Genomic DNA, 72,089 nt, shown 5'->3' with positions numbered 1-72,089 from the left:
GGTCATAGAACCAGACTCTGATTCACAGTGTTTTTTCCTCGAAAATAGCAAGCAGAATCCTTGCAATTAAACCTTTAAGTGAAGAAGATAAATTGCAATGGTGTCTCAACAAGACAAACAACTATGATGTCATATCAGACTATAACGTTGCTTACCAATTCTACCATGTTTGCAATTGACCATTGCCCAGACATAATGCAGAACCCCATCTCTAGACTCAACCCTGGAAACTTGCAATCCCTCTAAAAATCCAATTGTTCCTTTAGAAGGCATGCCATTAAGCTCTCACATGATGCTGAACCTCAGTGCCAGGTTTGCTTTTTCAAGCCCAGAATGTACTCGTTGCTGCAATGACCGTGAATCAATTAATCATTATTTTCTTACTTGCGCAGAGACGAGAAGCGTTTGGGAGAAAAGCTCCTTGGCCAAATTTCTCCCTTCTCAACCATACGGTTACTTCCATCAATGGTGGCTGAGATTGATGGTAAACATTGGGAAACAGAGCGACAAAGAGGACAAGCTCAGGTTTGCGGCTATTATCTGCTGGCATAATTGAATTGCTAGAAATCTTTAGGTGTTTGAAAGAAAGAAGGTGACACCAAAGGAAAGCTTGGAGGCATCTCCGAAGATCTTCTACTCCTTTAGATAAAATAGCATAACCTCACAATCCTAACTTCTCGGCACTTTCCTTTTCCTTAAGCAAGTTTATGTCTAATTATTCATCACTTAGTTAATTTTGTTGGGATATGCCCACTTTTTTTGTTATTTTCATCCTGAATTTTGAACTGTTTATATTCTTCTCATTGTTGGAATAAAATAATTGTCTTTGGTAAAAAAAAGAAAAACATATTATTATATCAAATAAGATTCACATTATAATGACTAATAGCTCGACCAACCTCCCGTACGTGGACTTCACTAGTGAACAAACCGGAAGGTTCCTGACTCCCTTCAGTATGGAATTCACACACTTAGAGATATTCATCGTCATATGTCTGAATCTCCTACCCTCATTCCGATGCTGAGTCCACATTGCATACTCAATCCTGTTATCCCAATTACACATGGCAGGGTCTTTGGTTTGTAGAATATCAAACCAATAATCAAATTCAACCTCAGTCTTGGCATACGTCGCATTTACCAAAAGCTTTTGTGCATCCTTGTCCTTAAAAATCAGGGCAAAATTTGCAGCCACATGTCGAATACAGAATATACAGTATGTAGCAGGTGATAGCCAACCTCCGTCGGGAGCCTCAAGTGCCGCTTTGATACCGTTGTGCCGATCTGATATCACTAGAATACCCCGCTGTGGAGTCACGTACTGGCGGGGTTAAGAAAAACAACTAGGACTCAACATTCTCACCCTCTACGAATGCAAATGTACTAGGCAGGATGTTTGAGTTTCTGTCTCGTGCAATCGCAACTAGCAACGTACCCCTGTATTTTTCGTACAGGTAGGTCCCGTCGATACTGACCAACGGCTTGCAATACCCAAATGCCTCAATACACGGTGAAAATGTCCAAAAAAGCCAGTGAAAATAGGCTTGTGAGTCATCCACATGCCCACCCACTCGCACATGACTTGTCCTCAATACTGCAACACTACCAGGCATCGTCATATGCACACCTAAGGCCCATTGCGGCAACTCATTGTATGACTCATCCTAATCTCCGTAAATCTGTGCCACGGTCTTCTATTTAGCCAACCAAACCCTCCTATAAGTCGGCCTAAACTTGAAATGTGCCTCAGTCGCATTCAGTAGTACCTTGATACAGGCGGCTGTACCAGCTCTAACCATTAGCAGTATTAAGGCCAAGATCACATGATAATCAAGATTCCTGTGATCGCTCAAGATCGGCGTGGCCAGACAACTATGAGGTCCATTGTACCTTTTTACCTCCCAAACACCTCTACGCTGGCAGAGACTGATCCTAATCAACCATTTGCATGCGTTGCCAAATTTGGTACACTTTCCAAGGTACTTGCGATAATCTGACTACACCCCTATGTACTGTTTTCCGCGCCAGATGCTATATGTCTTCATGCTTAACACGACCTCCACTTTTATCCTGAAACTGCTGATCAACCTGAAGCTCTAATAAACCTCCGGTACCATGAGTATCTCTGGCAGAAAATCCAATAGGTTCCCCAGGAACCCCCTCCTGTCTCATGGCATCCAAGTCTAAAGATGAAAAGTGTGGGGGGTACTGCTGTGTTTCTGAGCTGGACGCTCCGCCCGTCCCAGCTGGATTACTCGCTGCTATGTCATCATTGCTATCATCGGCAATGATGTTCGACTCCACATCATTGATACACCACTATATTATGATATATTTTAGACTGAATTGAGTGGGTTTTGTCAAATATTCTCACACTTCTTTATGTAAATTGCATGTTTTTAAGTTTCCTTCTAATTTTATCCTATGATTGAAAACATGCTTCCTAGGCCTTAAAATTGTTAATTTTTAATTCTTCTTTATTACCATTCGATGCCGTAATGTGTTTGTTAAGTGTTTTCAGGTTTATAGGGCATGAATGGCTTAAAGAATGAAGATAAAGCATGTTAAAGTGGAAGAAACACAAGAAACCAAAGACTTGACGCGCACGCATGGCTGACACGTGCACGTGATCAGGAGCATCTTTCAGTGACGCGTACGCGTGACCAGCGCAGAAGTTCAGACGACGCGTACGCGTGATAGAGCGTCACGTGCTGCACTTAACAGAATTCGCTGGGCGCGATTTCTAGGCTGATTTGGACCTAGTTTCAAGCCTGAAATTGCAGACTAGAGGCAGGGATGGAGCTGAGACTGAACACACACTTCACTTTTCACTTTAGTTTTGGATTAGTTTTGAGTTCTAGAGAGAGAAACACCTACTTCTCTCTAGGGTTTTTTATATTCATAGTTTTGCTTTGAATTGGATCTTGAGAGAGCTGCTACTACCTTCAATTGGAGCCATTGTCCTTATAGTTTTCTTCTCTAATACCTCTATTTGATTGCTTTGAATTCATGTTTTGATCTTGTTACTCTTAAATTTTATTAATGCATTGAATTATTTTTGTGTTTATTTTTATTGTTTGTTTGATCCTTGTTAATTATTGTTAGTGACAATTTCGATTTAATTAATTTCTCATAATTATCATGTCTTTTATTTACACCTACCATGTGTTTATGAAAATGGTATTCATGTTAATGGAGTAAAGCTCCCAACTTAGTTTGGGGTTGAGTAATTGGAACCCCTTGAGTTGTTATACCCAAGTATTAATCTGTAATTAGAAATTGATGGCTAGTTCAATTCTCACTAACTCTAGTCCTTCCCCATGAAGTGACTAGGACTTGTGAGCTAGAGTTAGTGACACCCACTTGACTTTCCTTTAATTGCTAGAGGATAACTAAGTGGGAGTAATGAACCTTTATCATTACACATGGAAAGACAACAAGGATAGAAATTCCAATTCTCTCCCTTAACCAAGGCCTTTTATTTTGATTAATTATCAACTCTTGCTAATTACCCATTGCTTTAATTTCTAGCTGTTTAATTTTCCGTTCTCAATTTCAAAAACATTTAGGAAAATCCTAACCAATAATTTGCATCCTGTGTCAACTCTTAGGGAAATAACCCGGAATTCTACTCCCGGTTATTTATTATTAATTGTGACACACTTGAAATTGATAGTGAAAATTTCGTTGGTTAAGGCTGTACTTGCAACGCTGTTTAGAAAATACTTTTAAAAAATTCTTAACCGGCATTTATCCACCCATCAATCATCAGCGTCATCATCATCCGACAATGCATCGTCTATATCATCCGGTGCCCCACGCTGTAATGAAACTGGCGCCCTATCAATAATACCAACTTCTCCTTCACTAATGCGATTGAGATCAACTGCGAAGGATGGAGAGGCAACCACCATTTCCTGAGGTGCAATCACAGGCACGGATGAAGATGCACCAACAGGTCTCCAACTAGAATAGGCTGCCGTTGCTAGAGTTTGGGTATTCCTGTTCAAACCACCTGAGCTAAAGACCACATCTACAAGCTTTGCCAACAGCTCAGGTGTCCAGACCTTGGGAAACTGCCGACGACAATGGAACAGAACCTCTAAATCCTCATCACTCCCTATGACAAATGAATCGTATTTCACATCATCTCTCAAAACTGAAATCGGAATGTGATAGAATAACTTCTCAACCCGTTTCACGCATTGAAAACACAGTTTCTGTATTATAGAATTCAGGAACTCAGCGAAGCTTGTTGTAGGTTTCAGAAAAATATTGAGGAAATCTTTATCTGTAAACTTAATAACAGAACGTATTTTTTTCTTAATCGACCATCTATAGTGCATCAACACTAAAAAACTCTCCTCACTAGTGTAAGACCCATAATCTTTGAAAAGTCTTTTTATGATCAAGTCTCAAATCACATAGTTATTTATAGCCTTAATTTCAGAAATTATTTTATTAAGGGTAATTAAGGCAAGTTTTGATTTATTGAATTTAAGATGAATTATAATTATTATCCAATTTTATCATTATTGGATTATTTTCTATATTTAAATTATAAAGCTGGCAGTTGTGAAATAATAAGAGATTTATATTATTTGGATTGAATAATTAATATTTTAAATATTACTACTACTATTTTGGGAAAATAGAGAAAATAATTATATTATTCCTAATTTTTAGATGTGGGCATTTCATTGAAAATAATTTATAAAATTGATGAGCAAATAGTATTTTCCTATATATGATTAGTGTTGGATTTAATTCGGATTTCAATTACCATACCATCCCTATTTTTATGTGAAATTACTATATTACCCTTAACCCTAATTTTGAAAAAAATGAAACCCCTATTCCCCCTAGCCCTTAGCAGCCACACCCCAACCCTCCTTCCTTGCCTCAGCAGCAACGCATACCAGATTTCCTTTTTTTGAAAGAAAGAAAAGCAGAAAAACAAGAAGGGGGAGGGAGGCTGGGAAGGGAAATCCGAGAGGGGAGGAGAGCGGCGCAGCCGCCGATGCCTGTCACCGTGCCGATCGTCCTCACCACCATCGCTGGAGGAGCCGTGACCAACGCGTCGCTGTCGCTAAAGCTCCGCGCCGTTGTCCAACCGCCATCGCGCCGTCGTCTGACCGAGGAGAGGGAAGAGCGCCGCGCCTCTCTGTCTCGCCGCCGCTGAACTCGCGCACAGGAAGAGAGGAGATGCGCGAAAGGGAGCCACTGCGAAGAAGCCATCGCCGCCTGCCACCATCGCCGAGCGTGGGGCCGCCGTCGAACCCATCCCTTGCCGCCGCCGTTGAAGCTGCGAACAGAGAAGAGGGAGAAGGATGAGTCGCGAGGAAGCAACGCTGCCCTTCCATCGCCGCTGCTGCCACGGTTATGGGAGAGGGTATCCCATCACCGTGGGTGGTTCCACCACACTTGCCGCCGTGCCGTCAGAGTCTGCCACCATGTCTGCCGGTCTCCTAGTTGCTGCTGTGGTTGTGGGTCTGCTATGTATGGTCGCCGGAAAACCTTTCTGCCACCGGAGCTGCCCTGAAACACCATCGAAGTCTGACAGCGCCGCTGCCGGAGTTCTGAGGCCACCGGAACCACCGCCGGATCTTCTGGCTACTTCTGTCGTCGCTGGAAAGGTTGCCGGTAAGGGTTTCATTTGAGGTTTCTGCCTTTTTGGTTTTCGAGATGGTTTTGATGCTGTGCGGTTTTTCTAGTTGATCCACTGAAGATTCTGGCCGCCGCCAGAGCTGTTGCTGCTGCCGGTTTGAAATCGCAGCTGCATCGTATTGTCATTCCGGTAAGAAATTATGTTTTGAAAAGCCTCGCGTTAGTATTTTGTTGAGTATGGTTAATGAATATGAGTTCTAATAGCGTGGGGTCGAGTCCTGATTATTGTATGTTGCGACTAGTGTTGCTGGGGTTATTGTGAATGTGGCTTGAAGCTGAGGTTGCGGTTGTTGATTTCGGGTTGAGGCGGAAAGGACTATGTGAGACGTTTGGGTTATGGAATTTGCATTTTGAGGTAGGGGCGCTTTTCAAAAACTATGTTTTATGTATTGGAATTATTACATATGGATACTGATGTGAGATATTGTGTATTTGGTGATTGTAATTGCCTTATGTATTATTCGATTGACTCGAATGATTATGGATGTTGGTTTGGCTGAATTATTGTGCGGCTCTGTGAAATGTAATGTTTTAAAGTTGATTCTTTAAAGATTTGAAATCTGAGTGTAAACCGTTGATGATTGGTTTGAATTGAGTCAATTATTTCAATTGTGAAAAGTCGAATGCACTTTTGAGTTCAGCCTGGTTTATTTTAATTGACTTGGTTTTTGGACAAATAATTTGTTATTGAGCTGTCTTTTTAAACTTTGGAAATGAGTTAAATCGGTTGATATTGATTTGATTTTGAAATTGTTTCCTTGAGTTATGCCAATGAGGCGACTGTTGGATTTAGCTTGATTTTGAATTGATTTTTGGATTCTGGACTGTTGAAAGGGATTGAGGAACGGTTTAGTTGGGACCCGAACCGGGTGGCAAAGTCCAAGTTTTAGGGGAGATGCTGCCGAAATTTCTATAAAATCCGAGTCTTTTTGAAATGTTATTTGGGATATTTTGAGTTTAATGCCTTTCCTAATTACTTGGAGGATTGTGAATTTAGGGCTTCTTTATTATCTTTACTTAGAACAATTACGAAAGCGATGAAGCTACTCTTTGAAAGAATTATTGAAAAGAGAATCATGATTCCTCCTTATTTTCCAAGAAGAATAGTTTGTTTTGGGTACGATTCATTCGAAACAGAATTTTGCTTTGAAGCTGTTTTAAAAGGTGAAACGGGTTTATGTTTTCTCTATTAAACATAAAGATTGTCCCTTGGAAGAGTTGTTCGTGGTTTTGAAAAGGATTTGGATTTCGATTGATGAACCTTATTATTCTGACATTTTAAATAAGCTTCAGAGTATCTTTTGAACTCTAGTTAAACACAATAAAAATGATTCTCTTGGTAGTTTGAAACGTTTCAGATTTAGTCGTAGAATTGAAGCCGGTTTTATTAAGTAAAGGAAATGGCTTTGAAAGGAGAGATTGATTTCATGACTCGGTTTGGCTTAGATACTATTTTATTACTCAAATCAAAAAGCCAAGGTTTTAATGATTTTAAATGAATTTGGCGAAATGAGTTATGTTATTCTCCCCTAAAGACTTGGAACTCTGTCAAAAAACTTTTGTTATAAAATCTCATTGTTGGATGGGTGATTTTGAATGCTTTGAAATAAATCCTTAACTTGCCATGGTTTCGGAAGTTTTGGAAAGAGAATGCCGAGAGTGGCTTTGTTTTAAAAGGGAACTCACCTTGAGTAAATTTGGCTTATGAGCCTGAGATGATTTGAGAAACGAGATTTCTAAAGCCAAGGCTGAAGAGAGTTGAAACTCGATTTCAAAGTGAAACGATTTGAGAAAAAGTAATTTATGGCTTAAATGCCGATTTTATGAATTGATGATGTTGAATGTGGAAGTGCTGTTTTATTGTGAGCCGGAATGGCTGTGTATGATTATAAATATTGGTTGATTCTGGAGTGAACCGTGAGCCGGAATGGCTGTGTATGATATGAATATTGGCTGGTTCTGGACTGAACCGTGAGCCGGATGGCTGAGATGGATGTTGATCCATGGATGAGATTGAATGCATGTATATGCTGAATGATTGATAAATGTGAATGTTGCACTTCCACTATTGGAGATAAGAGTTTCCCTGGGAGAAAGCAGTGGCTAGCCACCACGTGCTCCAGGTTGAGACTTGAAGCTCTTTTGACCCTATGTCGTCAAGGTGGCCGGGCACTGTGAAAGCCCCGGATGAGCTCACCCCCATAAATATTCACCAGTGAGGGTGATGGATATGGATCATGATTATGATCAAGTTTATATTGAGTATAACTCGAGTTGGGGAGACACGACAGAGGGACAGTCCAATGGTTAGCTACCAGGACTTGTCGGGTTGGCTCTATAACCGACAGATGATATCATCAGCCACTAAGGACATGCATGCATCATATGTTAGCCTGGCATTGCATAATTCCTAATATTAAGTTTGGCCGGCTTAATACTAGTGAATTATGTATATGAAAGCACTAATGGGTTATCATAGATGATATACGAGTTTTGAGTAAAGCGAATCGCGAGTTTTGGGAGCGTTAGAAACTATTTCTCGAGACTATTCAGTTGTATATCTTGGATTTTGTTCAAGTCGACCTTTTCTTTCATAACCTAACTTGAAGTTCTTGTTTGCTAATCCTCTTGGAAGTAGTTTGATTTTTCAACTCTATTCCTCTATTCATATGCGTTCTTGTTTGATCTTAAGTGCATATGCTTGTTTGAAATCCTTGTTGCATCTATCTTCCTCTGTTTGAGTTCTTCTTGATTCACGTATTCTTTGATGTAGCTTTGAACTTGTCTTGATGCGCTGTGCCTTTTAACTCCGGATTTTGAGTATATTTTTTGAGAAATTTTGATTCAGTTTTTCTTTTCTTTGACAGTGATTATAGCCAGTTTTGAGATTTTATGAAAATTGCTGTTGAATAGATATATACTATATATATGAACTTTGAAGATTTCTTATATAGTTTAACAACTATTTATTTCTAATACCTCGCCTGTGCTTCTACTAGTTTATGGAACCGCACTTACTTGAGATTACAATTTGACTTTCTAGTAATTTTACTATAGTTCCAATGCACATCTTCTTTTGAGTATGTATTTGGGTATTTTTCAAAATTCTGAAAAGGAAGGATTTTTCACTTTTATCCTGGTTGAGTTTCGTTTGATAAGCTTTACTCAAGTTATTTTGAATTGAGTTTGATTTAGCATACTACATGGTTTATGCCATTGCTGTTCTCTTGAAAATGTTGGACTCATGGCTTTCTTCTTACGAACGGACTAAAGTCTCCCTTAAGCTTTCGATCTCCATGAATGTTGGTGCACGAAATTGCAATCACACTTTTGCAACCCCGCACAACTAACCAGCAAGTGCACTGGGTCGTCTAAGTAATACCTTACGTGAGTAAGGGTCGATCCCACAGAAATTGTCGGCTTGAAGCAAGCTATGGTTATCTTGTAAATCTTAGTCAGGATATCAATAATTATCAGGGTTGATTGTGAAAAGTAAAAGAACATGAAATAAGTACTTGTTTTGCAGTAATGAGGAACAGGTTGAGGTTTTGGAGATGCTCCATCTTCTGAATCTCTGCTTTCTTACTGTCTCCTTCTTCAAGCACGCAAGACTCCTTCCATGGCAAGCTGTATGCAAGGGTTTCACCGTTGTCAGTGGCTACCTCCCATCCTCTCAGTGGAAATGTTCAACGCACCCTGTCACGGCACGGCTATCCATCTGTCGGTTCTCAATCAGGCCAGAATAGAATCCAATGATTCTTTTGCGTCTGTCACTAACGCCCCGCCCTCAGAAGTTTGAAGCTCGTCACAGTCATTCAATCATTGAATCCTACTCAGAATACCACAGACAAGGTTTAGACCTTCCGGATTCTCTTGAATACCGCCATCAGTTCTAGCTTATACCACGAAGATTCTGATTAAGGAATCCAAGAGATATCTACTCAATCTAAAGTAGAACGGAGGTGGTTGTCAGGCACGCGTTCATAGTTGAGAATATGATGAGTGTCACGGGTCATCACATTCATCCGGGTTAAGAACAAGTGATATCTTAGAACGGAAGCAAGCATGATTGAATAAGAAACAGTAGTAATTGCATTAATCCATCAAGACACAGCAGAGCTCCTCACCCCCAACCATGGGGTTTAGAGACTCATGCCGTGGAAGGTACACAAAGAGACGTGTAAAGTGTCATGAGGTACAGATACAATGTCAAAAGATCCTATTAATAGTGAACTAGTAACCTAAGGTTTATAGAAATGAGTAAATGATAGAAAAATCCACTTCCGGGCCCACTTGGTATGTGCTTGGGCTGAGCATTGAAGCATTTTCGTGTAGAGACTCTTTCTGGAGTTAAACGCCAGCTTTTATGCCAGTTTGGGCGTTTAACTCCAATTTCTTTGCCAGTTCCAGCGTTAAACGCTGGGAATTCTGAAGCTGATTTGCAACGCCGGTTTGGGCCATCAAATCTTGAGCAAAGTATGGACTATTATACATTGATGGAAAGCCCAAGATGTCTACTTTCCAACGTCGTTCAGAGCGCACCAATTGGGCTTCTGTAGCTCCAGAAAATCCACTTCGAGTACAGGGAGGTCAGAATCCAACAGCATCTGCAGTCCTTTTCAGCCTCTAAATCAGATTTTTGCTCAGGACCCTCAATTTCAGCCAGAAAATACCTGAAATCACAGAAAAACACACAAACTCATAGTAAAGTCCAGAAAAGTGAATTTTAACTAAAAACTAATAAAAATATACTAAAAACTAACTAAATCATACTAAAAACATACTAAAAACAATGCCAAAAAGCGTATAAATGATCCGCTCATCACAACACCAAACTTAAATTGTTGCTTGTCCCCAAGCAACTGAAAATCAAAGTAGGATAAAAAGAAGAGAATATACTATAGACTCCAAAATATCAAGGAAACTCAGTTCCAATTAGATGAGCGGGACTAGTAGCTTTTTGCTTCCGAACAGTTTTGGCATCTCACTTTATCCTTTGAAGTTCAGAATGATTGGCATCTTTAGGAACTCAGAACTCAGATAGTGTTATTGATTCTCCTAGTTAAGTATAATGATTCTTGAACATAGCTAGTGTATGAGTCTTGGCTGTGGCCCAAAGCACTCTGTCTTCCAATATTACCACCGGATACATTCATGCCACAGACACTTACTTGGGTGAACCTTTTCAGATTATGACCCAGCTTTGCTAGAGTCCCCAATTAGAGGTGTCCATGGTTCTTAAGCACACTCTTTTTGCCTTGGATCACAACTCTATTTCTTTCTTTCTTTTTCTTTCTTTTTTTGTTTTTTTTTTTTGAATCACTGCTTTTTCTTGCTTCAAGAATCAATTTGATAATTTTTCAGATCTTCAATAACAGTTCTCTTTTTTCTCATTCTTTTAAGAGCCAACAATTTTAACATTCTCAAAACAACAAATTCAAAAGACCTATGCACTGTTCAAGCATTCATTCGGAAAACAAAAAGTATTGTCACCACATCAAACTAATTCAACTAGTTTCAAAGATAAATTCAAAATCCTGTATTTCTTGTTCTTTTGTGATTAAAGCATTTTTCATTTAAGAGAGGTGATGGATTCATAGGACATTCATAACTTTAAGACATGAATTTTAAATTTTATTAATTATGAATTAAGAACAAGACTCATAAATAGATATAAGATGAGAATAGAAAAAAAATAGAAAACAAAAATTTAAATAGGCTCCTAATGATAGAGGTTTTCACAGAGTTAGGACTCAACAACCTTGATTTTGAGAAGTGGATGCTCCCTCAAATTGAGGGGAGAATTTTTGGCGTTTCAGTTCTTGAAGTTCACGCCCCTGCTTCTCTTGTTCCTTCAGCAATTTGCAGAGCATGCAGTTCTGATTCTGCTGTTCTTCCTTAAGTTGCTCCATAGTTTCTTGCAACTTGGTGATAGATGCTTCTAGGCTGGCCCAGTAGCCAATTTCAGGAAATTCAGGGAGGAACTCCTGCGCCCTCCTTTTGATAGAGTTGTCTTGCATTTGTCCTTCCATTGACTTCTTGGTGATTGGATGTTCAATGGGTATGAATTCATCTACTCTCATCTTTACCCCAGCCTCTTTACAGAGCAAGGAGATCAAGCTTGGGTAGGCCAGTTTGGCTTCAGTGGAATTCTTATTTGCAATTGTGTAGATCTCACAAGCAATCAGATGATGAACCTCCACTTCTTTTCCGAGCATGATGCAATGAATCATCACTGCTCTCTTGATAGTGACCTCAGAACGGTTGCTAGTGGGCAATATGGAACGCCCAATAAAGTCTAGCCAACCTCTTGCAATTGGTTTGGGGTCTCCCCTCTTGAGTTGGTTTGGGACACCCTTTGAATTGGTTATCCACTTAGTTCCAGGGAGGCATATGTCTTCTAGAACTTGATCCAACCCTTTATCTGCTCTCACCATTCTCCTATTAAAGGATTCAGGATCATCTTGCAGTTGAGGCAATTTGAAGATTTCTCTTATTTTGTCCAGATGGAAGTAGATAACTTTCCCTCTGACCATGGTTCTATAAGTATGGAAAGCAGTTCCAGTCATTCTCTGCTTATCTGTCAGCCACAGATTTGAGTAGAATTCCTGAACCATATTTCTTCCAACCTTTATCTCAGGATTGGTTAGAACTTCCCATCCTCTGTTTCGAATTTGCTCTTGGATCCCCGGATATTCATCTTCTTTCAGATCAAATTTAACTTCCGGGATCACTGACCTCAGACCCATTATTTTGTGATAATGGTCTTCATGTTCTTTGGTTAAGAACTTCTCTTGATTCCAAAGATTCTTTGGATTATTCTCTTTCTTTCCTCTTACATTGGTTTGTTTTCCCTTAGGAGCCATGATCTTGATGAATCTTGGCTTAGTGATCACGGAAAAGCACACCAAACTTAGAGGTTTGCTTGTCCTCAAGCAAAAGAAAGGAAAGAAGAGAGAGAAGAGAAGAGCAAATTCGAATGGTGTGGGGGAATAAGGAGGCCGAACGTGTTTTTATAAGGGGGGAGGAGATTTCGAAAAAATTAGAAGGAGATTTGAGAAGATATGGAGAGAATTTGAGAGAAGGGTGAGTTTTTGAACAAGATTTGGGATTGATTTGAGAGAGATTTGAAGAATGATTTTGATTTTTTTTTTGAAGATTTGAAGGTGAATGATGAAAGGTTGAAGTGTGTTTATGTAGAAAAGTATGGGTTAAAAAAGGAAAGTTTGAAAAAAATTTGATCGGAAAGCAAAATCTTGGTCCCCCACCTTTTTGGCGTTAAACGCCCAGAATGGCATCCATTCTGGCTAGCCAATGTGGGCGTTTAACGCCCAGCCAGGTGCCCTGGCTGGCGTTAAACGCCAGAATCCCCTTTGTCACTGGGCGTTTTTGCTAAACGCCCAGGATGCTGCACACCTGGTGTTAAACGCCCAGAATGGTGCCCATTCTGGCGTTTAACGCCCAAAATGGCACCTTTACTAGCGTTAAACGCCCAGAATGGTGCCCATTCTGGCGTTTAACGCCCAAAGTACCCCTTACTGGCGTTTTTTCACCAGTAAGCTCTTTTTCTCAGCTTTTTGCGCCGAATCCTTCTGTAACTCTGTGAATTCCTTCATTTTTGATATTTGCCTTTGTAGAAACAAAACATATAACCTGCTAATGACTGGGTTGCCTCCCAGCAAGTGCTTCTTTACTGTCTTTAGCTGGACCTTCACTGAGAATCACTCAAGTCTCAGTTTTGAGCATTCTTGCTCAAAATTGTTTTCAAGATAATGCTTGATCCTCTGTCCATTAACAATGAACTTTTTGTCAGACTCAGCATCCTGGAGCTCAACATATCCATATGGTGATACTCCTGTAATCACATACGGACCTCTCCAACGAGATTTAAGCTTTCCTGGGAACAATCTGAGCCTAGAGTTGAATAGCAGAACTTTTTGTCCTGGCTCAAAGACTCTGGATGACAACTTCTTGTCATGCCACTTCTTTGCCTTTTCCTTATAAATCTTTGCATTTTCAAAGGCATTGAGTCTGAACTCCTCTACCTCATTTAGTTGGAGCAATCTTTTTTCACCAGCTAATTGAGCATCCATGTTTAGGAACCTGGTTGCCCAGTAGGCTTTATGTTCCAGTTCCACGGGCAGATGACAGGCCTTCCCATACACCAGTTGGTATGGAGAGGTTCCTATAGGAGTCTTGAATGCTGTTCTGTATGCCCACAGAGCATCATCCAAACTTCTTGCCAATCCTTTCTTCGGGCTATCACAGTCCGTTCTAGGATTCTTTTTAGCTCTCTGTTAGAGACTTCAGCTTGCCCATTTGTCTGTGGATGATACGGAGTTGCCACTTTGTGGCTAATTCCATATCTGACCATAGCAGAGTATAGCTGTTTATTGCAGAAATTAGTGCCCCCGTCACTGATCAGTTGGTGCACAAAATTGTGATCACTACAACTTCGTACAACTAACCAGCAAGTGCACTGGGTCGTCCAAGTAATACCTTACGTGAGTAAGGGTCGATCCCACGGAGATTGGTGGTATGAAGCAAGCTATGGTCACCTTGTAAATCTCAGTCAGGCAGACTCAAATGGGTATAGTGATAAACGAATAAAGCATGAAGATAAAGATAGAGATACTTATGTATATCATTGGTGTGAGAGCTTCAGATAAGCGTATGAAGATGCCTTCCCTTCCGTCTCTCTGCTTTCCTACTGTCTTCATCCAATCCTTCTTACTCCTTTCCATGGCAAGCTCGTGTAGGGTTTCACCGTTGTCAGCGGCTACCTCCCATCCTCTCAGTGAAAATACGTCCCGATGCTCTGTCACAGCATGGCTAATCATCTGTCGGTTCTCGGTCCGGCCGGAATAGAATCCAGTGATTCTTTTGCGTCTGTCACTAACGCCCCGCCTTTCGGAGTTTGAAGCACGTCACAGTCATTCAATCATTGAATCCTACTCAGAATACCACAGACAAGGTTTAGACCTTCCGGATTCTCTTGAATGCCGCCATCAGTTCTCGCCTATACCACGAAGATTCCGGTTAAAAAATCCAAGAGATAAACACTAGAGCCTCGAATGCTTGTAGAACAAGAGTGGTTGTCAGTCACTTTGTTCATGAGTGAGAATGATGATGAGTGTCACGGATCATCACATTCATCAAGTTGAAGAACAAGTGATATCTTGGACAAAGAACAAGCGGAATTGAATAGAAGAACAATAGTAATTGCATTAATACTCGAGGTACAGCAGAGCTCCACACCTTAATCTATGGTGTGTAGAAACTCCACCGTTGAAAATACATAAGAACAAAAGTGATCATTGGTTTTGGCCCCAGAGAGGGAACCAGAAGAACCAAGATCTGATCTAAGAACTAGATGTCCGAAGATGAAAAATACAATAGTAAAAGGTCCTACTTATAGAAAACTAGTAGCCTAAGGTGTACAAAGATGAGTAAATGACATATAAATCCACTTCCGGGCCCACTTGGTGTGTGCTTGGGCTGAGCAATGAAGCATTTTCGTGTAGAGACTCTTCTTGGAGTTAAACGCCAGCTTTTATGCCAGTTTGGGCGTTTAACTCCCATTTTGCGTTTAACGCTGGAATTTCTGTAGGTGACTTTGAACGCCGGTTTGGGCCATCAAATCTTAGGCAAAGTATGGACTATTATATATTGCTGGAAAGCCCAGGATGTCTACTTTCCAACGCCGTTGAGAGCGCGCCAATTGGGCTTCTGTAGCTCCAGAAAATCCACTTCGAGTGCAGGGAGGTTAGAATCCAACAGCATCTGCAGTCCTTTTGAGTCTCTGGATCAGATTTTTGCTCAGATCCCTCAATTTCAGCCAGAAAATACCTGAAATCACAGAAAAATACACAAACTCATAGTAAAGTCCAGAAAAGTGAATTTTAACTAAAAACTAATAAAAATATATTAAGAACTCAACTAAAACTACCAAAAACATACTAAAAACAATGCCAAAAAGCGTACAAATTATCCGCTCATCACAACACCAAACTTAAATTGTTGCTTGTCCCCAAGCAACTGAAAATCAAATAAGATAAAAAGAAGAGAATATACTATAGACTCCAAATTATCAATGAAACTAAGCTCCAAATTAGATGAGCGGGACTAGTAGCTTTTTGCCTCCGAACAGTTTTGGCATCTCACTTTATCCTTTGAGATTCAGAATGATTGGCTTCTTTAGGAACTCAGAATCCAGATAGTGTTATTGATTCTCCTAGTTAGGTATGATGATTCTTGAACACAGCTACTTTATGAGTCTTGGCTGTGGCCCAAAGCACTCTGTCTTCCAGTATTACCACCGGATACATACATGCCACAGACACATAATTGGGTGAACCTTTTCAGATTGTGACTCAGCTTTGCTAAAGTCCCCAATTAGAGGTGTCCAGGGTTCTTAAGCACACTCTTATTGCCTTGGATCACAACTTTATTTCTTTCTTTTTCTTTTTCTTTTTCTCTTTCTCCCCTTCTTTTTTCGTTTTTCTCCCTTTTTTTTCACTGCTTTTTCTTGCTTCAAGAATCATTTTTATGATTTTTCAGATCCTCAGTAACATGTCTCCTTTTTCATCATTCTTTCAAGAGCCAACAATTCTAACATTCATGAACCACAAATTCAAAAGACATATGCACTGTTTAAGCATACATTCAGAAAACAAAAAGTATTGTCACCACATCAATCTAATTAAGCTAGTTTTAAAGATGAATTTGAAATCCTGTACTTCTTGTTCTTTTGTAATAAAAACAGTTTTCATTTAAGAAAGGTGATGGATTCATATTCATAGCTTTAAGGCTTAGACACTAAGACTCTAATGATCACAAGACACAAACATAGATAAACATAAGCATGAAATTTGAAAAACAAGAAAGTAAAGAACAAGGAGATTAAAGAACGGGTCCACCTTAGTGATGGCGGCTTGTTCTTCCTCTTGAAGGTCTTATGGAGTGCTTGAGCTCCTCAATGTCTCTTCCTTGCCTTTGTTGCTCCTCTCTCATGATTCTTTGATCTTCTCTAATTTCATGGAGGAGGATGAAATGTTCTTGGTGCTCCACCCTTAGTTGTCCCATGTTGGAACTTAATTCTCCTAGGGAGGTGTTCAGTTGCTCCCAATAGTCTTGTGGAGGAAAGTGCATCCCTTGAGATGAATCTCTCCATCTCCCATGACTCGGAGGTGGAAGCTTTTGCCTTCCCTTTCCTCTTTCAAGAGGTTTCTCCGGCCTTGGATGCCATAAATGGTTATGGAAAAACAAAAAGCAATGCTTTTACCACACCAAACTTAAAAGGTTTGCTCGTCCTCGAGCAAAAGAAGGAAGAATAGAGGATAAGAAGAAGAAAATGGAGGAGATGGAGATGGCTTTGTGTGGTTTTATGAAGGATGGATGTGAGTGGTGAAGAGAAAGATGGGTGAAGAAGAGAGAGAGAGTAGTGGGGTTGGTGGGGATCCTGTGGGGTCCACAGATCCTGTGGTGTCAAGGAAAAGTCATCCCTGCACCAAATGGCATCAAAAATCACGTTTTGAGCCATTTCTGGCGTTAAACGCCGGGCTGATGCCCATTCCTGGCGTTTAACGCCAGGTTCTTGCCCTTTTCTGGCGTTTAATGCCAGTCTGGTGCCCCTTTCTGGTGTTAAACGCCCAGAATGGTGCCAGACTGGGCGTTAAACGCCCAACTGCTAGCCTCACTGGCGTTTAAACGCCAGTGGGTTCTTCCTCCAGGGTGTGCTATTTTTCTTCCTGTTTTTCATTCTGTTTTTGCTTTTTCAATTGATTTTGTGACTTCTCATGATCATCAACCTACAAAATAAAATAAAATAACAAAAGAAAATAGTTAATTATAAAACATTGGGTTGCCTCCCAACAAGCGCTTCTTTAATGTCAGTAGCTTGACAGAGGGCTCTCATGGAGCCTCACAGATACTCAGAGCAATGTTGGAACCTCCCAACACCAAACTTAGAGTTTGAATGTGGGGGTTCAACACCAAACTTAGAGTTTGGTTGTGGCCTCCCAACACCAAACTTAGAGTTTGACTGTGGGGGCTCTGTTTGACTCTGTTTTGAGAGAAGCTCTTCATGCTTCCTCTCCATGGTGACAAAGGGATATCCTTGAGCCTTAAACACAAAGGATTCTTCATTCACTTGAATGAACAACTCTCCTCTATCAACATCAATCACAGCCTTTGCTGTGGCTAGGAAGGGTCTGTCAAGGATGATGTTTTCATCCATGCACTTCCCAGTCTCTAGGACTATGAAATCAGTAGGGATGTAATGGCCTTCAATCTTAACCAAAACATTCTCTACAAGTCCATAAGCTTGTTTTCTTGAATTGTCTGCCATCTCTAGTGAGATTTTTGCAGCTTGCACCTCAAAGATCCCTAGCTTCTCCATTACAGAGAGAGGCATGAGATTTACACTTGACCCTAAGTCACACAGAGCCTTCTTGAAGGTCATGGTGCCTATGGTACAAGGTATGGAAAACTTTCCAGGATCTTGTCTCTTTTGAGGCAATTTCTGCTTAGACAAGTCATCCAGTTCTTTGGTGAGCAAAGAAGGTTCATCCTTCCAAGTCTCATTTCCAAATAACTTGTCATTTAGCTTCATGATTGCTCCAAGGTATTTAGCAACTTGCTCTTCAGTGACATACTCATCCTCTTCAGAGGAAGAATACTCATCAGAGCTCATGAAAGGCAGAAGTAAGTCCAATGGAATCTCTATGGTCTCATTTTGAGCCTCAGATTCCCATGGTTCCTCATTAGGGAACTCATTGGAGTTCAGTGCACGCCCATTGAGGTCTTCCTCAGTGGCGTTCACTGCCTCTCTCTCCTCTCCAAATTCGGCCATGTTTATGGCTTTGCATTCTCCTTTTGGATTTTCTTCTGTATTGCTTGGGAGAGTACTTGGAGGGAGTTCAGTAATTTTCTTACTTAGCTGTCCCACTTGTGCCTCCAAATTTCTAATGGAAGACCTTGTTTCAGTCATGAAACTTTGAGTGGTTTTGATTAGATCAGAGACCATAGTTGCTAAGTCAGAGGGGTTCTGCTTAGAATTCTCTGTCTGTTGCTGAGAAGATGATGGAAAAGGCTTGCCATTGCTAAACCTGTTTCTTCCACCATTATTGTTGTTGAAACCTTGTTGAGGTCTCTCTTGATTCTTCCATGAGAGATTTGGGTGATTTCTCCATAAAGAATTATAGGTGTTTCCATAGGGTTCTCCTAGGTAATTCACCTCTTCCATTGAAGGTTTCTCAGGATCATAAGCTTCTTCTTCAGATGAAGCATCCTTAGTACTGCTTGGTGCATTTTGCATTCCAGACAGACTTTGAGAAATTAAATTGACTTGTTGAGTCAATATCTTGTTCTGAGCCAAAATGGCATTCAGAGCATCAATCTCAAGAACTCCTTTCTTCTGACTAGTCCCATTGTTCACAGGATTCCTTTCAGAAGTGTACATGAATTGGTTATTTGCAACCATTTCAATTAGCTCTTGAGCCTCTGTAGGCGTCTTCTTCAGATGAAGAGATCCTCCAGCAGAGCTATCCAAAGACATCTTGGACAGTTCAGAGAGACCACCATAGAAAATACCTATGATGCTCCATTCAGAAAGCATGTCAGAAGGACATTTTCTGATTAATTGTTTGTATCTTTCCCAAGCTTCATAGAGGGATTCTCCATCCTTCTGTCTGAAGGTTTGGACTTCCACTCTAAGCTTACTCCATCTTTGAGGTGGAAAGAACTTTGCCAAGAAGGCATTGACTAGCTTTTCCCAAGAGTCCAGGCTTTCTTTAGGTTGTGAGTCCAACCATGTTCTAGCTCTGTCTCTTACAGCAAAAGGGAATAGCATCAGTCTATAGACCTCAGGGTCTACCCCATTAGTCTTGACTATGTCACAGATTTGCAAGAATTCAGCTAAGAACTGATGAGGATCTTCCGTTGGAAGTCCATGGAACTTGCAATTCTGTTGCATTAGAGAAACTAATTGAAGCTTAAGCTCAAAGTTGTTTGCTCCAATGGCAGGGATAGAGATGCTTCTCCCATAGAAGTCGGGAGTAGGTGCAGTAAAGTCACCCAGCACCTTCCTTGCATTGTTGGTATTATTGTTGTTTTCGGCTGCCATGTCTTCTTCTTCTTTGAAGAATTCGGTCAGGTCCTCAATAAAGATTTGTGCCTTAGCTTCTCTTAGCTTTCGCTTCAAGGTCCTTTCAGGGTCAGCTTCAACAAGAATGCCTTTGTCTTTGTTCCTGCTCATATGAAAGAGAAGAGAACAAGAAAATATGGAATCCTCTATGTCACAGTATAGAGATTCCTTGAGGTGTCAGAGGAAGAAAAATGGAAGACAGAGGTAGAAAATTCGAACTTATCAAAGAAGATGGAGTTCGAATTTTGCATTAAGGAATAGTGTTAGTCCATAAATAGAAGGATGTGAAAAGAAGGGAAACAATTTTCGAAAACTAAGTAAAAGATTTTGAAAACATTTTGAAAAATTGATTGATAATTTTCGAAAACTCAAAGTGGAAGAGAAATCAAGTGATTTTTGAAAAAGATTTTGAAATTAGAAATTAAAAAGATTTGATTGAAAACTTATTTTGAAAAAGATGTGATTAAGAAGATATGATTTGAAAACAATTTTAAAAGATATGATTTGAAAACAATTTGAAAAGATATGATTTTAAAAATTAATGACTTGCCTAACAAGAAAAGATATGATTCAAACATAAAACCTTTCTCAATAGAAAAGGCAAAAAATGTTCAATCAAATCATTAATTGTTAGTAAGTATCTTTGAAAAAGGAAAGAAATTGATTTTGAAAACCTTTGATTGAAAAGATATGATTTGAAAAAGATTTGATTTTGAAAAACTTTGAAAACTTGAAAAAAAATTGATTTTGAAAACAAAATCTTCCCCCTTGTGCCATCCTGGCGTTAAACGCCCAGAATGGTGCACATTCTGGCGTTTAACGCCCAAACTACTACCCTTTTGGGCGTTAAACGCCCAGCCAGGCACCCTGGTTGGCGTTTAAACGCCAGTCTGTCTTCTTCACTGGGCATTTTTGAATGCCCAGCTTTTTCTGTGTGATTCCTCTGCAGTATGTTCTGAATCTTCAATTCTCTGTATTATTGACTTGAAAAGACACAAATTAAAAATGTTTTTGGATTTTTAAGAATAAGGAATAATCAAAATGCAACTAAAATCAAATAACAATGCATGCAAGACACCAAACTTAGCAGTTTGTATACTACTGACACTAAAAACATGAGAATGCATATGAGGAACAAGAAAAATACTCAAGTCAATAGAATTCAAAGATCAAAACAAGGAAATCATCAAGAACAACTTGAAGATTAATGAAGACACATGCATGAATGCAAAAACATGTAATTGACACCAAACTTAAGATGAGACACTAGACTCAAACAAGAAATATTTTTGGATTTTATGATTTTAAAATTTTTTTTGTGTTTTTTCAAAAATTAAGTGAAAAAGAAAATAAAGGTATCAAAATTCTTAATGAGAATTCCAGGAATCATGCAATGTTAGTCTAAAGCTTTAGTCTAAAGGAATTAGACATAGCTAGCTAAGCTTCAGCAGGACATTGCATTCAAGAGCTAAATTGATGATGATCAATCAGCTTTGGTGATGATAAGAACATCACCTTGAAACACTAGAATTCATTCTTAAGAACTCTGAAGAAAAATAATACCTAATCTAAGCAACAAGATGAACCATCAGTTGTCCATACACAAGAACAATCCCCGGCAACGGCGCCAAAAACTTGGTGCACGAAATTGTGATCACTACAACTTCGCACAACTAACCAGCAAGTGCACTGGGTCGTCCAAGTAATACCTTACGTGAGTAAGGGTCGATCCCACGGAGATTGGTGGTATGAAGCAAGCTATGGTCACCTTGTAAATCTCAGTCAGGCAGACTCAAATGGGTATAGTGATAAACGAATAAAGCATGAAGATAAAGATAGAGATACTTATGTATATCATTGGTGTGAGAGCTTCAGATAAGCGTATGAAGATGCCTTCCCTTCCGTCTCTCTGCTTTCCTACTGTCTTCATCCAATCCTTCTTACTCCTTTCCATGGCAAGCTCGTGTAGGGTTTCACCGTTGTCAGCGGCTACCTCCCATCCTCTCAGTGAAAATACGTCCCGATGCTCTGTCACAGCATGGCTAATCATCTGTCGGTTCTCGGTCCGGCCGGAATAGAATCCAGTGATTCTTTTGCGTCTGTCACTAACGCCCCGCCTTTCGGAGTTTGAAGCACGTCACAGTCATTCAATCATTGAATCCTACTCAGAATACCACAGACAAGGTTTAGACCTTCCGGATTCTCTTGAATGCCGCCATCAGTTCTCGCCTATACCACGAAGATTCCGGTTAAAGAATCCAAGAGATAAACACTAGAGCCTCGAATGCTTGTAGAACAAGAGTGGTTGTCAGTCACTTTGTTCATGAGTGAGAATGATGATGAGTGTCACGGATCATCACATTCATCAAGTTGAAGAACAAGTGATATCTTGGACAAAGAACAAGCGGAATTGAATAGAAGAACAATAGTAATTGCATTAATACTCGAGGTACAGCAGAGCTCCACACCTTAATCTATGGTGTGTAGAAACTCCACCGTTGAAAATACATAAGAACAAAAGTGATCATTGGTTTCGGCCCCAGAGAGGGAACCAGAAGAACCAAGATCTGATCTAAGAACTAAATGTCCGAAGATGAAAAATACAATAGTAAAAGGTCCTACTTATAGAAAACTAGTAGCCTAAGGTGTACAAAGATGAGTAAATGACATATAAATCCACTTCCGAGCCCACTTGGTGTGTGCTTGGGCTGAGCAATGAAGCATTTTCGTGTAGAGACTCTTCTTGGAGTTAAACGCCAGCTTTTATGCCAGTTTGGGCGTTTAACTCCCATTTTGCGTTTAACGCTGGAATTTCTGTAGGTGACTTTGAACGCCGGTTTGGGCCATCAAATCTTGGAAAAAGTATGGACTATTATATATTGCTGGAAAGCCCAGGATGTCTACTTTCCAACGCCGTTGAGAGCGCGCCAATTGGGCTTCTGTAGCTCCAGAAAATCCACTTCGAGTACAGGGAGGTCAGAATCCAACAGCATCTGCAGTCCTTTTGAGTCTCTGGATCAGATTTTTGCTCAGATCCCTCAATTTCAGCCAGAAAATACCTGAAATCATAGAAAAACACACAAACTCATAGTAAAGTCCAGAAAAGTGAATTTTAACTAAAAATTAATAAAAATATATTAAGAACTCAACTAAAACTACCAAAAACATACTAAAAACAATGCCAAAAAGCGTACAAATTATCCGCTCATCATCAGTACTCTGGGAACACCAAACCTGCTGAAGATGTGTTTCTGGAGGAATTTCAGCACAGTCTTGGTATCATTAGTGGGTGTAGCAATTGCTTCCACCCACTTAGACACATAGTCCACTGCCACCAGAATGTAAGTGTTTGAGTATGATGGTGGGAATGGACCCATGAAGTCAATCCCCCATACGTCAAACAATTCAATCTCTAATATCCCCTATTGAGGCATGGCATATCTGTGAGGCAAGTTACCAGCTCTTTGGCAACTGTCACAGTTACGCACAAACTCTCGGACATCTCTATAGAGAGTAGGCCAGTAGAAGCCACATTGGAGGACTTTAGTGGCTGTTCGCTCACTTCCAAAATGTCCTCCATACTGTGATCCATGGCAGTGCCATAGGATCCTTTGTGCTTCTTCTCTGGGTACACATCTGCGGATCATTCCGTCTGCACATCTCTTAAAGAGATACGGCTCATCCCATAGGTAGTACTTGGCATCTGAAATTAATTTCTTTCTTTGCACTCTGCTGTACTCCTGGGGTATGAACCTCACAGCTTTATAATTTGCAATATCTGCAAACCATGGAGCTTCCTGAATGGCAAAGAGTTGCTCATCTGGGAAAGTCTCAGAGATCTCAGTAGAAGGGAGGGACGCCCCAGCTACTGGTTCTATTCGGGACAGATGATCAGCTACTTGGTTCTCTGTCCCTTTTCTGTCTCTTATTTCTATATCAAACTCTTGCAGAAGCAACACCCATCTTATAAGCCTGGGTTTTGAATCCTGCTTTGTGAGTAAGTATTTAAGAGCAGCATGGTCAGTGTACACAATCACTTTGGATCCCACTAAATAGGATCTAAACTTGTCAATGGCATAGACCACTGCAAGTAACTCTTTCTCTGTGGTTGTGTAATTCTTCTGTGCATCATTTAGAACACGGCTGGCATAATAAATGATGTGCAGAAGCTTGTTATGCCTCTGTCCCAACACTGCACCAATAGCATGGTCACTGGCATCACACATTAGTTCAAATGGCAATGTCCAGTCTGGTGCAGAGATGACTGGTGCTGTGACCAGCTTGGCTTTCAGGGTCTCAAATGCTTGCAGACACTGTGTGTCAAACACAAATGGTGTGTCAGCAGCTAGCAGGTTGCTCAAAGATTTTGCAATTTTCGAAAAATCCTTTATAAATCTTCTATAGAATCCTGCATGCCCCAGAAAGCTTCTGATTGCCTTAACATTGGCAGGTGGTGGTAATTTTTCAATTACCTCTACCTTTGCCTTATCCACCTCTATTCCCCTGCTTGAAATTTTGTGCCCAAGGACAATTCCCTCAGTCACCATAAAGTGACATTTCTCCCAGTTTAAAACCAGGTTAGTCTCTTGGCACCTTTTCAGGACAAGTGCTAGGTGGTTAAGACAGGAGCTGAATGAGTCTCCATATACTGAGAAGTCATCCATGAAGACTTCCAGGAATTTCTCCACCATATCAGAGAAGATGGATAACATGCATCTCTGAAAGGTTGCAGGAGCATTACACAGACCAAAAGGCATCCTCCTGTAGGCAAACACGCCAGAAGGGCAAGTAAATGCTGTTTTCTCTTGGTCCTGAGGATCTACTACAATTTGGTTGTAACCTGAATAGCCATCCAAAAAGCAGTAATAATCATGACCAGCTAGTCTTTCTAGCATTTGGTCTATGAATGGTAAAGGAAAATGATCCTTTCTGGTGGCTGTATTGAGCCTTCTGTAGTCAATACACATACGCCACCCTGTGACTGTTCTTGTAGGAACCAGTTCATTTTTTTCATTATGAACCACTGTCATGCCTCCCTTTTTGGGGACAACTTGGACAGGGCTCACCCAGGGGCTATCAGAAATAGGATAAATAATCCCAGCCTCTAGTAATTTAGTGACCTCTTTCTGCACCACCTCCTTCATGGCTGGATTTAGCCTCCTCTGTGGTTGGACCACTGGTTTGGCATTATCCTCCAACAGGATCTTGTGCATGCATCTAGCTGGGCTAATGACCTTAAGATCACTTATGGACCACCCAAGAGCTGTCTTGTGTGTCCTTAGCACTTGAATCAGTGCTTCCTCTTCCTGTGGATTTAAAGCAGAGCTTATAATCACTGAAAAAGTGTCACCTTCTCCCAGAAATGCATATTTCAGGGATGGTGGTAGTGGTTTTAGTTCAGGTTTGGGAGGCTTATCCTCCTCCTGAGAAATTTTCGAAAATTCCTTTGTTTCTTGTGGTTCTTCTTGATCAGATTGAGCATCCTTGAAGATGTCCTCAAGCTCTGATTCTAGGCTTTCAGTCATATTGATCTCTTCCACCAAAGAGTCAATAATGTCAGCGCCCATGCAGTCATTTGGTGTGTCTGGATGCTGCATAACTTTTACAGCATTCAACTTGAACTCATCCTCATTGACTCTCAGGGTTACTTCCCCTTTTTGCACATCAATGAGAGTTCGTCCAGTTGCTAGGAAAGGTCTTCCTAGAATGAGAGTTGTACTCTTGTGCTCTTCCATTTCCAGCACTACAAAGTCAGTTGGAAAGGCGAATGGCCCAACCTTGACAATCATGTCCTCTATTATGCCTGATGGGTGTTTAATGGAGCCATCAGCAAGTTGAAGGCATATCCGGGTTGGTTTGACTTCTTCAGTCAACCCAAGCTTTCTGATAGTGGATGCAGGTATTAGATTGATGCTTGCTCCAAGGTCACACAGGGCTGTCTTGGTGCAAGCACCTTCTAATGTGCATGGTATCATAAAGCTCCCTGGATCTTGAAGCTTTTCTGGTAAGCTTTTCAGAATGACTGCACTGCATTCTTCAGTGAGAAATACTTTTTCAGTCTCTCTCCAATCCTTCTTATGACTTAAGATCTCTTTCATGAACTTAGCATAAGAAGGTATTTGCTCAAGTGCCTCTGCAAACGGAATCTTTATTTCAAGAGTCCTTAGATAGTCTGCAAAGCGGGCAAATTGCTTATCCTGTTCCGCTTGGCGGAGTTTCTGAGGATAAGGCATCTTGGCTTTATATTCTTCAACCTTAGTTGCTGCAGGTTTATTCCTTACAGAAGTGGTTGAAGAAGCCTTTTTAGAGGGATTACTGTCAGCACTCTCAGGTGTCTGATCCTCCCTTGACGTCTGAACGCCAGAAATGGGTGAAGATTGGGCGTTTAGCGCCAACTTCTCTCCCTTTTCTGGCGTTTGAACACTAGAACTGGGTAGGGAATGGGCGTTTAACGCCAGTTTTCCTCCCCTTTCTGGCGTTTGAACGCCAACAGTACTCCTCTCTGGGCTCTTGCCGTCCTCAGAGGGATTTTGGACAGTGGTTTGGTTATCCTCTGTCAATTGTTCCTTGTTTGGCTTTTTGCTACTTTGAGCAGTGTTATTTAATGTCTTCCCACTCCTCAGTTGAACTGCTTGACATTCTTCTGTTATCTGTTTAGATATCTGCTGTTTTGCTTGATTTAACTGCAGTTCTATGTTCTTGTTAGCAATTTTAGTCTCATGGAGCATCTCTTTAAATTCTGCTAACTGTTTTGTCATCAGGTGTAATTGTTGATTAAGCTCTATCATCTGTTCTTGAGGATTAGGATCAGTGGCTACTGCCAGGACTTCCTCTTTTGGAGAGAACTCATTACTAGAATACAAATATTGATTTCTAGCAACAGTGTCTATAAGCTCTTGAGCCTCTTCAATTGTCTTCCTCATGTGTATAGATCCACCAGCTGAGTGGTCTAAAGACATCTGAGCTTTTTCTGTAAGCCCATAATAGAAGATGTCTAACTGCACCCACTCTGAAAATATTTCAGAGGGGCATTTTCTTAGCATACCTCTGTACCTCTCCCAGGCATTATAAAGGTATTCATTATCCTCTTGTTTAAAGCCTTGGATGTCCAGCCTTAGCTGTGTCATCCTCCTTGGAGGGTAGAAGTGATTCAGGAATTTGTCTGATAACTGTTTCCATGTCTTTATGCTTGCTGTAGGTTGGTTATTTAACCACCTCTTAGCTTGGTCTTTTACAGCAAATGGAAACAGTAATAGTCTGTAGACATCCTGATCCACCTCTTTATCACATACTGTGTCAGCAATTTGTAAGAACTGTGCCAGAAACTCAGTAGGTTCTTCCTGTGGAAGACCGAAATACTGGCAATTTTGCTGCACTATGATAATGAGTTGAGGATTTAGCTCAAAGCTGCTTGCTTTGATGGGAGGTGTGCAGATGCTACTCCCATATGCAGCTGTAATGGGGTTAGCATATGACCCCAGAGTCCTTCTGGACTGCTCAATTCCACTTAGGTCCATGATGGATAAAGGGAATATGATATGGATTGCAAGTAGATAAATATTGTTATATTTTTTTTGACCGAAAATAATAAAATAAAATAAATGGAAAATAAAATCAAATTTCGAAAACTAAAAGAAAATAAGATCAAAGCAATTTGAAAACTGAATCAATTAGTCAATTAAAGAGATTTTGAAAAAGATTTGATTTTTGAAATGAGGAGAGAGAAAAACAATAAAATGACACCAAACTTAAAATTTTTAGAAAATCAAACACTAATTTTCGAAAATTTTTAAGGGAAAAACACAAAGAGGACACCAAACTTAGAATTTTTCAGGATCAAAAAGGGACTAGGGACATGCAAATTCGAAAATTAAAAGAAAAGCAAAAGCATGCAATTGACACCAAACTTAAAATATGAAACTAGACTCAACTGAAAGACTCTAAACCAACAAAAATAAAACAGTCCTAATCTAAGCAACAAGATAAGCCGTCAGTTGTCCAAACTCGAACAATCCCCGGCAACGGCGCCAAAAACTTGGTGCACGAAATTGCAATCACACTTTTGCAACCCCGCACAACTAACCAGCAAGTGCACTGGGTCGTCCAAGTAATACCTTACGTGAGTAAGGGTCGATCCCACGGAGATTGTCGGCTTGAAGCAAGCTATGGTTATCTTGTAAATCTTAGTCAGGATATCAATAATTATCAGGGTTGATTGTGAAAAGTAAAAGAACATGAAATAAGTACTTGTTTTGCAGTAATGAGGAACAGGTTGAGGTTTTGGAGATGCTCCATCTTCTGAATCTCTGCTTTCCTACTGTCTCCTTCTTCAAGCACGCAAGACTCCTTCCATGGCAAGTTGTATGCAAGGGTTTCACCGTTGTCAGTGGCTACCTCCCATCCTCTCAGTGGAAATGTTCAACGCACCCTGTCACGGCACGGCTATCCATCTGTCGGTTCTCAATCAGGCCGGAATAGAATCCAATGATTCTTTTGCGTCTGTCACTAACGCCCCGCCCTCAGGAGTTTGAAGCTCATCACAGTCATTCAATCATTGAATCCTACTCAGAATACCACAGACAAGGTTTAGACCTTCCGGATTCTCTTGAATACCGCCATCAGTTCTAGCTTATACCACGAAGATTCTGATTAAGGAATCCAAGAGATATCTACTCAATCTAAAGTAGAACGGAGGTGGTTGTCAGGCACGCATTCATAGTTGAGAATATGATGAGTGTCACGGGTCATCACATTCATCCGGGTTAAGAACAAGTGATATCTTAGAACGGAAGCAAGCATGATTGAATAAGAAACAGTAGTAATTGCATTAATCCATCAAGACACAGCAGAGCTCCTCACCCCCAACCATGGGGTTTAGAGACTCATACCGTGGAAGGTACACAAAGAGACGTGTAAAGTGTCATGAGGTACAGATACAATGTCAAAAGATCCTATTAATAGTGAACTAGTAACCTAAGGTTTATAGAAATGAGTAAATGACAGAAAAATCCACTTCCGGGCCCACTTGGTGTGTGCTTGGGCTGAGCATTGAAGCATTTTCGTGTAGAGACTCTTTCTGGAGTTAAACGCCAGCTTTTATGCCAGTTTGGGCGTTTAACTCCAATTTCTATGCCAGTTCCAGCGTTAAACACTGGGAATTCTGAAGCTGATTTGCAACGCCGGTTTGGGCCATCAAATCTCGGGCAAAGTATAGACTATTATACATTGATGGAAAGCCCCAGATGTCTACTTTCCAACGCTGTTGAGAGCGCGCCAATTGGGCTTCTGTAGCTCCAGAAAATCCACTTCGAGTACAGGGAGGTCAGAATCCAACAGCATCTGCAGTCCTTTTCAGCCTCTAAATCAGATTTTTGCTCAGGACCCTCAATTTCAGCCAGAAAATACCTGAAATCACAGAAAAACACACAAACTCATAGTAAAGTCCAGAAAAGTGAATTTTAACTAAAAACTAATAAAAATATACTAAAAACTAACTAAATCATACTAAAAACATACTAAAAACAATGCCAAAAAGCGTATAAATTATCCGCTCATCAAATGTCATGTTTGACTTTGTTTTTAACTAATCTTTTACATCTTGTGAACATTACCATTGATCTTGGTTTTTCCCCTCTTGTGAATCTCACTCTTATGTGAGTCAGCTTGATTTGTTTCAATCTCGTGCATCGTTTATCCTCTCATTATCCTTACAAGAGTTTTTAGTCAAAGGATTATCCTTGGGAAATTACTAATGATTGAGTTGTCCTTTCCTATGACTTTTGTGTTCTTTTGGATCAACTAAAAGCTTGTTTGATGTCGCATGCCTAGTGGATCTTGTTTTAGCTACCTTGGTTTAAGATCTTTTCTTGTATGGTTTGACTCATTTTAAGTACATCCTAATTTTTGTGAATACCTTTCTGAGATGGTGATTTCAAATATACTTTGGATTCTTGTTTGGGACTTTTTGAAGTTTTGAATTCTCTTGTAAGAAGCTTTAAACGGAATTTATTTTCTGTTGCTTGGTTATGATTGAAACCATTGTTCAATTTTGACAAAGTTAATTTAAAGTTGGCATGCGCTATTTTAAATGAGGTTTTGAAAAGCTTCCTCGTTTAGTGGAAACCTGTTCGTTTGTAACGCACCACTTATTTCCTTTACCAATTTATGAGCAAATTTCTACCTCGGACCTTCTTTTCTAAATAGAGTTTAATTTTCTCTTTCGTCCTTGCTATAATTTTTATAAACGCTTGTTTGAATATGAACTTTGAGAATTTTTGAACAAGCATTTGATTTTTATTCCGAGTTTTATGATTGCTTTTGGTTAGGTTCTGCACCTAATTATCTTTCTAACATACTTGAGAAAATATTTTGGTTCTTAACCAAACTTGTGTGCATTTTATTTTTAAAACTCTGCATAATCTACTTTAACATGAAGTTGAATTAGAGCGAAGCCACATTATTGCTTTTGTTATTCTCTTGGAGAGTGTTTGTTACTTAACTTTTCTTCTAAATTGTGAAGTGATTTTTCTGCAAGTTTTTTATTCTTTTGTGAACAGCGTATTCAGAAGTATTTTAATCGTGCTTTCAAGTTCTGAGCTTTGTCTTGAGTTTGAGATATTCTATTCTATAACCCTCGTACTTCTTCGACTCAGCTTGAATTTGTCCAAACTAATGCACTAATTTTCTTCCTATTGATCTTGTTGGATTCCTCTTATCGAAGTATTATCTTTGAAGTTGTCAATCGATTTACTTCTAGCAAACTTCATTGCTCGAGCATCCTTGTTTATCTGGAATTGGATACATTCTCTCAAATCTATGAGTATTATCCTTGACATTTGTTTCTCCTTGCTAGAACCTTGTAGCCTTCTGAGTAGACTCGAGAATAGTTTTGATATCACGTGTGACTTGTAGACGTAGTAACGCGATGCATTAGTTCTTTAAGACGTGATATGTGCATACGAAAGTTGAAACGGTAGGTGTACAACGTTATGAGTTGTAGGTGTATTGTTTTTTGCGAACGGATTTGCGGTTGCCAGGCTTATGATCGAATATGGGGATTGTAAAGTGCTTGATGGAGTTGAAAAGTTGAACCTTTGAGGTTGAGATGAGATTAGTGTGCGAATGTTGAGCACGTCGTTATAACCTTATCCTGTTTTATACCTTCAATGCCTTGCCTTACTATCACATGTTTGACACATGTCACTTTTTGCATTGAGCCTACCTGGTAATGTTTGCTTTGCACTCACACTTCTACCTTTTTACCTTTATGCATATGTCCCTCCAAGTATTTGAAAACCGTATATATGTTTATATGTTGAGATATATTTTTGCTTCTTCCTTAAATGTGTTCAAGGGTGAACTGTTAGGAAAATTTTTTTTCGTTTTGTATCAATTTTCGAGGGCGAAAATTTTTATAAGGTGGGTAGAATGTAAGACCCAGAATCTTTGAAAAGTCTTTTTATGATCAAGTCTCAAATCACATAGTTATTTATAGCCTTAATTTCAGAAATTATTTTATTAAGGATAATTAAGGAAAGTTTTGATTTATTGAATTTGAGATGAATTATAATTATTATCCAATTTTATCATTATTGGATTATTTTCTATATTTAAATTATAAAGCTGGCAGTTGTGAAATAATAAGGGGTTTATATTATTTGGATTGAATAATTAATATTTTAAATATTACTACTACTATTTTGGGAAAATAGAGAAAATAATTATATTATTCCTAATTTTTAGATTTGGGCATTTCATTGAAAATAATTTGTAAAATTGATGAACAAATAGTATTTTCCTATATATGATTAGTGTTGGATTTAATTCAGATTTCAATTACCATATCATCCCTATTTTTATGTGAAATTACTATATTGCCCTTAACCCTAATTTTGAAAAAAATGAAACCCTATTCCCCCTAGCCCTTAGCAGCCGCACCCCAACCCTCCTTCCTTGCCTCAGCAGCAACGCATACCAGATTTCCTTTTTTTGAAAGAAAGAAAAGCAGAAAAACAAGAAGGGGGAGGGAGGCTGGGAAGGGAAATCCGAGAGGGAGGAGAGCGGCGCAGCCGCCGATGCCTGTCACCGTGCCGATCGTCCTCACCACCATCGCTGGAGGAGCCGTGACCAACGCGTCGCTGTCGCTAAAGCTCCGCGCCGCTGTCCAACCGCCATCGCGCCGTCGTCTGACCGAGGAGGGGGAAGAGCGCCGCGCCTCTCTGTCTCACCGCCGCTGAACTCGCGCACAGGAAGAGAGGAGATGCGCGAAAGGGAGCCACTGCGGGGAAGCCATCGCCGCCTGCCACCATCGCCGAGCGTGGGGCCGCCGTCGAACCCGTCCCTTGTCGCCGCCGTTGAAGCTGCGAATAGAAAAGAGGGAGAGGGATGAGTCGCGAGGAAGCAACGCTGCCCTTCCATCGCCGCTGCTGCCACGATTGTAGGAGAGGGTACCCCGTTGCCGTGGGTGGTTCCACCACACTTGCCGCCGTGCCGTCAGAGTCTGCCACCATGGCCGTCGGTCTTCTAGTTGCTGCTGTGGTTGTGGGTCTGCTGTGTATGGTCGCTGATGAGCGGATAAATTGTATGCTTTTTGGCATTGTTTTTAGTATGTTCTTAGTAGTTTTAGTTTAGTTTTTATTATATTTTTATTAGTTTTTGATTAAAATTCACTTTTCTGGACTTTACTATGAGTTTGTGTGTTTTTCTGTGATTTCAGGTATTTTCTGGCTGAAATTGAGGGACCCGAGCAAAAATCTGATTCAGAGACTGAAAAGGACTGCAGATGCTGTTGGATTCTGACCTCCCTGCACTCGAAGTGGATTTTCTGGAGCTACAGAAGCCCAATTGGCGCGCTCTCAACGGCATTGGAAAGTAGACATCCTGGGCTTTCCAGCAATATATAATAGTCCATACTTTGCCCAAGATTTGATGGCCCAAACCGACGTTCAAAGTCACCCTCAGAATTCCCAGCGTTAAACGCCGGAACTGGCACCTAATTGGGAGTTAAACGCCCAAACTGGCATAAAAGCTGGAGTTAAACGCCAAGAAGAGTCTCTACACGAAAAATGCTTCATTGCTCAGCCCAAGCACACACCAAGTGGGCCCGGAAGTGGATTTTTATGTCATTTACTCACCTTTGTACACCTTAGGCTACTAGTTTTCTATAAGTAGGACCTTTTACTATTGTATTATCATCTTCGGACATCTAGTTCTTAGATTAGATCTTGGTTCTTCTGGTTCCCTCTCTGGGGCCGAAACCAATGATCACTTTTGTTCTTATGTATTTTCAACGGTGGAGTTTCTACACACCATAGATTAAGGTGTGGAGCTCTGCTGTACCTCGAGTATTAATGCAATTACTATTGTTCTTCCATTCAATTCCGCTTGTTCTTTATCCAAGATATCACTTGTTCTTCAACATGATGAAGGTGATGATTGACGCCCATCACCTTTCTCACCCATGAACAAGGTGACTGACAACCATTCTTGTTCTACAAGCATCCGAGGCTTAGTGAATATCTCTTGGATTCTTCGGAATCTTCGTGGTATAGGCAGGACCTGATGGCGGCATTCAAGAGAATCCGGAAGGTCTAAACCTTGTCTGTGGTATTCTGAGTAGGATTCAATGATTGAATGACTGTGACGTGCTTCAAACCTGTAACCTACTGGGCGTTAGTGACAGACGCAAAAGAGTGATTCTATTCCGGTAGGGGAGGGAACCAAACCGGTGATTGGCAGCACTGTGACAGAGTGCGTGCATTAGCTTTCACTGCGCGGAAGGGAGGTAGCTGCTGACAACAGTGAAACCCTACACGAGCTTGCCATGGAAAGGAGTAAGAAAGGATTGGATGAAGACATTAGGAAAGCAGAGAGACGGAAGGGAAGGCATCTTCACACGCTTGTCTGAAGCTCTTACACCAATGATATACATGAGTATCCCTATCCTTATCTTTTATGTTATTTTCGTTCATCACCATTATACATTTGAGTCTGCCTGACTGAGATTTACAAGGTGACCATAGCTTGCTTCATACCACCAATCTCCATGGGATCGACCCTTACTCACGTAAGGTATTACTTGGACGACCCAGTGCACTTGCTGGTTAGTTGTGCGAAGTTGTATTGATCACAATTTCGTGCACCAAGTTTTTGGCGCCGTTGCCGGGGATTGTTCTTGTGTATGGACAACTGACGGTTCATCTTGTTGCTTAGATTAGGTATTATTTTTCTTCAGAGTTCTTAAGAATGAATTCTAGTGTTTCAAGGTGATGTTCTTATCATCACCAAAGCTGATTGATCCTCATCTATTTAGCTCTTGAATGCAATGTCCTGCTAAAGCTTAGCCGGCCATGTCTAATTCCTTTAGACTAAAGCTTTAGACTAACATTGCATGATTCCTGGAATTCTCATTAAGAATTTTGATACCTTTATTTTCCTTTTCACTTAATTTTCGAAAAAGCACAAAAAAATTACAAAATCATAAAATCCAAAAATATGTCTTGTTTGAGTCTAGAGTCTCATCTTAAAGTTTGGTGTCAATTGCATGTTTCTGTTCTTCTTGCATTTTTCAAATTTATGCATGTGTCTTCATTAATCTTCAAGTTGTTCTTGATGATTTCCTTGTTTTGATCTTTGAATTCTCTTGACTTGAGTGTTTTGTTGTTTCTCATATGCACTCTTATTTTGTTAGTGTCAATAGTGTACAAACTGCCAAGTTTGGTGTCTTGCATGCATTGTTATTTGATTTTAGTTGCATTTTGATTATTCCTCATTATTAAAAATCCAAAAATATTTTTAATTTGTGTCTTTTCAAGTCAATAATACAGAGAATTGAAGATTCAGAACATACTGCAGAGGAATCACACAGAAAAAGCTGAGCATTCAAAAATGCCCAGTGAAGAAGACAGACTGGCGTTTAAACGCCAGCCAGGGTGCCTGGTTGGGCGTTTAACGCCCAAAAGGGTAGTAGTTTGGGCGTTAAACGCCAGAATGTGCACCATTCTGGGCGTTTAACGCCAGGATGGCAAAGGGGGAAGATTTTGTTTTCAAAATCAATTTTTTTCAAGTTTTCAAAGTTTTTCAAAATCAAATCTTTTTCAAATCATATCTTTTCAATCAAATGTTTTCAAAATCAATTTCTTTCCTTTTTCAAAGATACTTACTAACAATTAATGATTTGATTGAACATTTTTTGCCTTTTCTGTTGAGGAAGGTTTTATGTTTGAATCATATCTTTTCTTGTTAGGCAAGTCATTAATTTTTAAAAATCATATCTTTTCAAATTATTTTCAAATCATATCTTTTAAAATTGTTTTCAAATCATATCTTTTTAAAATTGTTTTCAAATCATATCTTTTCAATCACATCTTTTTAAAACCAATCATATCTTCTTAACCACATCTTTTTCAAAATAGTTTTCAATCAAATCTTTTTGATTTCTAATTTCAAAATCTTTTTCAAAAATCATTTGATTTCTTTTTTACTTTTATTTTCGAAAATCAATTAGTGTTTTTCAAAAATGTTTTCAAAATCTTTTACTTAATTTTCGAAAATTACTTCCCTTCTTCTCACATCCTTCTATTTTTGGACTAACTCTATTCCTTAATGCAAAATTCGAACTCCATCTTCTTTGATAAGTTCGAATTTTCCACTTCTGTCTTCCATTTTTCTTCCTCTGACACCTCAAGGAATCTCTATACTGTGACATAGAGGATTCCATATTTTCTTGTTTTCTTCTCTTTCATATGAGCATGAACAAAGACAAAGGCATTCTTGTTGAAGCTAACCCTGAACCTGAAAGGACCTTGAAGCGGAAGCTAAGAGAAGCTAAGGCACAACTCTCTATTGAGAACCTGACCGAATTCTTCAAAGAAGAAGAAGGCATGGCAGCCGAAAATAACAATAATGCAAACAATGCAAGGAAGGTGCTGGGTGACTTTACTGCACCTACTCCTGATTATTATGGGAGAAGCATCTCTATCCCTGCCATTGGAGCAAACAACTTTGAGCTTAAGCCTCAGTTAGTTTCTCTAATGCAACAGAATTGCAAGTTCCATGGACTTCCACTGGAAGATCCTCATCAGTTCTTAGCTGAATTCTTGCAAATCTGTGACACAGTCAAGACTAATGGGGTTGACCCTGAGGTCTACAGACTGATGTTATTCCCTTTTGCTGTAAGAGACAGAGCTAGGACTTGGTTGGACTCACAACCTAAAGAAAGTCTAGACTCATGGGAAAAGCTAGTCAATGCCTTCTTGGCAAAGTTCTTTCCACCACAAAGATGGAGTAAGCTTAGAGTGGAAGTCCAAACCTTCAGACAGAAGGATGGAGAATCCCTCTATGAAGCTTGGGAAAGATACAAACAATTAATCAGAAGATGTCCTTCAGACATGCTTTCTGAATGGAGCATCATAGGTATTTTCTATGATGGTCTCTCTGAACTATCCAAGATGTCTTTGGATAGCTCTGCTGGAGGATCTCTTCATCTGAAGAAGACGCCTGCAGAAGCTCAAGAATTGATTGAAATGGTTGCAAATAACCAATTCATGTACACTTCTGAAAGAAATCCTGTGAACAATGGGACTAGTCAGAAGAAAGGAGTTCTTGAGATTGACACTCTGAATGCCATATTGGCTCAGAACAAGATATTGACTCAACAAGTCAATTTGATTTCTCAAAGTCTGTCTGGAATGCAAAATGCACCAAGCAGTACTAAGGAAGCTTCATCTGAGGAAGAAGCCTATGATCCTGAGAACCCTTCAATGGAAGAGGTGAATTACCTAGGAGAACCCTATGGAAACACCTACAATTCTTCATGGAAGAATCAAGAGAGACCTCAACAAGGTTTCAATAACAATAATGGTGGAAGAAACAGGTTTAGCAATGGCAAGCCTTTTCCATCATCTTCACAGCAACAGACAGAGAGTTCTAAGCAGAATACTTCTGACTTAGCAACAATGGTCTCTGATCTAATAAATACCACTCAAAGTTTCATGAATGAAACAAGGTCCTCCATCAGAAATTTGGAAGGACAAGTGGGTCAGCTGAGCAAGAAAGTTACTGAACTCCCTCCTAGCACTCTCCCAAGTAATACAGAAGAAAATCCAAAAGGAGAGTGCAAAGCCATAACCATGGCCGAATATGGAGAGGAAAGAGAGGAGGTGGACGCCATTGAGGAAGACCCCAATGGGCGTGCACCAATCTCCTCTGAGTTCCTCAATGAGGAACAATGGGAATCTGAGGCTCAAAATGAGACCATAGAGATTCCATTGGACTTACTTCTGCCATTCATGAGCTCTGATGAGTATTCTTCCTCTGAAGAGGATGAGTATGTCACTGAAGAGCAAGTTGCTAAATACCTTGAAGCAATCATGAAGCTAAATGACAAGTTATTTGGAAATGAGACTTGGGAGGATGAACCACCTTTGCTCACCAAAGAACTGGATGACTTGTCTAGGCAGAAACTGCCTCAAAAGAGGCAGGATCCTGGGAAGTTTTCTATACCTTGTACCATAGGCACCATGACCTTCAAGAAGGCCTTGTGTGACTTAGGGTCAAGTGTAAACCTCATGCCCCTCTCTGTAATGGAGAAATTAGGGATCTTTGAGGTGCAAGCTGCAAGAATCTCATTAGAGATGGCAGACAATTCAAGAAAACAAGCTCATGGACTTGTAGAGAGTGTTTTGGTGAAAATTGAAGACCATTACATCCCTACTGACTTCATAGTCCTAGAGACTGGGAAGTGCATGGATGAATCCATCATCCTTGGCAGACCCTTCCTAGCCACAGCAAAGGCTGTGATTGATGTTGATAGAGGAGAGTTGATCATTCAAGTGAATGAAGAATCCTTGGTGTTTAAGGCCCAAGGACATCCCTCTATCATCATGGAGAGGAAGCATGAAGAGCTTCTCTCAAAACAGAGCCAAGCAGAGCCCCCACAGCCAAACTCTAAGTTTGGTGTTGGGAGGCCACAACCAAACTCTAAGTTTGGTGTTGAACCCCCACATTCAAACTCTAAGTTTGGTGTTGGGAGGTTCCAACACGGTTCTGAGCATTTCTGAGGCTCCATGAGAGTCCTCTGTCAAGCTAATGACATTAAAGAAGCGCTTGTTGGGAGGCAACCCAATGTTTTATGGTTAACTATTTTCCTTTGTTATTTTATTTTTTTTTTGTAGGTTGATGATCATAAGATGTCACAAAAACATTGAAAAAAGCAAAAACAGAATAAAAAAAACAGGAAGAAAAACAGCACACCCTGGAGGAGAAGAAGCTGGCGTTCAAACGCCAGTAATGCTAGCTGTTGGGCGTTTAACGCCCAGTCTGGCACCATTCTGGGCGTTTAACGCCAGAAAGGGGCACCAGACTGGCGTTAAACGCCAGTAAAGGGTTAGAACCTGGCGTTAAACGCCAGAAATGGGCACCAGCCCGGCGTTTAACGCCAGAAATGGCTCAAAACGTGGATTTTGATGCCAATTGGTGCAGGGATGACTTTTCCTTGACACCTCAGGATCTGTGGACCCCACAGGATCCCCACCAACCCCACCACTCTCTCTCTTCCTCTTCACCCATTCACCAATCACCTCAACATCTCTTTCTCTTCACCACTCACATCCATCCTTCATAAACCACCACTTCTTCCCCTTTTTTGGCCGAACCACAAAGCCATCTCCCTCTCCCCCATTTCTTCTTCTTCTACTCTCTTCTTTCTTCTTTTGCTCGAGGACGAGCAAACCTTTTAAGTTTGGTGTGGTAAAAGCATTGCTTTTTGTTTTTCCATAACCATTTATGGCATCCAAAGCCGGTTCAACTGAGAAGGCATGACCTCAAGCCCATCACTAAGAAGAAGATGGAGCAAACAAGAGACCCCTCTCATCAAGAAATCCCTGAGATACCTCAAGGGATGCACTTTCCTCCACAAGACTACTGGGAGCAAATTAACACCTCCCTAGGAAAATTAAGTTCTAACATGGGACAACTAAGGGTGGAGCACCAAGAACATGCCATCCTCCTCCATGAAATTGGAGAAGATCAAAGGATCATGAGAGAGGAGCAACAAAGACAAGGAAGAGACATTGAGGAGCTCAAGCACTCCATAGGATCTTCAAGAGAAAGAAAGAGCCGCCATCACTAAGGTGGACCCGTTCTTTAATCTCCTTGTTCTTTATTTTTCTGTTTTTCGAAAATTATGCTTTATGGTTATCCATGTTTGTGTCTTATGATCATTAGTGTCTTAGTGTCTATGCCTTAAAGCTATGAATATGAATCCATCACCTTTCTTAAAAGAAAACTGTTTTTATCACAAAAGAACAAGAAGTACAGGATTTCAAATTCATCTTTAAAACTAGCTTAATTAGTTTGATGTGGTGGCAATGCTTTTGTTTTCTGAATGTATGCTTGAACAGTGCATATGTCTTTTGAATTTGTTGTTTTTAAGAATGTTAAATTTGTTGGCTCTTAAAAGAATGAGGAGAAAAGAGAACTGTTATTGAGGATCTGAAAAATCATCAAATTGATTCTTGAAGCAAGAAAAAGCAGTGAAAAAAAAAAGAAAGAGAAAAGAAAAAAAAAAAGAGAAGAAAAGAAAAAGAAAGAAATAAAGTGGTGATCCAAAGCAATAAGAGTGTGCTTAAGAACCCTGGACACCTCTAATTGGGGACTTTAGCAAAGCTGAGTCACAATCTAAAAAGGTTCACCCAATTATGTGTCTGTGGCATGTATGTATCCGGTGGTAATACTGGAAGACAGAGTGCTTTGGGCCACAGCCAAGACTCATACACTAGCTATGTTCAAGAAGCATCATACTTAACTAGGAGAATCAATAACACTATCTGAGTTCTGAGTTCTTATAGATGCCAATCATTCTGAACCTCAGAGGATAAAGTGAGATGCCAAAACTGTTTGGAGGCAAAAAGCTACTAGTCCCGCTCATCTAATTTGGAGCTTAGTTTCATTGATAATTTGGAGTCTATAGTATATTCTCTTCTTTTTATCTTATTTGATTTTCAGTTGCTTGGGGACAAGCAACAATTTAAGTTTGGTGTTGTGATGAGCGGATAAATTGTACGCTTTTTGGCATTGTTTTTAGTATGTTCTTAGTAGTTTTAGTTTAGTTTTTATTATATTTTTATTAGTTTTTGATTAAAATTCACTTTTCTGGACTTTACTATGAGTTTGTGTGTTTTTCTGTGATTTCAGGTATTTTCTGGCTGAAATTGAGGGACCCGAGCAAAAATCTGATTCAGAGACTGAAAAGGACTGCAGATGCTGTTGGATTCTGACCTCCCTGCACTCGAAGTGTATTTTCTGGAGCTACAGAAGCCCAATTGGCGCGCTCTCAACGGCATTGGAAAGTAGACATCCTGGGCTTTCCAGCAATATATAATAGTCCATACTTTGCCCAAGATTTGATGGCCCAAACCGGCGTTCAAAGTCACCCTCAGAATTCCCAGCGTTAAACGCCGGAACTGGCACCTAATTGGGAGTTAAACGCCCAAACTGGCATAAAAGCTGGAGTTAAACGCCAAGAAGAGTCTCTACACGAAAAATGCTTCATTGCTCAGCCCAAGCACACACCAAGTGGGCCCGAAAGTGGATTTTTATGTCATTTACTCACCTTTGTACACCTTAGGCTACTAGTTTTCTATAAGTAGGACCTTTTACTATTGTATTATCATCTTCGGACATCTAGTTCTTAGATCAGATCTTGGTTCTTCTGGTTCCCTCTCTGGGGCCGAAACCAATGATCACTTTTGTTCTTATGTATTTTCAACGGTGGAGTTTCTACACACCATAGATTAAGGTGTGGAGCTCTGCTGTACCTCGAGTATTAATGCAATTACTATTGTTCTTCCATTCAATTCCGCTTGTTCTTTATCCAAGATATCACTTGTTCTTCAACATGATGAAGGTGATGATTGACGCCCATCACCTTTCTCACCCATGAACAAGGTGACTGACAACCATTCTTGTTCTACAAGCATCCGAGGCTTAGTGAATATCTCTTGGATTCTTCGGAATCTTCGTGGTATAGGCAGGACCTGATGGCGGCATTCAAGAGAATCCGGAAGGTATAAACCTTGTCTGTGGTATTCTGAGTAGGATTCAATGATTGAATGACTGTGACGTGCTTCAAACCTGTAACCTACTGGGCGTTAGTGACAGACGCAAAAGAGTGATTCTATTCCGGTAGGGGAGGGAACCAAACCGGTGATTGGCAGCACTGTGACAGAGTGCGTGCATTAGCTTTCACTGCGCGGAGGGGAGGTAGCTGCTGACAACAGTGAAACCCTACACGAGCTTGCCATGGAAAGGAGTAAGAAAGGATTGGATGAAGACATTAGGAAAGCAGAGAGACGGAAGGGAAGGCATCTTCACACGCTTGTCTGAAGCTCTTACACCAATGATATACATGAGTATCCCTATCCTTATCTTTTATGTTATTTTCGTTCATCACCATTATACATTTGAGTCTGCCTGACTGAGATTTACAAGGTGACCATAGCTTGCTTCATACCACCAATCTCCGTGGGATCGACCCTTACTCACGTAAGGTATTACTTGGATGACCCAGTGCACTTGCTGGTTAGTTGTGCGAAGTTGTATTGATCACAATTTCGTGCACCAGTCGCCGGAAAACCTTTCTGCCACCGGAGCTGCCCTGAAACACCATCGGAGTCTGACAGCGCCGTTGCCGGAGTTCTGAGGCCACCGGAACCACCGCCGAAGCTTCTGGCTACTTCTGTCGTCGCCGAAAAGGTTGCCGGTAAGGCCGTAAGGGTTTCATTTGAGGTTTCTGCTTTTTGGTTTTCAAGATGGTTTTGATGCTGTGCAGTTTTTCTAGTTGATCCACCGGAGTTTCTGGCCGCCGCCAGAGCTGTTGCTGCCGCTGGTTTGAAATCGCAGCTGCATCGTGTTGTCATTTCGGTAAGAAATTATGTTTTGAAAAGCCTCGCGTTAGTATTTTGTTGAGTATGGTTAATGAATATGAATTCTAATAGCGTGGGGTCGAGTCCTGATTATTGTATGTTGCGACTAGTGTTGCTGGGGTTATTGCGAATGTGGCTTGAAGCTGAGGTTGCGGTTGTTGATTTCGGGTTGAGGCGGAAAGGACTCTGTGAGACGTTTGGGTTATGGTATTTGCATTTTGAGGTAGGGGCGCTTTCCAAAAACTATGTTTTATGTATTGGAATTATTACATATGGATACTGATGTGAGATATTGTGTATTTGGTGATTGTAATTGCCTTATGTATTATTCGATTGACTCAAATGATTATGGATGTTGGTTTGGCTGAATTGTTGTGCAGCTCTGTGAAATGTAATGTTTTAAAGTTGATTCTTTAAAGATTTGAAATCTGAGTGTAAACCGTTGATGATTGGTTTGAATTGAGTCAATTATTTCAATTGTGAAAAGTCGAATGCACTTTTGAGTTCAGCCTGGTTTATTTTAATTGACTTGGTTTTTGGACAAATGATTTGTTATTGAGCCGTCTTTTTAAAGCTTTGGAAATGAGTTAAATCGGTTGATATTGATTTAATTTTGAAACGGTTTCCTTGCGTTATGCCAATGAGGCGACTGTTGGATTTAGCTTGATTTTGAATTGATTTTTGAATTCTGGACTGTTGAAAGGGATTGAGGAACGGTTTAGTTGGGACCCGAACCGGGTGGCAAAGTCCAAGTTTTAGGGGAGATGCTGCCAAAATTTCTATAAAATCCGAGTCTTTTTGAAATGTTATTTGGGATATTTTGAGTTTAATGCCTTTCCTAATTACTTGGAGGATTGTGAATTTAGGGCTTCTTTATTATCTTTACCTAGAACAATTACGAAAGCGATGAAGCTACGCTTTGAAAGAATTATTGAAAAGAGAATCATGATTCCTCCTTATTTTCCAAGAAGAATAGTTTGTTTTGGGTACGATTCATTCGAAATAGAATTTTGCTTTGAAGCTATTTTAAAAGGTAAAACGGGTTTATGTTTTCTCTATTAAACATAAAGATTGTCCCTTGGAAGAGTTGTTCGTGGTTTTGAAAAGGATTTGGATTTCGATTGATGAACCTTATTATTCTGACATTTTAAATAAGCTTCAGAGTATCTTTTGAACTCTAGTTAAACACAATAAAAATGATTCTCTTGGTAGTTTGAAACGTTTCAGATTTAGTCGTGGAATTGAAGCCGGTTTTATTAAGTAAAGGAAATGGCTTTGAAAGGAGAGATTGATTTCATGACTCGGTTTGGTTTAGATACTATTTTATTACTCAAATCGAAAAGCCAAGGTTTTAATGATTTTAAATGAATTTGGCGAAATGAGTTATGTTATTCTCCCCTAAAGACTTGGAACTCTGTCGAAAAACTTTTGTTATAAAATCCCATTGTTGGATGGGTGATTTTGAATGCTTTGAAATAAATCCTTAACTTGCCATGGTTTCGGAAGTTTTGGAAAGAGAATGCCAAGAGTGGCTTTGTTTTAAAGGGGAACTCACCTTGAGTAAATTTGGCTTATGAGCCTGAGATGATTTGAGAAACGAGATTTCTAAAGCCAAGGCTGAAGAGAGTTGAAACTCGATTTCAAAGTGAAACGATTTGAGAAAAAGTAATTTATGGCTTAAATGCTGATTTTATGAATTGATGATGTTGAATGTGGAAGTGCTGTTTTATTGTGAGCCGGAATGGCTGTGTATGATTATAAATATTGGTTGGTTCTGGATTGAACCGTGAGCTAGAATGGCTGTGTATGATATGAATATTGGCTGGTTCTGGACTGAACCGTGAGCCCGATGGCTGAGATGGATGTTGATCCATGGATGAGATTGAATGCATGTATATGCTGAATGATTGATAAATGTGAATGTTGCACTTCCACTATTGGAGATAAGAGTTTTCTTGGGAGAAAGCAGTGGCTAGCCACCACGTGCTCCAGGTTGAGACTTGAAGCTCTTTTGACCCTATGTCGTCAGGGTGGCCGAGCACTGTGAAAGCCCCGGATGAGCTCACCCCCATAAATATTCACCAGTGAGGGTGATGGATATGGATCATGATTATGATCAAGTTTATATTGAGTATAACTCGAGTTGGGGAGACACGACAGAGGGACAGTCCAATAGTTAGCTACTAGGACTTGTCGGGTTGGCTCTATAACCGACAGATGATATCATCAGCCACTAGGGACAGGCATGCATCATATGCATCTATGTGACATTGTTTGGGTGTGCATACTGTACTTGGTTTGCCTATGTGATTAACTGCTAATTATTCTACTTGCAATAACTGTTTGTTTGTGCTTGTATCTTCCTATTTGTGATTGCTACTGAGACTTTGTTGGTTTGTGGTGATGGGTTGTTGGATTGGATTGTTTAGGCCTAGGGCCGTGGTTGAATGGAGATGGACCCGATAATTGGTTTCGGTTTGGTATTTCTGGTTTGGAAAAGTATGAAATGCTAATTTGGCTCAGCATGGTTAAACCTTTTTGAGAGGCTTTTGAGTTTTTAAGAATTGAACGGTTCTTCTTTCAGAAAAGATTTCCGACTTTACTTTTATCGAAAAATTGTTGTTTTTGAAAAGAGGCATAAGACGGTTATTAATCACTGGTGCGGTTATCTTCACGTATCCTATTACAGTAATTCTCAAAAATCCTCTACTGAGAACCCTTTCGAGGATGATGTTCTCACCCTCCTACATTTTTCCCCTTTCAGGATATGTGCGCAGAAGTCATGAAGGGTTTATTTTAGTTGTTGTTGAGATGCTCTGTATTGTCTTAGTTATGGTTTATTGTACCCTCGCCTTTATCTTAATATATTCTGTAAGAGGGATAGGAATTTTATTGGGTAATGTTTGTAATATTATTTATAAATATATGTATCTATATGGATGTATCCTTTATGAGTTTTTGTAAGTTATATGGTATCTATGGATGTACGTTGTCGAACGAAAGTATTCTTGGGAGCGTTATTGCGGTTTAAAGTTTTAAACAGGCTCATATTTTAATATTAAATAGTATAAGTGTCGTAGTAATGTCCGAGCTATCAGAGTTGCGCAGCCGGAAGCGTGGGATTTGGTAGTTAGGATGTTACAACTAGCCATTGTATTTCACTCTAATGAGTAATGAGGAGAATTCACGTTCACACCATATTTATACATGTCGGACGCTTGATAATCAAAACAGTCAATTTCAAATTATATATATATATATATATATATATATATATATATATATATATATATATATATATAAAATTCGAAATAGCCTTATTCGAATTACTATTCAATTCTTCCATGCATAATTTGAATCAGTCTGATTCGAACTGCCCTAACACAACATGAATGCATAATTCAAATCGAGCTTATTCGAACTACCCTAGAACTACATGCATGTATAATTCGAATTGGCCAAATTCGAATTACACTTCCCTACTAATTCGAATTGGTCTAATTCGAATTACTCTTGGTTTTTCTAATTCGAATGGGTCTCTTTCGAATTACATAAGAAGGTGTTTTTGGGTGATTCAGATAACGTTTTTTATTTTAGTAGAATTGTGTAATTTCTTTCTTTATTTAGTTTAATTTCGCATTTTATCCTAAATTATACTCTTTTTTTATTTGTTAGATCTAAAAATTTAATTTCATTTTAAAATAAAAAATTATACTATACACACTAAATATGTGTATTTCAAAATCTATTTTATATATATATATATGTGTGTATTACATACTATTGTTAGAATATCATTAAAATAAACATATAGTTAGTATATTCTACTAAAATTTTATGTAATTATCTTATTTTATATACTAATAGGTAAATAATAAAATAATTATACCTTTTAAATTTTCAAAAATATCATGTCAGATCACGTGAAATAGTTTTTGTTTTCTCATGACTATATATAACTATAATTTTATATAAAATGTATTTATATATTTATCATATTCAAATAGTTATAAAATTGCTATTATCATATTTAGAGAGATAATAATCTGAAATGATTTTATTTGTCTTAATTATCCACTCATTAATATTCATGACTAGAAATAACATTTTTTCCAACCACATGTCCACATCTTTCACTATTAAAAATATGTTGTAACTGATAAATAAACTTATTCAAAGATAGGTCACGGTATGTTGTGTCAAAAAGTATTGCTGAAAGCAAAAATTTCTTAAGTCGCATGTAAAGATCATCTTATATCCGCAACAATTCTTGCTGTGATAATCAAATTTTATCAACATATTCAATCGGTGTCATAATTCATCATTGCTTGCAGCATCATTGATCGCTGGCATAACCAGTATTTGCCACCAGCAACTTCATTCGCTGAAATAAGATGTCATTACCTAAAATAGTATATAAAATATAAAATAACTTTAAATTGCTTTGATTTGATCTTCTATTATTTCTCATTATATTTGTTTTTCATTTCACCAAAATCTTTACTATGTATAAAGCATCTTTTTAACGTGTATTTGGATTAAAATTTGTAAACGAGAGTTTATATAAAATTAATTTTATAAATTTAATTTTGATAAAAAGTGAATTAGTATTAATGTGATTTATATTTGATGATTTTATATTAAAATAGATTATAATAAAATAAATTTTATTTAAATTATATTATTTAAAATTATATTTAGATAAAAATTATAAAAAAATATAAATTTATATCATATAAAATTATATTATTTTAATATTTTTTTATTATAATTTTTTTAAAAAAATTTAAATTCATGTGTTAAAATTTATTATTCTTTTAGTTATAAATTTTTAGTATCTTTCTTTAGAATTTTTTTGTATTTAATTATATCTTTCTAATGAAATTTATATTATAAAAATTAACAATACTAAATAAAATATATACTAATTTAAAAAAACATAGTAAAAACTAAAAAATATACAAAGTCAAATAAAAAAATAAGGTTCTATAAAAAATATGTATTAATAAAAATAATTAAAAAAATTTATATAAACAATAAATACTAAAATTTCTATTAAAGAATACAATAATATACATGAGTGAACATAAAAAAACTTTAAATAAAAATTTCCATACTATTAACAAAAAAGAATAAATAAAAAATTAATAAAAATTAAAACTTAACAAAGAATACTAATAATAATATTAAAAAATGTTTATTTGTAGAGCAAAGTTATGATTTTCTTAACTAGTACATTTTATTAATTACACTATTAACTCTGCTGTGTGGTGAGTGGTGATACAAGGTTGGATTTTTAAAACCATGGTTAGCCAAAGTAAACGCTTTCACATGTAAGAGTTTGATGCAAAAACAACAACTTGACACACAGATATACACATGGTTCTCAAACAAGGTGACAACCAACCAAATCAAAACTTATATTTAGCCGAAAAACCTTGAAATTCATCGTAATGTCCATTTTAACATTACAACAATTTAATCCATCCCACAGAAAATAACAAGAAATAAAGCACTATATTTCTTTCACTCTAGAAATCAAATTAAAACTCTTCACCACCTCACAAGTCCCAACACTTCACACCCAATTAAATTCATCACTAGCTATCAACAACAATAATCCCACGTTATGGCCACTCCGCCACTCAAGAACAACAATGACATTATTGATGATGAATCCTCCATTGATGATGATCAAGAAGAAATAACAACACAGCTAGATCTACCTTCTTCATCAACAATGGACGACAATAACATCACAATAATGCAGGAGGAGATCATGCAAACTGAGAGGGGAAACAACAAGAGGTACATACCTCTTTTAGTGATCAATTATGTTTGCTTATTTATTGGTTCAGTCACATCAAGCTTGCTTTCAAAATACTATTTCAACCACAAAGGTTCAAGCAGATGGGTCTCAACATGGGTACAATCTTCTGGGTTCCCACTTCTTTTGATCCCAATCACCCTCCCTTACTTTCTAAACCTCACAAAAAGAAAACCCTTTACCGATTTCACCACAAAGATGGTAGCTTTATCAATCTCAATAGGGTTCATGCTTGGAATCAACAACCTCCTATTCTCATGGGGTAACTCCTTCTTACCCGTTTCAACCTCTTCACTATTGCTTTCTTCCCAACTTGTCTTCAATCTTGTACTCTCAATCATCATTGTGAAGCAGAAACTCACATTCTCTAACGTTAATTGTGTTGTGCTATTGACGTTGAGCTCTATCCTGTTGGGCTTGGACTCTAGTCACGAGAAGAATGAAACAAAAATGGAAAAAGACAAGTACTTCATTGGATTCTTCTGCACAATCGGTGCAGGTTTGTTGTTTGCACTGTACTTGCCTGTAATGGAACTTGTTTACAGAAGGGTCTATTGTTACCAGATGGTTATGGAGATGCAGCTCATCATGGAGGTTGCCGCCACTCTTCTTGCATCAATAGGAATGTCCATCGATGGTGGTTTTTCACACATGAAGGTGGAAAAATGTTTTTTGATTAGCTTCAATAATAAAAATTAATAATTAAATTTGACCAAATAATAAAACCATTTTATGTGTCACATCTTTATTGCTCAATTTTATATATATATATATATATATATATATATATATATATATATATCAAATGAATATTTGCTATATTTTACTTTTGTGGTGACAAAAAAAGAAATATTAAAAATTTTAATTGTAGGCAAATAAAATATTTGATAGAGACCATTTATATATATATTTACTTAGTCATTTATAAACTGAAAAAGTAATATTTATTTTAAGATATGAATTTAAATTTTACATGTTATTAAGACAATAAAAGATTTTACACGTTATCTAATTAAATTTATGTGCATGCATTTAATTAAATTATTTTTAAAACAATACATAATAAGATGTCTGTATATAAAAATTAAACTCATAACAAACACAAATATGTATATAAACTCTTTAATTCCAGTTATTTTCTCAAAATTTTTTATCCCAAAAGGCCAAAACTTATACTAAATACAATTATATACGAAAGAGAATAAAAATAATTTATGTATATAAACTCTTTAATTCCAGTTATTTTCTCAAAATTTTTTATCCCAAAAGGCCAAAACTTATACTAAATACAATTATATACGAAAGAGAATAAAAATAATTTATGTATCTTTCTTCTTCTTTCAATATTTATTTTCTAAAATAAACATAGAAATAGCATGTATAGATGTTAGATGGTGCCCTAAATTAAGGTTTATTATTAAGTTGATTTTTGTAATTTTATCAAATTTTTAATTAAACTTTTATACATATATATTTTTCAATTGAATTATTAGACATTTTTAATTTTATAATTAAGTTATTTTTATATTAAAAATATTAAATTTAATAAAATATTTTTTATATATATGATACAAAATTTAATTATAAAATTAAAAATAATATAAAAATTTAATTAAAAAATATAAAAATTTAATTATAAATTTAATAAAATTATATCATCATAGTAATTAAATATTAAATTAATTTTATTATCTCAAAAAATGATAGATAACCATTAAAAATTATTATTTTTTGTTATTATTTTATCGTTAATTTAATTTTTTTAATTTAATTTTTTTTGTTTAATAATCTAATAATATGTTTTATATATTTTTAAATATTAATAACTAACTAATAAACAAAAATAATAAATTTTGATGGTACTCTAATATTTTTCTAAAAACTCTCTCCAATTCAAAAGTGCATGTAATTGTTGTTAATAGCTATTGAAGAGTAGTGCAGGTCGAAAGCGAGAGGGTGTTTGAGAAAGGAGGAAGAATATACTGGTTGACGGTTACAGCTAATATGGTGACATGGCAGATGTGTTTCATGGGGACGGCGGGGATGATATACATGACGTCCTCGCTCACAGGAGGGATATGCACGACGGCGCTGGTGTCCATGAACGTTGTCGGTGGAGTACTTGTCTTCCGAGATTCCTTCAATGCTGTTAAGGCTGTCTCCACTGCCATCTGCATCTGGGGCTTCTGCTCCTATCTCTATGGCCTCTATACCAAAAACAGCCACCACCATAACCACTCATCTTCTTCCATAGAAAAGGACAAAGAGAACGAGATGATTCCTATCATCAACCCTTCCCTCACTCGTTGAATTTTAAGGACTCTTTTTTTCTGTTAATAAAAAGTGGAAACTCACATGCATTGTAAAGTTAAAAATAATTAGATAATTTGATATGTTTAATTATCAAGAATGGAACAAAAATGAAAAGAGACAATCAGTGAAAGTTTGTTGTTTGAACTGTACCGCCTGTGATGGAGCTTGCTTAGAGAAGAGTTTATTGTTATCAGATGGTTATGGAGATGAGGTTGTTGTCAGCCTTCTTGCATCAATAGGATGGTGATTTTTCACACATGAAGGTGGAAAAATGCTTTTTAACAAGCTTCAATAATGAAAATTAGTAATTAAATTTGACCAAATAATAAAACATTTTTATGTGTCACATATTTGTTGCTCAATTATATAAATTTATTCATAAAAAAATATTTTTGTTTCGGCATATTTTACTTTTGTCAAGACAAAAATAAAGAAATATTAAAAACTATAATTGTAGATAAATAAAATATTTGATAGAGACAATTTATATATATATATATATATATTTGCTTAGTCATTTATAAACTGAAAAAGTAATATCTGTTGTAAGATATGAATTTAAGTTTTACATATTATTAAGACAATAAAAGCTTTTATACATTATCTAATTAAATTTGTGTGCATGCATTTAATTAAATTATTTTTAAAATAATAGTTTCATAGCATAATTTTTTAAACAATACATAATAAGATGTCTATATATAAAAATTAACCCTATAAAATTTTTATCAAACACAAATATGTATATAAACTTTTTAATTCCAGTTATTTTCTCAAAAGTTTTTATCCCAAAAGGCTAGAACGCATACTAATACAATTATATATGAAAGAGAATAAAAATAATTTATGTATCTTTCTTCATCTTTCAATATTTATTTTCTAAAATAAATATAGACATAGTATGTATAATTAAGCTTTATTATTAAGTTAATTTTTGTAATTTTCTCAAATTTTTAATTAAACTTTTACATATATATATTTTTTCAATTGAATTATTAGACTATTTTTAATTTTGTAATTAGGTCTTTTTTACGTTAAAAATATTAAAATTAATAAAATATTTTTTATATATATAATAAAAAATTTAAGTAAATTGTGTATTCAGTTAATTTTAATATTTTTATATTAAAAATAATTTAATTATAAAATTAAAATAATATAAAAATCTAATTAAAAATATATAAAAATATAATTACAAATTTAATACAATTATATTATCATAGTAATTAAATATTAAATTAATATTATTTTCTCAAAAAAATTATAGAAGTTCATCAAAAAAAATTTTATTGTTAATTCAATTCTTTTAATTTAATTTTTTTAGTTTAATAATCTAACAACATGTTTTATGTACTTTTAAATATTTATGATTAATTACTGATGAATAAAAATAATAAATTCTCATTGTACTCTAATATTTTTCTAAGTACTCTCTCCAATTCAAAAGCAAATGTAATTGTTGTTGATAACTATTGAAGAGTAGTGCGGTCGAAAGCGAGAGAGTGTTTGAGAAATGAAGAAGACGTGTTTCATAAGGACGGCGGGGATGATATACATGACGTCCTCGGGAGGGATATGGATGGTGGCTGTCCATGAACGTTGTCGGTGGAGTGCTGGTCTTCATAGATTCTTTCAATGCTATTAAGGCTAGCTCTACTGCCATCTGTATCTAGGGCTTATGCTCCTATCTCTACTGCCTTTGTACCAACATCAGTCACCACCATCACTACTTATCTTCTTCTTCCATGCACAAGAACAAAGAGAACAAGATGATTCCTATTGTCAACCCCTTCTCTCACTCATTGAATTCCAAGGACTTCGTTTTTTATTTTTTTTATAGAAAATTGAAACTCAAACGCATTGTATTCATGTAAAGTTTAACTAAATTGATATCTAGCGTTTCTCGATTATTAAGAATGGAACAAAGATAGAAAGAAACAAGTACTTCATTGGATTCTTTTGCACAATCGCTGCAGGTTTATTATTTGCACTGTACCTACCTGTAATAGAGCTTGTTTACAGAAGGGTCTATTGTTACCAGATGGTTATGGATGTGCAGCTCATCATGGAGGTTGCCGCCACTCTTCTTGCATCAATGGGAATGTCCATGAAGGTGAAAAATTACTTTTTGACTAGTTTCAACAATGAAAATTAGTAATTAAATTTGACCAAATAATAAAAAAATTTTATGTGTCACATATTTGTTGTTCAATTATATATATTTATTCATGAAAAAATATTTTTGTTTCACTATATTTTACTTTTGTCATGACAAAAATAAAAGAATATTAAAAACTATACTTATAGACAAATAAAATATTTGATAGAGATAATATATATATATATATATATATATATATATATATATATATATATATATTTGCTTAATCATTTATAAACTAAAAAAGTAATATCTGTTTTAAGATATGAATTTGAATTTTACATATTATTAAGACAATAATAAGTTTTACACATTATCTAATTAAATTTATGTGCATGTATTTAATTAAATTATTTTTAAAATAATAGTTTTATAGCATAATTTTTAAAACAATACATAATAAAATGTCTATATATAAAAATTAAACCCATAAAATTTTTGTCAAACACAAATATGTATAAAACTTTTTAATTCCAGTTATTTTCTCAAAGTTTTTTATCCCAACAGGCCAAAATGCATCCTAAATACAATTATATACAAAAGAGAATAAAAATAATTTATGTATTTTTCTTCTTCTTTCAATATTTATTTTCTAAAATAAGTATAGACATAGCAGGTATAGATGGTGCCCTAAATTAAGGTTTATTATTAAGTTGATTTTTGTAATTTTATCAAAATTTTAAGTAAACTTTTGTACATATATATATTTTTAATTGAATTATTAGATTATTTTTAATTTTGTAATTAGGCTATTTTCATGTTAAAAACATTAAAATTAATAAAATATTATTTTATATATATGATAAAAAATTAAATTTTTTATTTAGTTAATTTCAATAGTTTTTATATTTAAAATAATTTAATTATAAAATTAAAAATAATATAGACATCCAATTAAAAAAAATTATAAAAATTTAATTACAAATTTAATAAAATTATATTATCATACTAATTAAATATTAAATTAATATTATTTTTTCAAAAAATGATAGAAAGCTATTAAAAATTATTATTATTTTTTGTCATTATTTTATCGTTCAATTTTTTTAATCTAATTTTTTTTAGTTTAGTAATTTAACATATTTTATATACTTTTAAATATTGACTAACTGATAATCATAAAATAATAAATTCTGATGGTATTCTAATATTTTTTTAAATAGTCTCTCCAATTCAAAAAGGAATGTAATTGTTACTATTGAAGAGCAGTGCAGGTCTAAAGCGAGAGAGTGTTTGAAAAAGGTGGAAGAATACACTCGTTGACGTTTACGGTGAATACGGTGGTGAATACGAAAATGTGGCAGATGTGTTGCATGGGAACGACGGGCACAATACAAATGACGTCCTCGCTCACGGGAGGGATATACACCACAGCGCTGGTGTCCATGAACGTTGTCGGAGTGGTTGTCTTAACTCCTAAGAGATTCTTTCAATGCTGTTAAAGACTGTCTCCATTGCTCTATCTGCATCTGAGGCTTTTACTGCATTGGGCATCTGTTCTAGAGGCCATCACTTTTATTTAATCAGTAAAAAAAGTGAGTAATTCTCTACTATTAAATAAAATCTCATACCATTAAAAATATTATTGATAACTAATTAATGGCTACAAATTACAAAATTTGCTAGTCTTCTAGTACTTTTCTAAAAAAATATTAACGGATTATCAGAATTTATTATTTTTAATCATCACTTAACTATAAATTTAGTTTCTTTAGTCTAATAATCTAACAATATACTAAAAAAAATAATAAATTCTAATAGTCATTTAAATATTATACGAAAAGATTATAGAATTAATTTTTAAATAATAAATATTATTAGCCAATCTTTTTTTTTAATCTTTATTGTATTTTTTTATTTTTTTTTAAGAATTTAAGATATAAATTTAAGATATACAATTTAAAATTTAAAATAAAAAAGTTGATTAATGTTAACTGAAAAAAAAATAAACATCCTAATTATACTCAAATATTTACTTATATGAAAGAAGAAAATTATACTTACTCTTTCAACTGTGAGTTTATATCAATCTTAGCTCCCATAACTTTTAAAATATGTACATATTATACACACTTCTTAATATTTTAAAGGATTAATGTTCAAAATAATCTTTAAACACGCATAAGTTAATTACTGGTCTCTTAAAGATTTTGCATTTAATTTTGTCTCTGAAAATTATATCTAGACATTAGTTAAATTAGGCTTTTTGTTAACTTTTTTTGATATTTTACTGGTAACTACTGATGTATAAGATAAAAAGCCACGTATTACCTTTTAAGCATATTATGTGATATTTCAGGGTAACAAAATTAATTTAATAACTTAAATCACATGTATATTTTTCAGAAGTTAAATTAAAATGCTGAATTTTTCCAAAAAATCAAAGCAAGTTGGATATATTCTTTCTAGACCAAAACTAATTTTATCCTTATTTTAATCTATGCAAAAGTTGACCGAGAGAATGATGATGGGATGAGATAAGATTAACTTGGTACAAATTTTCTTATTAATGATGAGCAAATATCCTCGTCCTAGGTACAGTACGTGCAGGCATTTATCTAGGGTGCACCTAATAATAAAGTTTACATTGCTTTTTCATTTGTTGCGCTATATTTAAGTATTTAATTATTTATGCAATAACCAAATTCTTTTGTATATTGAAGATTTTCTTCCATTTGAAAGACTACAATGTTGGCTAGCAAATTCTCATTTTTTGGTGTTTTGCAGTATTTTTTAGTCCAATAAATTAGATATTAATTTATTATAGATTTAACTTTTGTTTAACACTTTAATGAAGTAAATAAATGATAAAAAATATTATTTATATACTAAAATTAATTACTAAAATATTTATACTACATGTATTGTTTAATTTATTTTTAATATATATTTATAAATATATATTTTATATATATTAATAACTGATTTTTTTATATATTTCTAACATGATTGATAAATTATTACACACAAAAAATAAAATTCAGACTTTTAATATTTACTTACAAGTAAACTATTTAGAGTTTTATAATTATGAGAAAAAATAATAAAAGTATATATATATATATATATATATATATATAGGATTTTTTTCAATAATAAAATAAAAAAATTTATTATTTCTCCAAACATAATTTTTAAACTTTAATTTCTCAAATACAATTTTTTTTGACATTTAGGTGAACTCCATTCAATTCTTTAAATATGAGAAATAATAATTTTTTTATTTTATTATAAAATATATATATAATTAGTGTAATTAGTGCAATGTGGTGACTAGTAATCCCATAATTAGTGTAATTTTTTTATTTTATTATAAAATATATATATACCCTTCTTTTGTAAGTGTGATTAGTGCAATGTGGTGACTAGTAATCCCATAATTTGGGTATGACAGTAACATGCTAGGGGAGTAGAGACTAAAAATATACATAGCATCATTATTGTCCTTAATAAAAAAAGGTTTTTACTAAGCCGGAAAGAAAGAGAGAGAGAAAATAAGAAAATCTACAGGGAACAGAAAAAGGCTAATAGGTAATAAGGTGACCATATATGTGGTAATAATCACATCAAATCTATGCAAGTTTTTATCTATGGTGACAAAGGAAAAATTAGACCGTCTTAAAATAATATTATATGAACATAAATATTATACTCTTTAACTTAAATTTGAAAAGAAAAATAGTATAGAACATAGTTACGAAGTGTATAAATATTTTATATAGTTGTAATATCAGAAACTAAAATCGGATCATTCGATTTTTTAATGTTTAAAAATAAAATAATTTAGAGTACATAAATTTAATTTGTGTACTCTAAATTTTTAAAATCTTTTAAACACAAGTCAAAAAATTCAATTTATGTACATTCCACAATTTAAAAAATACAAAAAATTAAAATATTAAAATATATCACTCATTTTATTTTTATATCTAAATTTTTTTAGCCGAAATATTATTAACAATCTTACATGTTTATGAACAAAAATTATGTCTAAATGTATTGGTTTATTATAGTGTGTGGACAAATGCTTTCTCTGAGCACCTTTTGAAAAATGAACTCTTTATACCATATAATTCTAGATCCTAGACTTTTTTGGATGTGTATTAATCTAGTTAACAATCACTAATACAAAAAGGTTAAATTGATAGTCAATTCACACATTCCAAAAAAGCTAAATAAATTGATTTGCAAGAGTCTTATAACAAATACCCTGAACATGAAATAAAGAGTAGTGATCAATTGATTTCACCATAAAGTCTAAATAAAACAAAACAATTATAAAATTGCATTTAATTCTGAAAATAAAACAAAACAAGAAAATAAAATAAAACAAGAGACTGAGAATAAGGTATAACGAATTAAAATATAAAAAATAGTATTTTTATATTTTGTTTAATAATAAACTAAAATACATTATAAAAATTCAATTTATTTTAATTTTTTATATAAAAATTAAAAAATATAATAATAAAAAATATAATTATAAAAATTTGATAAAAATAATAAAAATAAATTATATTTCTTATTAATATTTTTAGATATAATATTTTTTTTATATCTTATTATTAAACATAATTTTATATTTTTATGTTTCTATTTGAATATCTCATGCCTATATTATAACCAATTCCAGCCTAACAACATTCAAGAAATATAAGAGAGAAGAAATATTGTGGCACAATCATACAGAGAGGCCGAAAATCATGAAGTGTTCAATGGCCCATTATCGGTCCAAAGAAGCCGGACAAGACTTGAAATACGATTTTCCAAAACCCGAAAAGCCCAACAAGGGAGCCAAAAGCGTCTCCTATAGAGGAAAGGGGTTTTGGCGGGAAATCGTTGGGCCCACTTCTGATTTTCCCGCCACAGAACAGCGCGAACTTGCATATTGGTTACCATTTCCAGCATTACTGAGAACAGCGCCGAAGTTACAAGCTTCTCCTTCGCTAGATTCACTACAACACTGAAACCGGAAAAGAAGAAGAAAAGAAATGGAAGCTTACGGTGGGATTTTGGTTGATGAGAAAGCCGTTAGGGTCGAGAACGCTTTCCTCGAATTCCTCAAGAGGTACCCTCTTCTTCTTCTTCTTCTTCTTCTTCTTCTTCATTTTCAGTGATGTTGTAATGCTAACTTTTTGTTTCTGGCGGGGGTAAAACTGGAAAATCAGCTTCAGGTCCGGGAACCGGAACGAGCTCCACTATGAGGCGGAGATAGAAGTAATGAGGGCCAACGAATCCAACACAATGTTCATCGATTTCGAACACGTCATCACTTTCAGTGACCTTCTCCAGAAAGCTATCTCTGATGAATATTTGAGGTTTTTCCCGTCTTTTTTTCAAATTGTTGGAGCCCTAATTTTTTTGGTATAATTTTAGGGCACTGAGATTCTTTTTTATTTTTTATTTTTTGTTGGTGGTAGATTTGAGCCTTATCTGAAGAATGCTTGCAAGAGATTCGTTATGGAACTGAAGCCGACCTTCATATCTGATGATAACCCCAACAAAGACATCAATATTGCCTTCTACAACCTTCCAATCGTTAAGCGGTGTGTAAATTCCCCATTCTAATTTTCTATATTCTTCTCAAAAAAAAAAAAACCTTTTAGTTGCAGAAAATGCTAGAGGGCTATCAAAATTTATTGTTGATGGCCATCAATTAGCTATCAAGGTTTAAAAGTGTGGACTAAAGGATATTGTTGAATTACTTGGCTAAATAGAATTCGGTTGATGGCTAAAAGTGATCAAAAAAAATAAATTCAGAAGGCCCTCTATCATTTCCCTTGTTTTTATATTTATGTTACTTTGTACTTCAGTTCTATCTTCCAAGTATTTTTGGTTATATAGCTTGTTGATTCAACTGCAGATTGAGGGAACTGGCTACATCAGAAATTGGAAGACTAGTATCCGTGACTGGGGTAGTAACCAGGACAAGTGAGGTTCGTCCTGAGCTTATCCAGGGAACATTCAAGTGCTTAGAGTGTGGTGGGGTTATAAAAAATGTGGAACAAGAATTCAAGTATACCGAGGTGATTAATAGATAATAACGACAGTTATTACCTTTTGCTATTGATACATTATAAATGCCATTTTGTCTGCAGCTTATTTTGATATCTATATATGACTGTTCTTGTTTTAATGTAATGGCACTGCAGCCCACAATCTGCCCGATTCCAACCTGTAACAAACGAGCAAGATGGCTACTGATGCGCCAAGAGAGCAAATTTGCTGACTGGCAACGGGTCAGGATGCAAGAGACTTCCAAAGAGATACCTGCTGGGTCGCTGCCTAGGTCCTTGGATGTTATTCTTCGTCACGAGATTGTGGAACAGGCCAGGGCTGGTGACACGTGAGCCTTATATTTCCCAACACTTGCTTTGACTAGCCAAATTGTGGTAAAAACTCAAAGTTGGAATTCGATATAATCATATTCTGTTCTCTTTCAGGGTGATTTTCACAGGAACTGTAATTGTTATTCCTGACCTTTTGGCATTGGCATCCCCTGGAGAGAGATCAGAATGCCGCCGGGAAGGTTCTCAACGCAAGGGTCCTGCAGCTGGAAATGAAGGTGTTAGGGGCCTTAGGGCCCTTGGAGTCAGAGACCTCTCTTATCGCCTGGCCTTTATTGCCAACTCCGTTCAGGTTAGTTTGGTGTGGCTTGTTAATCGCAACTCTCAGGTTTTCATTTATTCTGATTGTTGGTGCTTCTTCTAAATGGTTTATTTCAGATTTGCGATGGTAGAAGAGATGTAGACATCCGAAATAGAAAGAAGGACTCTGATGATGATGATATGCAGTTTACTGTTAGTTCAGCATTCTCTTTATCTATGTGCATTATCGTTGCTGTTATATCTCCATCTGGTTTAGATTTGATTTTGCATATATTGTAACGGTTTTGGTACAATAAAGCAAACCATTAGTATCTCCATGTTATACCTTGTATGACACCCTTTGTGTTTAATTTGAAAGTTTCTTTCAACTCTGACCTGGGGAGGCAAAATATGGAATAGGCCACTCAAAATTGAAGACAACCATTTGTATGCAAAATGCATGGAGAAACACACACAAGTTTTGGGTTTGTTTTAATTTTTAAAATACCATTTTTTTTAAGATGAAGAAAGAAACTAAGGGCACTATCTATTGCCATTTTAAAAGTTGTCTTTCATGATCATGCCATCTGGCGATATCCTTCTCTCCAATGCATAGAACAATTATCTTCATTATGACGCACATTGGATGCTCATTTCAAGGACTAGTTTTTTCATCGTTTATTGCAACTATTTATTGCGTTAATCAAGTGATTGTTCCCCTCTCTTTCCCTTTGTCTAGTGAAGTTCTTAACCTGGTCCATCATTTCCCACTACATGAATGCATACGGATATATTTGGTCCATTTTCTACATAATATCTGGAAAAAACAATAAAGTATTTGGTTTGTGGTTTTACAGACACAGGAGCTGGATGAAATACAACGAATGAGGAATATTCCAGATTTCTTCAAGAAACTTGTTAACAGCGTTGCTCCAACTGTTTTTGGTCATCAAGATATAAAGAGAGCAATCCTTCTTATGCTTATGGGCGGTGTCCACAAATTAACTCATGAAGGCATCAACCTCAGAGGAGATATAAATGTTTGCATTGTTGGGGATCCCAGCTGTGCAAAGAGTCAATTTCTCAAGTACTTTCTTTTTCCCTTTTTGCCTATTCTTTTATACTATTTTATGCAGATTGAATGACTTGTATATGCTTGTTTATTATCTTAGGTATACTTCAGGCATAGTTCCAAGATCTGTTTATACATCTGGGAAATCATCATCTGCTGCTGGATTGACTGCAACAGTTGCTAAGGAACCAGAAACTGGGGAGTTTTGTATTGAGGTAAATGACATAACTATTTTATGCTTCTGGGTTTAGAAAGTAATTATGGTCTCAAATGAGGTCAACAGGGCTTCTCCGGGGGATATTTTTAAGTTCACAACTATTTGAAACCTGTACTGTTTGTTGTAATTTGTGTTTGAGTGGCATGTTATAAGTACATTTAAAATGGAAAAAAATGTTTCATACACACTCAGAAAGTACATAGTTAGAATGTGCATCCTCTCATTTCTCATGTCATGTGTGCTGGCACATGAAAAGTTTTTCTACCTATCTTGGATTGGGAATTCTAGGCATGCCAAATTGTATGCATAGTCACAGAGGATTTTACATTGAGCTACCTGCATAAAGTGTAGCATGATTGCTATACATGCAACATGGCTGAGAGGCAATGCCCAAGTTAGCCATGAAAGAACCAAGATGTGGAGGCTATTTTCTTGATATGTTCTGGTGATGCATTAATCAATATAATTGATTGTTATGTTTTTCTCCTAATATACGTGAAAACTTCTTTTCAGGCTGGTGCATTGATGCTTGCAGACAATGGCATTTGCTGCATTGATGAATTTGACAAGATGGAGATCAGGGATCAGGTAAGACCTTAGCCACGTTCTTTTGAGTTGGCATTGCATGGTCATCGATTGGAAATTATCTCATTTGGTTGGTTTGAAGGTTGCAATTCATGAGGCCATGGAACAGCAAACAATTAGTATCACAAAAGCAGGAATTCAAGCAACACTTAATGCCCGCACTTCTATTCTTGCCGCTGCCAACCCTGCCGGGGGACGCTATGACAAGTCTAAACCACTTAAGGTGATTGCCAATTATTTACGAAATGCATGGATCATTGTTGCACTCATCTGCCTTACAACGTAGCCTAATTGCTTTGATTTATCTTTTTCAGTACAATGTGGCTCTTCCACCTGCTATACTCTCGAGGTTTGATCTTGTATATGTTATGATTGATGATCCAGACGATCAGACAGATTACCACATAGCTCATCATATTGTGAGAGTTCATCAAAAGCGTGAAGAGGCTCTTACTCCGACTTTCACCACAGCGCAACTGAAGCGTTATATAGCTTATGCAAAAACTCTCAAACCAAAGGTCTGATGTCTTTTGTAGATGCTTTCCTGAATCAAGATAATTTTTTCCTTATGATTCTTACTTATTAAGCCTGATTAATGCAGCTTACGGCAGAGGCCAAAAAAATACTAGTAGACTCTTATGTGGCTCTCCGCAGAGGTGATACAAATCCTGGGAGTAGGGTTGCATATCGTATGACAGTTAGGCAGTTGGAGGCATTAATCAGGCTGTCTGAAGCCATTGCACGATGTCATTTGGAAAATCAGGTGATTTTGGGGAGGCTTCTTATTAATGTATTTAACTTGGTACATTTTTCTTCCATGGTCTAAATATGTCTTTTTAACAGGTGCAACCTCAACATGTTAACTTAGCAGTGAAGCTGCTGAAAACATCCATAATAAGGTAGGACAAATACCCTTTTCTAAATTTTTATTTTGAGCTTTATTTTTTGTGTTAACTGCATTTTTTTATTTTTACTTTTTTGCCCCTTGCAGTGTGGAGTCTGGTGACATTGATCTATCTGAGTTTCAAGAAGAGAACCAGGGTGATGATGGTGATAGAAATGATAATGATAGAGATGACGGGGCTGATATTAAAAGAGAAGCTGGTAGTCAAGAGGGAACCCAGCAAGCTGCTGGAACAAATGGTGAGATGTCACTAATCATTTTACCTTGACTTCTATCGTGATAAGAGCCTTTAAGCTTAAATCATTGCCTCAACTCTTGCAGAAAATGCAGCAGATGGATCTAACCCCCAGCCGAAGAAACTAATCATAAGTGATGAATACTTTCAGAGAGTGACCAGGGCACTCATCATGCATCTTAGACAGCACGAAGAAACTGTTCTGCAACAAGGTGCCACTTGAAATACTTGCTATTTGTTATTGAATATTTACTTCAATCGATTAGGCTCCGGTAAAGGAACTGTATACCTTTCAATTAAGTTCTGAAGCGCTGAGTGCCTTTGTCTGCTCTACATCTAATAGTTATTTGTACAAAGAAACTGTTGCTATGAATATAACTAGCCTTTATATGGTGTCCAATGTAACAGTATATGCTACTTGTTAATGTTGCAGGAACTGGGTTGGCTGGAATAAGGCAACGAGATTTGATTCAATGGTATGTAGACCAACAAAATGAGAAAAACGCTTACAGTTCTATGGAGGAGGTTAAAGCAGAACTTTCCAGACTCAAAGCTATTATAGAGGTATACATTTGTCTACACCCTTCCAAGAATTACATTTACTTTGCTTTCAAACAAAAACACAATTATTCTGGACATGGATGTGGCGCGTTAACTATGTAAAACACGTACTGCAGAGTTTAATCCGAAGAGAGGGCTATTTGATAGTGCTGGATGATGGGATGCAAGAAGCAGCAGAAGGTGCGGCTCCAGAGCACGTATCTAGAAATGATCGAATTTTAGCCGTGGCTCCTAATTATTACATTGATTGACAGCATAATGATGTGAGAACTAAGAAGTTATTTTTATTCATATTGTTGCAGTGATCTGGGGATTCCTTATTTTATAAGCTGGTTCCTTGAAATATGTTGGAAAATTGTGAGTGCCCCTCTGATGTATTTGTAAGTTGTAACTAGAAAAAAAATTTATCACCAAGGAGGGGCACACAGCCTAAGTAAATTTCCTCCATTATTTGGTCCTTTCATTTGACAGACATATATGTAACTTAACTACCTTCTTAATTAGATTAGGAACAGTGTTTATACTGATGCTGCTTGAAGAGTTGAATGTATGTTTTCATTTTACTATGAATTCAATTTTGTTTGATGATGATTGCAGCCACAAGGAAAATTTCGCCAATAAATTCGTACCTACTCTTATTGAATAATGATATAAAGTATAAACATAATGTTTTATAGTAATAAATGAATTATTAATTAAACCAGGTTCACCTTCATTTTGCCTTTTCTTATCAAGGAGAATGTTACCTAACTACTACATAAATGTTATTTTCAATGCTGGGCAACATTACCGTTATTTGATATGAATTAGTCAATTAGGGTCCCTCTTGTTCAAACTTCAAACAGCAAGCAGAAGTCACTATAGTTCTAGTGAAAGTGAAAACAAAAGAAGGACATCCCTACCCCACATGGGAAAGATACCTTCAACTCAAGTTTCGTTTTAAAACAGTTCTTTTCAGTTAACGCGCCACGAAATTGTGTACTATTGTTTTTTTTTCTTAGCTAGTTGGTTACCTTGTCGTAATTAACCCACCGATTAGTCCAAGCCTTAGTATGCAAACAACCTTCAATTTTTTTTAATAGAATTTGAATTCATTGGAGGCGTGATTGCAAGAACCAGCGAAGCCATGTGCCAAGTTTCATATCAGAAGCTAGCACAGGTTCATCCTTGTCCTAAATGGCACTATGCGTACACACAATTTAAATTGACACAGCCAAACTGTGTCACAGATCAACATCAATGGCATCAAAATTAATAAAATTAAAGAAATTTTAAAAATGATAGATGACATAAATACAAAATGTCAGGGACCCCACATATGATATTTGCCACCTATGGTATGAGTTGATTGCCAGCTGTCACTTCCCCTCACAAAAACATTTGTTCCCTTTTATACCCCTGTGGCTCCCCACATATTTACCACCAACACCCTGTCTTTGAAGCATGTCAATCATATAACCTAACTATTTGTTTTTCAAAAAAATAAAATAGCTGCGAATTTACAGTTGTGTCCTTGAATAATGTTTGATGTTTACGTATGATACTAGTTGCATGGTCCGACATGGAAGGGCAGTAAAGTCATTTGAGTATTGGCAAGTTGGCTTGCTTGAATGGGAAAGCGGTCATGCACGTAATTAGGCTGGAATTTGAAGGGCTACTTGTTTGGTTGGAACTTGGAAGTATATGTGTTTTAAATGTAGCTATGTTTGATTATGTGCTGGAGAGTGATATATATATATATATAAAAGAATTAAAAAAATTATATTATATATGTGGCTTAATTTGGAGGGACAAGTGGCTGGAACAGTGTTGCATTGAGTTTGATAGTTTGATTTTGTTAAGGACCCCAAAGAAAGAGAGAGAGAAAGAAAGAGAGAAAGAAAGATGGGGTATTGGAAATCCAAGGTGCTTCCAAAGATCAAGAAGGTTTTTGATAAGAATAGCACCAAGAAATCTGGTGCTGCTGAAGCTTCCAAGTTATTTGATGACTCCAAGGTTAGTTTCTCTTTCTAATTGATTAGCTTTGATCATAAATTAAACCTTAAATAATATATATGTAACATTATATTTTTGTTCAACTGCTCTCTACATCCGTAACATTAGATATCATTAAGCATATAATAAATGATTGATAGTATTTATTTGTCAAGAAATCAACAGAAGTTCATGTGTTATGGCTTATTGGTGCTTGTTTTATTAGGAGGAATACAACAAAGCGTTTGAAGAAAAGAAGATTGAACTTCAAACAAAAGTAACTGAAGTATATGAGGCTTCGTCAGCTGAAGTGAAGGTATGATCATGAAAAACATGCACGCACGCGCACACACATATTTGACCAATACACTGAACAAGTGTTTTACTAATTAAATATCTTCACATCATCACTTCACAGAATTTGGTAAAAGAACCTAATGAAGCAGGATTAAAGAAGAACTCCACATCAATCCAAAAGTTCCTAGAAGAGCTTGTTAAAATTGGTGATGTATTTTTAGCCCTTTTTTTTCCTTCTAAATATAGAAGAAAGAGAATTTAATTAATTGACAATGAATTTTATTTATCTGAATAATCAGATTTCCCTGGATCAAAGCCAGTGAGTGAAGCATGTTCCAAGTTTGGACCAGCCTTGGTTCCAGGCCCAGTTTCCTTTGTGTTTGAGAAAGTTTCCACTTTCATAGTCACTGAAGAGAAAGTTGAGGAGGCCCCTCCTACTACTACAACAGAAGAAACAAGTGGTGTCAAAGAGAGGGAAATTGTGGTTGAAGAAGAAGAAAAGGAAAAAAAGAAGGAAGAGGCAGAGGAGAAAACTGAATCATTAGATCCAACATCATCATCTGCACCAGAAACAGTTGAGGAAAAATCGGCTGAAGAAGTTGCAAAAGAAGAAGAGAAACCTGCTGAAGCAGCAGCAGCAACAACTTCAGCTGAGAAAACTGCAGAAGAACCACCAAAACCTTGACGAATTTCCGTTATTTCAATCTTACATATATCATCACCATATATATCTATATGTGTGTGTGTATTATTAGTATAGTAGTGTGCATAAACACTCAAATATTTGTTTGTTACACACCATTATTATTCTCTTATATTCTTTAAATTTTGTATCTCTATGTAATTCATTTGGGTTTGTTCATTGTTATTAATTTTTTGTATAATGGATATGTGTTTGTTAATTAATGTAAATGTGAATGCTCGTTATTGGTGCATCATTTTGTAATATTGATTGTGTATTTTATTTTTTTTTTCAGTTTTTAGTTAAGGAAGCGAATTGAGGTGGGTCTTTTTGGTTCATTAATAAATCCTACCTGTCTCTGTCGTTCTTTTTTCCATGTGAGAGTCCTCTTTGAATGGGTTTCTATCCAAATATTCTGGTATTATTCTTACCTTATACATAGTCTATTCATATTTTTACCATTAAATAAAGTGCAAATATGCAGGATATTTCACTTTGAGTAAAATTTTTTTCCAGCCCCTATTTTTTCAGTTTAGATTATTTATATTTTAATTATTAAAAAATGTCCATTCGTCATCTATCTTTTTTTTTCCGCTAAATGTATGAGTTCTTTTTATGAAAAATTTTAGTAAAAAGTAGCAGAAAATACTTGTATAATCTGATCTTTATCTATTTTATATGAATGTTAACCATTTGATTTGGACTATTTATTACTTATACAATCTTTAAAACAACGTTGTAAAGGATGATAAGTATTTAATTGAAATATTATTTTGATAATTATATATGTAGGAGCTAAATAGTTCCAATTGAAAATTTATTATTCACGTAGAACTGATGAAGGTCAAGTTATATAAATTATGTCACATATAAACATTTTTTGTTATTTTTTGCCGAAATTTTTTATAAAAGGACTCATATGTCTAACGAAAAAGAAAAATAAAGACTCATGCATCTAATGAAAAGAAAGAATAAGGGGCAAATTATCATTTTTCAATTTGTAAAAATGAGAATTGTCTAAATTAAAAAAGAATAAGGATCGAAAAAGAATTTTACTTTTCCACTTTTTATGTGTAGTTTCTACATATTCTAATTTAATTAGTGGTATAGACATATGCTTAATTAATCTATTTAGATTGGTTGAGTAGTTAGTTTATTCGTATACTTAAGAAAATTTTAAAAATTCAAATGTGATGGTATGTATGTAATAATTTATAGTAAAAAATAAACCCTAGAATGGAGCTTAACACATTATTTGGTTCTAAGGAATACGAGAAAAAAGAAAAAATAAAAAATAGATGAAAATTCAATTTTTTATTGTTTTAATGATCATAATAAATTAAGAGAAAAAAAAATGGCGTAGGACCTATCCAAAATTTTTTTCTTCCATCATGAGATGAAAACTCATCATGGAAAAAGAATAAATAATGGTACAATTATAAATGTTATCCATTGTTATATTATTATTAATAATTATTAATATAAATTTAGTTTAATAATTTTAATATATTATTATAATAGAGATTTATATTTAAATATTATATGTATTAAATAAATATTTTAAATTAAATATATAAATGATAATATTTTATAATATTTATAACATAATAAAATATAAATAAATAAAAATATTTATATTTTATTTTATTATAAGGATATTAATATAATTTTATACTATTATGATTTTTTTTATTTTTTTTATTCAAACAAAAATTTTTTTTTTATTTTTGTTTTGAGGGTTACCTGAAACGTTAATTTGGGCTTGAACGTGAGGTCCAGATTTCTTTGGGTGGTAGTGTCCGACTTGTGATGCCGAGATGCCACCTGTCCGAGCTTCTCGTGAGGAGGTGGGGGGTGGTACCTGCAAAAGACTCCGATACTTAAGTTAGCAAGAGCTTAAATCAGGTTTTTTTTTATAGATTAGAACGTGTCTTATACTTGGAGGGGGTGCCAGTGTATTTATAGTAGAGTAGATAACCACCTTTGATGGAGTAGATCTATCTTTTTTGATAGATAAACATTCTCTTTATCTTGAGAGTTTATTGGGATCTACCTTCTAGATAAGGTAGAATTAGTTGGAGAGACTTAAGGAGGCAGTTACTTGTTAGGTCAAGTAGAGTTGGACCTCTATGTCATTGTAGGATATTTTTCAACGGTTGATTAGTACAGACTTTAATGTTATGGGCCTGGAAATAAGGCCGGAGCCTCCGAGATGTAAGAACAAGGGCATAAGCAAACTTCTCTATCTTTTGATAATTTTGTTCTGCCCCTTGTAAGGCTTTGCTGATGAAGTAGATAGGTTGCTGCCCATCTTCGTCTTCTCGGACCAGGGCCGAGACAATAGCCCGACTTTCAACTGATAAGTATAGTACGAGTTCTTCCCCTTTAATAGGTCGGGTAAGAATGGGTAGTTGCCCTAGGAATGCTTTGAAGTCTTGAAAAGCTTGTTCAAACTCTAGGGTCCTCTTAAATTGTTTCCCTTTCCTTAGAATTGAGTAGAGGGAAAGTGATTTCAAAGCTGACTCTGCTAAAAATCTAGATAGAGTGGCCAACCTTCCATTTAGTTGTTGGACCTCTTTAACACAAGTCAAACTCTTCATATTGAGTATAGCTTGGCATTTATCGGGATTTGCTTTTATTCCCCTTTGAGTCAATATGAATCCTAAGAACTTCTCAACTTCTACCGCAAAGGTGCATTTTGAGAGATTTAGCCTCATTTCATGCTTCTTTATGGTGGAGAATACTTCTGAGAGATCAGTCAATAGTGTTCCGTCCTCTTTGGTCTTAACAAGCATGTCATCCACATATACTTCCATGAGTTTTTCTATATGAGAGAAAAATACCTTATTCATCAACCGTTGGTAGGTAGCTCCTTCATTCTTTAATCCAAAAGGCATTACTATATAGCAATAGTTTGCCTTTGAAATTATGAATGAGGTCCTTTCTTGGTCAGGTTTATACATCGGAATTTGATTGTATATCGAGTAGGCATCCATGAAAGACAAGTATCTGTAGCCTGATGCTGAGTTGACCAAAGCATCTATGCTAGGGAGTGGATAAGGGTCCTTAGGGCAGGTTTTATTGAGATCGGTATAATCAAAACATATTCTCCACTTTTAATTTTGCTTTTTCACCAACACCACGTTAGCTAACCATAGTGGATATTTTACCTCCCTCATACACCTTGCCTCCAATAAAGCTTGTACTTGTTCTTCTATGACCTGTGTTCGCTCTGTCCGAGTTTTCTGCGCTTCTGCTGGACAGGTCAAGAGCCTGGATACACAACGAGCCTATGACACATCAGGTCGGGATCTATACCGGGCATGTCAGAGGCTTTCCAGGTAAAGAGATCGAAATTTTTCCTTAACAATTCAATGAGCTGTTTCTTTAGGCTTTTTTCTAGGTTCGTCCCTATGCTCGTTGTCTTATTGGGGTGGTCTCCGATTTGTATCTCTTCTGTTTTGTCTATAAATTTAACTCCCAAGAACCACCTCAACATACACCACCTTCCAACTGTGAACCCTTTCCCTCAAACAATGAACCCTCTCTTCCACCCACACCTTCATTTGACCAATCTCTCCAACCCTTACGGCAAGAACAACAAGAACTTCTAGCTAGGTTTCTAAATCAAGAAGAGGAGCAAAAGACGCTAGGGGAATTTGTGGCTAACTTAAACCAAAGTGATGAACCAATTGGTATTATTATGCTCAAGTATCCAAGGCACTCCCATTGTTGAATGTGGATGATTAGTTAAGGAGCATAATGAGAAGGAGAATTTGGAACTTCAAGGAAAAGAAGAGGAACTAAAGCATGATTTGCATCAAGAGGAGGAAGTTGAAGTTACTGATGTCAAGGAAGTGGATAACGAGTTGAGAGAAATTAATCAAGAAGTGGATTCCATCATTAGTGATTTTTTGTCCACATTGATCAATCCCCTTGATGATGTTGTTGAGCCCTCTTCCATTGGACTAGAAAGTGATGTTAAGGAGGATGTACAACCTCCAAAGCATTTGTTAAGTAATGAAGGATTGGAAGAAGTTGAGCAAATGACAAGTCTTGCTATTGAAGATAATTCCGCACCAACTAATGTGTTATTGAAGATTGTTGAATCATCCTCATTGTGTTGTGAATTCAATGTTGAAGAGGTTAACGCACAACCTCCGACACATGACTTAAGCAATGAGGAATGTGAAAAAGAGGTTGGTGAACAAGGAATTGAAATTGAAGATGCTTGTCAAGAGGTGGAGGAATTTAAAGAAGAGAACAAGGGAGAAGACCTTGCATTGTCCAAGTGTGGGGATGTCCCCCTTCCTAAGTCTCCATCATCTTTTACTCCATTCAAGTGGGTAAATTTCTTATCTTTTTAAGCTTTATCATTCCACTTGAATATGGGTTGCTTGAAACGGATTGTCAACTTGGAGCTCTTTTTGGATTGAGGAGTAGAAGGAAGTTATGTAGTGGTTGGCAAAATGATGTCAAGCTCATTAAGGTTGAGCCCTCAAGGCTTAAGCCCCAAGGTTGGAAGAATGATAAATTGAATGGGTCTAGGAAGATGTTTCGGTGTCTACTTGAGAATTCAGATCTCTTACCACCCAAATAAAATCATCTTGATCAACATGAAGATGGGTGTAGAAACAAGATATGGGATCCAGGAATATGTGGAGATCGATTTTGGAAGCCCTTAGCTTGTGTGAAACTTCATCAAAACTTGGTGCTATTGATTGTGAATTTTGAAGCCTATTGGAAATCCCAGCATTGGTGGAAGTTCGAGGATGAATTCAAGCACAAGCCACCATGACAAGGAGCTTCCCAAATATCTAACTTAAGGACTTAAACTAAAAGTGTTAGGTGGGAGACACCCCACCATGGTAACCTCTTTCCATTCTTTTGTAGATATAATCAATGGATGCATTGAGTTGCCACTTGCCATTATAGGTAGTTTTTCTTAATTTCTATACTCTTTACGTTGCTTTGATTGATAGGTTGTTTGTTAAATTTATATTTTGATTAGAATAGTCATTGTTAAATTGTGTTTTGCTTGGAGTGTAAGTTGTATTTGTTTTGTATTTGAAAATTTTTCAAAAAACAAAAAGATTTGTTGTTATATTCGAATTTCAGTTGACTTAGAATGTTTATAGTCCTTGCCTTTTATTCTTTTGTATGCTTTGTTTTGGGTTTCTAGGTTGTTTGTTGATTTTATGCCTTGAATAAGGATGATTATTTGAATTTGAGTTTTTGCTTGAATTGCAAGTTTTCTCAAATTTTGTGAAAAATCCTCAAAAATTCAAAAATTTTGTTAATTTGTATTTTGGATGGTTTAGAGTTGTATATACTATATAGTGTAAGGAGAATTTCAAATCCTGCTTTTTAAGCCCTGTTCTCAATGTTGTTTAAAAAAAAGTATGGGTAGTCACGCGTACGCGTGACCGACGCGTACGTGTCGATGCGTCAACACAACCCCCATACATTTTTCCGAGAGTTGTGCGAGTTTGGCGCTGAAATTGTGCGCGTAGCACAATTTCACCCCACGCGCACGCGTTCATCAAGCGTACGCGTCGTTGTGCCCTCTCCCCTTTCACGCGTTTGCGTTGATGACACCTCTGCGTCGATGCCTACCTGGTTCCACCCACGCCTATGCATGCATGACGCTTCCGCATATATTCTCTTTCTGTCCACCCACACGCACGCGTCATGGACGCGTACGCGTGGATTCAAACTCACTAACACCCCTAGACGCGCAAGCCCTAGCCAGTCGCGTCTCTTTCCCTGCACCCTCAACGTTCCATTTTCTCTTCTTCTCCCTCCAAAACCACAACCCACCATAGCCACTCCCAAGCTTCTGCAACCGCAACCACCGACCACCACTTTGGTGACTTGACCACCGCCAATCTCCCTCCTCCCTCCCCTCTTCTTCTTCTTCCCTTTCTCTTTCACTCTTTCCTCTATTTTCGCCGTTTCTCCTTCCTGCCACCAACAACCAGAGCCACCGCGGTCCCCCATTATCGCCGGTGAACCACCCTCCATCACTACCAACTCCCTTCTTCATCCTTTTCACACGTGAGCCCCAACCCCCTTGCTCCATTTTCGTTTTCCCTGTTTCTCAGCCCTGCAACGCAGCGCTAACCCTTTTCTCTGCGCCGATGCAGTCTCTGAGTACCACCGCGAGCCACCGTCACTGTTTCTGTGGCAGCACTGTTTGGCACTGCTCTTTCTCTTCCATTTCTGCTTCTGCTTCCGAACCCTTCCAGGTCCCCCTATTTTTCCTCTCTATGCTTGTTCTTCTCTATTTAAGTAATTTAGTTAGCTTAGTTTAATTTCTGTTAGAATTAGGTTAGTTAGAGATGCATGTTTAGTTGATTCTAGCTGGTTAGGTAGTTTTAGGATGTGGTTAGTGGATTTGGGTCTAATAATTGCGCTGTTCATGCTGTCTGAAATGGTTGATGTTCGTGTTTTTGTTAAATGGTGATGATGTTGCTGTTCCATGCTTTTACATGTTGCTGATTTTTCCTTTTCATTGCTTGCTGTTAAATGATTGTTAAAATTCAATAAAAAAGGAATTGCAGCTTGAGTCGATCATCATGCGTGCTAGTTGGATTGTTAATAATGTGGTCAATGCTGCTGCTTCATGCTATGTGTTAACAAATTGTTTGTTCATTGCAACTCTTTGTACTTATCACGTATTGATGCTCATTGTATTGTTGATTATGATTGTTGTTGTTCTATTCCAATTTGAACTTGATCATTGATGCTTAATTGTTTGAATTTTTACCTATGCTCGTTGTCTTGTTGGGGAGCTTTTTAGTGGTAAGAATTCCACGTTGTCCATAAATTTGATGGCAAAGATTTATACCGGTTCAGAATTTAACAAATAATTTTGTTGATAGTATAGTCCAAACCGACAATCGATCCTCACAATCAAATTTAAAATGTTTTGGTTG

General features: G+C 36.7%; 3 protein-coding genes and 2 non-coding genes across 5 annotated transcripts; 4 read left to right on the top strand and 1 right to left on the bottom strand.

Annotated features, from left to right (window-relative positions):
- The first annotated feature begins 19,279 nt into the window (after window positions 1-19,279).
- Window positions 19,280-19,387, top strand: LOC130978645 (small nucleolar RNA R71). The gene has a single exon (XR_009086266.1). It is a non-coding gene; the product is annotated as a small nucleolar RNA R71 (small nucleolar RNA).
- A 16,712-nt stretch (window positions 19,388-36,099) lies between these two features.
- On the bottom strand, window positions 36,100-36,207 carry LOC130978020 (small nucleolar RNA R71). The gene has a single exon (XR_009085684.1). It is a non-coding gene; the product is annotated as a small nucleolar RNA R71 (small nucleolar RNA).
- Window positions 36,208-47,365: 11,158 nt separating this feature from the next.
- Window positions 47,366-49,873, top strand: LOC130974769 (probable purine permease 4). The gene is made up of 2 exons (XM_057899623.1): window positions 47,366-48,220; window positions 49,505-49,873. The coding sequence occupies exons 1-2, from the start codon at window positions 47,366-47,368 to the stop codon at window positions 49,871-49,873; spliced, it is 1,224 nt and encodes a 407-aa protein (XP_057755606.1).
- A 7,074-nt stretch (window positions 49,874-56,947) lies between these two features.
- LOC130976020 (DNA replication licensing factor MCM6) lies at window positions 56,948-62,736 on the top strand. Its single transcript, XM_057900754.1, has 18 exons — window positions 56,948-57,105; window positions 57,206-57,355; window positions 57,458-57,583; window positions 57,901-58,063; window positions 58,190-58,383; window positions 58,481-58,676; window positions 58,763-58,837; window positions 59,482-59,711; window positions 59,797-59,911; window positions 60,427-60,501; window positions 60,581-60,721; window positions 60,813-61,016; window positions 61,100-61,261; window positions 61,342-61,397; window positions 61,490-61,641; window positions 61,724-61,849; window positions 62,071-62,201; window positions 62,315-62,736. Exons 1-18 carry the CDS (start codon window positions 57,029-57,031, stop codon window positions 62,447-62,449), a joined length of 2,508 nt encoding a protein of 835 aa, XP_057756737.1. The 5' UTR covers window positions 56,948-57,028; the 3' UTR covers window positions 62,450-62,736.
- A 1,205-nt stretch (window positions 62,737-63,941) lies between these two features.
- On the top strand, window positions 63,942-65,407 carry LOC130973019 (plasma membrane-associated cation-binding protein 1). Its single transcript, XM_057897382.1, has 4 exons — window positions 63,942-64,193; window positions 64,399-64,488; window positions 64,591-64,675; window positions 64,769-65,407. The coding sequence occupies exons 1-4, from the start codon at window positions 64,083-64,085 to the stop codon at window positions 65,152-65,154; spliced, it is 672 nt and encodes a 223-aa protein (XP_057753365.1). The 5' UTR covers window positions 63,942-64,082; the 3' UTR covers window positions 65,155-65,407.
- Window positions 65,408-72,089: the final 6,682 nt, after the last annotated feature.

The sequence above is a fragment of the Arachis stenosperma genome, chromosome 4, assembly GCF_014773155.1.
Source record: "Arachis stenosperma cultivar V10309 chromosome 4, arast.V10309.gnm1.PFL2, whole genome shotgun sequence".
Classification (NCBI taxonomy): domain Eukaryota; kingdom Viridiplantae; phylum Streptophyta; class Magnoliopsida; order Fabales; family Fabaceae; genus Arachis; species Arachis stenosperma.
This window is presented reverse-complemented; position numbering and strand designations above follow the sequence as displayed.

Excerpts from the sequence above, each read along its gene's own strand:
- LOC130976020 (XM_057900754.1), top strand. The coding sequence starts at position 57,029 with ATGGAAGCTTACGGTGGGATTTTGGTTGATGAGAAAGCCGTTAGGGTC. Across the intron at positions 58,677-58,762 it reads TTATTGCCAACTCCGTTCAG|ATTTGCGATGGTAGAAGAGA; the intron begins GTTAGTTTGGTG and ends GGTTTATTTCAG. Across the intron at positions 61,262-61,341 it reads GATGTCATTTGGAAAATCAG|GTGCAACCTCAACATGTTAA; the intron begins GTGATTTTGGGG and ends TCTTTTTAACAG.
- LOC130974769 (XM_057899623.1), top strand. The coding sequence starts at position 47,366 with ATGGCCACTCCGCCACTCAAGAACAACAATGACATTATTGATGATGAA. Across the intron at positions 48,221-49,504 it reads GTGGTTTTTCACACATGAAG|GTCGAAAGCGAGAGGGTGTT; the intron begins GTGGAAAAATGT and ends AGAGTAGTGCAG.
- LOC130973019 (XM_057897382.1), top strand. The coding sequence starts at position 64,083 with ATGGGGTATTGGAAATCCAAGGTGCTTCCAAAGATCAAGAAGGTTTTT. Across the intron at positions 64,194-64,398 it reads AGTTATTTGATGACTCCAAG|GAGGAATACAACAAAGCGTT; the intron begins GTTAGTTTCTCT and ends TTGTTTTATTAG. Across the intron at positions 64,676-64,768 it reads AGAAGAGCTTGTTAAAATTG|ATTTCCCTGGATCAAAGCCA; the intron begins GTGATGTATTTT and ends CTGAATAATCAG.